The sequence below is a fragment of the Chrysoperla carnea genome, chromosome 2 (assembly GCF_905475395.1).
Source record: "Chrysoperla carnea chromosome 2, inChrCarn1.1, whole genome shotgun sequence".
In the NCBI taxonomy this organism is placed as follows: domain Eukaryota; kingdom Metazoa; phylum Arthropoda; class Insecta; order Neuroptera; family Chrysopidae; genus Chrysoperla; species Chrysoperla carnea.
The window spans coordinates 92,063,547-92,132,065 of record NC_058338.1 but is presented as its reverse complement, the minus strand read 5'-3'; the positions used below and the strand labels follow the sequence as shown (position 1 = coordinate 92,132,065).

Below are 68,519 nucleotides of genomic sequence, written 5' to 3'. Positions count from 1 at the left end.
TTTGAAACTAATATTTTTCGTTTGAAGAATTTTCCTCGATTAAATTTAGCTATCTAGCTTAAGCGTATATCCAAGACACTGGGAATGCAAGATTTCAGCTCAATCGGAAACCGGAAATTTCTACGGTGTAAAAATTGAACAGTAATTATGGAATATAAGATCATATTTCTGTCACTGAAAAGAAAATCTCATCTATACCTACTGTCGTTTAGCAAAATAACCGCTAGTGCAAAATATTTAACACCCTAGTGGTACAGTAAATCTGGCATTTTGACTGGAAAAAATTACAATAGTGGATCTGAGGTTATAGATCGTTAGGGGGGCATGTAAATAACTTTAAAAAAATTAAGAGAATTTTTCGTTCCGCTGTTTTTGAGAAAATCCAAAAAAATGGGAAAAAAAATTTGGAAAATTTGGTTTGACTCAAAAATAGCTTCAACTTTTAATTAAACAATTTTTTTGTAAAACTTACCGTTTTTGAAATACAGCTTGCTAAAAATTCTGAAAGTTAAGTTTTTTAAAATTTTGAAAAGGAGTACTTGATTTCCTTTTTATTTTCTTGGTTTATTTTAAACATACATTGTTTTACTATAGCTCGGAAACGGTAAGTTTTTCATAAAAATTGTTTGAATAAAAGTTGAAGCTAATTTTGAGTCAAACAACTTTCTCATTTACACTTATACAAAAACATCATTTTTTCTTAATGAAAATCGTGAAAAACCCTTTTTTTGATACTTTAACGCCACCTACTTTTTGTAATTTAACTCGTATGACGTTGCTCCAATGACATAAAATGTAGCTGACAATGTCTTCTACATTTTTTATTTGAAAACTTTTCCCTTAAACCAATAGATTCCGAGAAAACCGCATTCCAAATTTTTTTTCCCCATTTTTTTGGATTTTCTCAAAAACAGCGGAACGAAAAATTCTCTTAATTTTTTTTAAAGTTATTTACATGCCCCCCTAACGATCTATAACCTCAGAGTCACTATTGTAATTTTTTCCAGGTTCGGCCTTTTTTTCGTCTATATTGACTGAATCATAGATAAAAATGGCATAATAGAGAATTGTAATTTTCTATAGTTTGGTTTATGAAAAAAAATTTTTTTTGAATAGCAAGAACTACAATTTTATAACTGTAAAAATTCCAACAGAATCTTCTATTGAAGCTATACGTTTTGAATATTAAAATAAAATGGTATGGAAGACGTGTACTCATTGTAATTGAACAATAAAATCAATACTTTTACTTGCAAAGTATATAGGGTGTCTACTTAAGTTGGCAACATATTAAAAAATTTTTTAAGGTTTACGAATAAAGTTTGGCAGGAATGATAATGGTCGTTTAGAAATGCAGACCATTTTGAACAGATAATACGGGAAAGGGTTCAAGAAATCACTACCGAGATATGTAGGAGTATATTTAAACAATTTTTATACCATGTATATATGAAATATACATAGTATATTAAGTTTAGTCCCAAGTTTGTAACGCTTAAAAATAAAGATGCTAGGAAAAAAATTTTGTCGTAGGTGTTCACTAAATCACCTAATTAGTCCATTTCCGGTTGTCCGTCCGTCCGTCTGTGGACACGATAACTCAAAAACGAAAAAAGATATCGAGCTGAAATTTTTACAGCGTACTCAGGACGTAAAAAGTGAGGCCAAGTTCGTTAATGAGCATCATAGGTCAATTGGGTCTTGGGTCCGTAGGACCCATCTTGTAAACCGTTAGAGAAAGAACAAAAGTTTAAATGTAAAAAATGTTTCTTATCAAAAATTAAACAACTTTTGTTTGAAACATTTTTTCGTAAACATCATTGTTTACCCGTGAGGCCGCCAATTAGGCGGAAATTTTATAATATTATGTACTATACTTGATTATCAGTTATGTATGTGTCACATGTTTGTATGTGTAATGTGATAAAGAAATCAACACTGACTATGCATAGTATTTCAACAATTAACTCAGTCAATTGTTTGTTTTCACTTGTTTAAAATAACAATTACATGTATGCAACGCGAAGGTGGATACGCTGAGGCAAAAACAAGCTGAAAAATAATTGTAACGTAATGTATGAAAAATAACTGTATTAATTATTTTGTTATAAATGTTACAAATTAGCAAATAAACATTTTAATTTTGATGATCGACTTTTAAGTAGGATTTGCAAAATTTAATTTAAAATTGAAGGCGTCAAAACATTCCCCTTCGTTAAAAATGCATTCCTAAACAGTTATCTTCAGTTCGTTTTTGCTTCAACGTATCCACCTTCGTGTTCCATACATGTAATTGTTCTTTTACAAAGTGTTTAAATACACTTCTATATCTCTCGGGAGTGATTTCTTGAATCGTTGCTTTATTACCTATCAGTTCAAAATGATTTACATTTCTAAACAATCATTCGCATTTCTATCGATTTTTCTCAATTTGTGTAGACCCTGTACATTCGATGTCAAAAATGAGTAGTTGAATGTTAATATTTTCAAAACAGAGATTTTTATAAAGAATAACTTTTTTCGTAAACCTCATAATAAACAAGTGAAAATAAACAATGGATTGAATTAATAGTTGAAATACCATGTAAAGACAGTGTTGATTACGCAATCGTTTGTTTTTTTATGTCATATAAGTAAAGAAAGATAGCCAAACATGCATATATACATGTCACACACACTTAACTGATATTCCCATATAATACATACTATATGATTTGCGTCTAATTTGCGCTCTCACGGGTAAACAGTGATGTTTAAGAAAAAAATGTTTTAAACAAAAGTTGTTAAGTTATTTGTAAGAAATATTTTTTACATTTAAACATTTGTTGTATCTTGAACAGTTTACAAGACCTAATTGACCTATGTGACTCATTTACGAACTCGACTCACTTTTTATGTCCTGAGCACGCTATAAAAATTTCAGCTTGGTATCTCTTTTCGTTTTTGAGCTCTCGTGTTGACAGACAGACGGACAGATAACCGAAAAGAGACTAATTAGGAGATTTTATGAACACGTACTGTGCCCAAAAAATAAGGTGACATTGTATTTATTTTGAAAATTCTTAATTTATTCTTCCAAATCAATTTCGTCCCCTTCAAAGCAATCCCCTCTCGATGCAATGCACTTATGCCAACGAATTTTCCAATCTTCGAAACACTGGTTGTAGTCACTTTCCGGGATTGCCTTCAGTTCCGTCTTCGCTGCGGCTTGAATCTCCTCTATCGTATCAAAACGGTGTCCCCGGAGCGGTCTTGAGCTTACTGAACAGACAGAAGCCGCACGGCGCCAGAGCAGGTGAATACGGTAGTTGCGGAACGATATGGGTTGAGTTTTGACGAAATGATCACGAAATATGAGTGCAGTATGGGATGGTGTATTATTTGTCGTGGTGTAAAAACCATGAATTGCCTTTTCACAATTCCGGCCTTTTTAGGCGGATAACGTTACGCAAATGACGCATAACGTTCAAATATTCCTTTTTGACTGTTTGGCCGGGCGGAAGGAATTCATAATGCACAAAAAACGCGCGCAGTTTTTAATTCAAATGTCACCTTATTTTTTGACACAGTATGTATACCAAAGTTTTGTTCGTAGCGTCAACATTTTTAAGCGTTACAAACTTGGTACTTATCTTAGTATACCTTGATATATTTCATATACATGGTATAAAAAGTTTTTCATATGTAAGCAACTTAATTAGTACCTACCCTGTATACATAGAAGGTATCTCAGAGTCATAATAGTTAAACTAGATAGCTTCTCCCAAATGATTAGTTATTTATTATTGATTTGTCACACCTGTTTATTTTATAATAACAATACGAGTATGAATCTATAATCGTGTTGTTCTAACTTGTCTGTCGTGCCGTGTTTAATATTTATTTTTGATCTTTGACACTTAAGATATGTGATTGATAAATATATAGAAGATTTATATTTATTTACCAACCAACCATTTTTATATTTATTCAATCAATATTTAATAATCAATTTTATTTTTACTATTTGTTTTCGAAATTTAATTAGAATTTATAATTAACACTCTATGGAGTCTAAAGGACACGGCCATGGTTTAAGAGCCTGATCAAAACTCTTCCTGATAACAGAAAAGGTCTGAATTCAAATTAATGGATAAAGTCAATTTTTGAATTTTTCGAGAAAGCTATTTATTGCGAATTATTGCGAATATTACCTATCATGTTTAAAGAGGCATAAGTTAATCTGGAAATGGGTATAAATTTAGAAATGAGAAAATTAAAAAAAAAAAAAACATAATAAAAGAAATGAGGAAATTAAATTTGGAAACCATTTCAGTCGAAAACGATTTCCTCTGCTGTATCTATATAAAACCAAAAAAAATTTATTTTAATGTTTTAAGGACATTTTTTTCAGAGATAAAAAGTTTTTATTATAAAAAAAAAGATCGAGAGGTGTCATGGGACACCTGGTAGAAACTATATTCCTTTCGTGACTTTGTTCATTATTAATGTAGCGCTTACTTTTTTTATTTACAAGATATTTTTCTGAAAGTTTAAGGTATTAATTTTAGAAGTCAAATACTTGTTTGATTAGTAAAATAATTTAATTGTATAGCTTCTTTTAGTTTTTACTGTATGAAATAATTGTAGTATTAGTTTAAAAAAGACATACTTCTGATTTAGTAGTCAACCCAATATGTGAGTACATTATGTTTGGTTTGATAAGAATATTTATTATGACATAACATATAAATTTCCTCGTACTTACTTTAAATTATCTCTGTTTTCTTTAACTTCTGATAATTTTCACAACTCAATTTTTTTAAATGATAAAACATAATTTTGACAAAAAATACAAACTGACAGTTATAAAAAGATTTTCAATTTTCTCAAAAGTCATGACAACTGATCGATTGAAAAATTTTAGAAAATTCGATTTAAAAAAATTTACTCAAAAGTATCGTATGGACGAAAATTGGAAAATGATTTTGTAGAAACGAAATTTAAAATGATTCATAAGTTTTGAATCTCCTCTATCGTATCAAAACGGTGTCCCCGGAGCGGTCTTGAGCTTGCTGAACAGCCAGAAGTCTCACGGCGCCAGAGCGGGGGAATACGGTATTTGCGGAACAATATGGATTGAGTTTTGACGAAATGATCACGAAATATGAGTGCAGTATGGGATGGTGTATTGTTGTGGTGTAAAAACCATGAATTGTCTTTCCACAATTCCGGCCTTTTTAGGCAGATAGCGTTACGCAAATGACGCATAACGTTCAAATAATATTCCTTGTTGACTGTTTGGCCGGGTGGAAGGAATTCATAATGCACAAAAAACGCGCGCAGTTTTTATTTCAAATGTCATCTTATTTTTTGGACACAGTATTTATACCAAAATTTTGTTAGTAGCGTCAAGATTGAGAGGTGTCTTGGGAGACCTGGTAGAAACTATATTTCTTTCGTGACTTTGTTCATTATTAATGTAGCGCTTACTTTTTTTATTTACAATATTTTTTTTGAAAATTTAAGACATAAATTTTAGAAGTCAAATACTTGTTTGATTCTTTAAAGAATTTAATTATTTAGCTACTTTTAGTTTTTACTGTATGAAATAATTGTAGTATTAGTTTAAAAAAGACATACTTCTAATTTAGTAGTCAACCCAATATGTGAGTACATTACGTTTGGTTTGATTAGAATATTTATTATGACATAACATAAAAATTCCTCGCACTTACTTTAAATTATCTCTGTTTTCTTTAACTTCTGATAACTTTCACAACTCAATTTTTTTAAATGATAAAACATAATTTTGACAAAAAATACTAACTGACAGTTATAAAAAGATTTTCAATTTTCTCAAAAGTCATGACAACTGATCGATTGAAAAATTTTAGCTTCCTAGGTAATCTAGACGTCGTTTTTTGGTGTCCGTTGCAGTTTTTTTTTCAGTTTTAACTCTCCATCAGCCAGCAAATATCGTGCGATAAGGAACATAGTTCCAAAAAATTGACTGTGTGTGAGGATAAAATTAATTTTTAGTTTTATTTTGATGAAATCAAATATTTGTAAAATTGATTTTTTGTGTAATTCTTAAAATTTACAAAAGATATCTTAAATTTAATACAAAAATTGATAAATGTGGCTCATTTTATAGAATAGCATATATTTTTGATTATTGCAATCAGAAAAATCAATATTTGTAATTTACATGACGTCACGAAGTACAAAACATTAATTTTTTTATTTGTATATAATTTTCAAAAATATTCAAAATTTAAATTAAAAATTGATAAATATCTCATATTTAAGCGATTTTTAATCTTTTTTCCCGAAAATCAGGTAAACTTTGGCTTTAAACTAAAAAATCGATTTTTTAGAATTTTAAAAAAGTAAATCGTATAAAAAAATTTACTCAAAAGTATCGTATGGACGAAAATTGGAAAATGATTTTGTAGAAACGAAATTTAAAATGATTCATAAGTTTTACGATTCATGCAAGTTTTTTTCTACCTCATATTTTTCTAACATTCACAATATGCTGTATACATATTTTTATATACAGGGTATAACTGGCTGAATCAAAATAAAAAATTAATATTAACTTTTGTTTTACCCTTGTAAATCGAGGGTAAAATTATTTCTATAATATATATAATACTTATAGCTTTAAATGATTAATTTGAGGTCGAGGAGACATTTTGTGTTGTTTCATAACCACAGGATATTAGATAAAAGTGACTATATAAAGTAACACAATACATTCGTATTTTTTTTGAAAATTTAAAAAGTAGGTCTTTCATTAATCACTGTTGATAATAATGCATTTTACTTTCAAAAGTGAACCACCCCAGAGAATTATCCATATCACTAATTCTTTTTAACACTATATCTTTATAAAAATAAAAACAATAAATTTTTATAAATTTTTCATAAATATAATTTCAAGTATTAAAAATATCTACAGAGTGGGCCATTTTAATCTCTTCACCTAAATATCTTTTTTTGTAGCTAACTAATCAAAAAATTACTTTAAAACAAGTGAAAACAAACAATTGAATGAGTTAATTGTTGAAATACCATGCATAGTCAGTACAATGCATAGTACATATTATAAAATTTCCGCCTAATTGGCGCCCTCACGGGTAAACAGTGATGTTTACGAAAAAATGTTTTAAACAAAAGTTGTTTAATTTTTGATAAGGAACATTTTTTACATTTAAACTTTTGTTCTATCTCTAACGGTTTACAAGATGGGTCCTACGGATCCAAGACCCAATTGAGTTATGATGCTCATTTACGAACTTGACCTCACTTTTTACGTCCTGAGTACGCTGTAAAAATTTCAACTCGATATCTTTTTTTCGTTTTTGAGTTATCGTGTATACAGACGGACGGACGGACAACCGGAAATGGACTAATTAGGTGATTTTATGAAAACCTATTACAAAATTTTTTTCGTAGCATCATTATTTTTAAGCTTTACAAACTTGGGACTAACCTTAATATACTATGTATATTTTATATATACATGGTATAAAAATTCTGACATCAGAATGGACCAAGTTCTTTGGATTTCTTTAATAGTCAATTTAGATCCTAAACGGTAAGAAATAGAATAACAGTAAGAAATAGCAATTTATATAAGAAAGTTCTCTCTTCATAAAACATTAATAATTTTTGTTTAAAATATTTTTTCGAAAAACGTTAGCTTTCGGGGGAAATGCGACTTAAAAATGTATCATTATTGCATTCTATACATGGTATTTCACCAATTAACTCAGTTAATTGTTTGTTTTTACTTGTTTCAAACCAATTTGCTATAATTTCACTAATTTCAAAACATTCAAAAATTAGTTTCTCTCGATTTTTACTCCTTCAAAAGACGAACCAATTCTATCGATTAAATTTCGAAATTGTGGCTGTCAAAGGTCATTTTTAGCACAAGTAGGTTTGGAATGTAAATACACTAAAATTTGTGTCAAATGATTTTCTTTTCAATGAAAAAGGCCTTTTAGGTTTAACGCTGTGGCCAGATACGAAAGCGAACACCTGTACCAAAATTTTGTTCATATCATCAACATTTCTAAGCTTTCAAATTTGGCACTAAAATTAATATACCTTGATAAATATTTCATATATAACAGGGTATGAAATATATGTATGTATATTAAATATGGTGGAAGCGATGATAAAATCAGGTCATACTTACCATAAAAATGCATTGCATCTGATTTACTTATTATGCATGCAACATTTCAGCTTAATCGGAAACTGTGGTTGAAATATTGATTGCAAAATTCGAGGATATACATGCAAGTGAAGTTAAAAGAAGGATCCAACCAAGACAAAAGGCCGCCATTTTGGCTTGCGAAAACTTATTCGGAAATATTCGAAGGAATTTTTTATTTTTTTCGTTTTTTCGAGAATCTTTTACTAGTTATTATTAGGTATTAAACCAACTCAATTATGGCAGCCTTTCGTTTATCATTTGTTTAATTTTCAAAAGTTTTCGAAAGTATATTTTAGAATGTTGCTTTTGTTTTTCGAAAATCTTTTACAAGGCTACTAGTTGAAGTTACCTGCGAATTTGCAACTCCCTATCTTTTATAGTTGGGCAACAAAGTTTTGTTCTAATTTGCGCCGTCACGCTTAAACAATGATGTTTACGTAAAAGTGTTTCAAACAAAAGATGTTCAGTTTTTTATGAGGAACATTTTTTGCATTTAATTTTTTGTTCTATCTATAATTGTTTACAAGATACACACCAAAAAACAACGAAAATAGGTTTTTCGAAAGCAAAAAGAATTAAAAAAAACAAGTGAAAACAAACAATTGATTGAGTTAATTGTTCAAATACTATGCATAGACAGTGTTGATTACTCTGTCACATTACACATACATACATGTCACACATATATAGCTGATATTCCCATATAATACATACTATACAATTTTCGCCTAATTTGCGCTCTCATGGGTAAACAGTGATGTTTACGAAAAAATGTTTCAAACAAAAGTTGTTTATTTTTTTATAAGGAATATTTTTTAACTCATGTTCTATCTCTAACGGTTTTCAAGATGAGTCCTACGGACCCAAGAACCAAATTGACCTATGTTGCTCATTTACGAACTCGGTCTCACTTTTTACGCCCTAAGCACGCTATAAAAATTTCAGTTTGATATATCTTTTTGTTTTTGAGTAATCGTGATGACAAACGGGCAGACGACAGACAGACAGACAGACAGGCAACCGGAAATGGACTTATTAGGTGATTTTATGAACACCTATACCAAAATTTTGTTGATAGTATCAATATTTTTAAGCGGTACAAACTTCTAAACTTAGTATACCTTCGTATATTTCATATACATGGTATAAAGATTACTTCCAGCGCATTTTAAAATCATTTGAGCCAGTTTTTTCCCCTATTTTTGAACTATTCTCATAAGTTAAGGAAAGGCTAACGATTTATAGAGGCATGTTCGATTTTTCGAATAGATTTTTTTTATTTCTCACTTAAACAGATTTCTAAAATGACTTAAAATACTTATCCATTAGTTATTTAAGTGACTCATAGATGTAAGTAATAAAATAACGAATGGTTTTTTTTTCGAAAATTTTAAAAGTAGGTTTTCCAATTAATCAGTGTCGACAACATATTACTTTCAAAACGGAACCACCCTACAATTATCCGTGAACCATATTTTTTTTACAACTATTTAACACTATTTTTTTTTTAAATAAAATAAATCAATAAATAATTCCAAGTATTAAAAATATATATTATAATTCCATACGCGATTTGTCATTTAATTAACTAATTCTCTTCTCAATATATTTAATAATTATTTATATGTACATATTAATTTATAAAATTAATGATTAATGTATAAATTAATTAATTTATTTCTAATTAATTAATAAATATGATATTTTTTGTATGTGCGTGAATTGTTTATAATTGATACCATTCTTTTATGATGAATTTACTAGGCATATCAGTTTGATCTAAGTAGAGCATTTTTTTTTTTCAGATCAAGAATGACATTTTTCAAGGTTTAAACACCGCTATTGTGAACAAAGCAATTATAGATTTATATAATTAGTTTGAGATTTTTTGTGAAAGAACATTGAGAATATTTTTGGAAATTGACCTCGCTATTATTCGATAGTTCCTCTTTTTTGATTTGCAGATGTATTATTTTCGACAAAACATTTGATTAGTACATGAAATAGATAAAACGTACCTACCCGTATTAAAAGGTTTTTCTGCTTAGAAAATGTAAATGAAATTTTTTCATCGGGATTATCTTTATTCAGATGCAAGGTACTTGTCAAATATCTCGTAAACTATAAGTTTTTGGCAGTTTTAGTTATATTATAAAATAAAAAGAGAGAAAGGAAGAAATTTCGGAAGTTCGTTTACTCTACCATACGAGAAATATCAAAAAGATAATCTCTATATATTATAAAATGCGAAAGTAAGCATGTTTGTTTGTTTGTTTGTTACGCTTTCACGCTAAAACTAGCGAAGAGTTCTTAACGGAATTGTACAACAATATAGTTGATATATCAGAATAACACATGAGACATAATTTATAAAGATATATTAATAAAAAAAAAAAAAATTTGAAAATTATTTTAATTTGACATTACCATAAATTACAGATTTCTATAAAAATAGTCATTATAAAATATTTCACGGCCATCTTTTCTGATATACTCAATGAATAATTATGACTATTATACATTTTAGTCAATCTTTACTTTTAAACCCAGCGAAGCGGGTGGGTATCACTCTAGTAATAATATAAATATTTTCTTTATTTTTTTAAATATATTTTTTCAACCAAATATCTTGAGAAATATTGCTTCTAGGGATATTTTGTACAGTACCTTTTTTATGTAAAATTAACTCACGAATCACTGTTATAATAATATTTTTTTTTTGCGCAAATAAGATAATCCCGGTGAAAAAACTTTACTTGGATTTTTAAAGCAGAACGATTTCTTTTTGTTTTATTTTTCTAGAATTTTTAATTGTTTTGTAAAATAGAATTTGCTATTTTGATTTAATTTCACTTCTACTAATTTAAAGATTCCTAAATTAATTAAGAGTTAAGTAAATAATATTTAATCCTATGTAGCCATATTTAGTATATGTATTTCACTCCTGTGTATTTTAACTTAGAAATTCGGTAAATAGAAGTTTCAAGTAAAAATCCTGTGAAGATTTACAGGGATTATAGAGAAATTAATGATTTTTTTTGAGTTTTGCTTAAAGTTTACTAGTGGCTCTATTATATTTAAAATTAAATTAAAGTCATTCTAAAAATTTCTTCTTTTAAAAAAGGGATTTAAATTTGCTTGAAATTTAAAAAGGTAAAACATTTTTTTGAGTTTTTTCAAATTGAATTTTGAAATTGAAAGTGGTTAAGTTCAATTCTACTTACTGAAATTAGGCCATAATTTAATTCAAAGGATATCAATTTGAACCAAACGGCTTACCAGATTTTCAACAAACTTTAAAATAGAGAAGTAGCATTGAAATGAATCAACTCATTGATTGGAAATTAAGGTAGTACGGCTTTTTGAATGATTTCATTTTAAAATTTTGATTTTTAACATAGTACCTTATGGAAGAACTCACAATAATTGTACAAAAATTAATCGGTGATTAAGGTTCAAAAAAGTTTTCATCATCTTTAAATTTATCACAGTTGCAAAAAAACATTATCTTACGGCGCTTTTCAAAAAGAAAACGTAAATAAAACTTTGGTTTTTGACGATTTAACGATATTTTTAGAGCATTTTATTACATTTAAGTAATACAAATTGCCTAGTTTACGATATTTTTAGAGCATTTTATTACATTTAAGTCATAAAAATTGCCTAGCTTACTAGTTGTCTAAACATTTAACGGCCGAACCACTTTAAAATTAATTAAAAATTTTTCTATTTTGTAGAATTTTTTGACAAGTGTAGTTTATTTACAACAAGGAGTGTACTTTATATTTATTATGCAAATCTAATACGGATATATAAAGAAATTGTTAAAGACCCAAAAGTCCTTGGTTGATTTTGGTTACGTAGACGGTAAAGCTGCCACCACCGAAGTCTAATTTTTAAGGCAGTTATGGATATCCATGAATAATATAGTTGTTGAAATAAAACACAAATTTGCACTTAAAGAAATATTTTTTGACAACCAGATAAGAACTAATTGTTATTCTCACTTGTTATAATAATTAATTATAGTCAAATTATTTATAACCTGTAATGTTTTCAAAAACCCACAAATAAAAAATATAGTCATTTTACACACCTATAAAAAATAATAAATTGACAAAACATAAATAGATTGGCGATGAAGAAAACTGAGATAACATTGGAAATGAAAAATTAAGTTTTATTTTAGACTATTTTATGCCTGTTTTATTTTTATCTGTAATACAAACAATCATTGACTAAGAAGAAAGGATTATATCGAATGTTATTAATTTTTATTTTAACCACCGCTTCCACTAAAGTTTCATGTAGTTATCTATCTGTTAAAAATTTATTGTAAATTTTAGTTAAATTAAATTTAGGTTCAAACACAAAATTGAAGTTTTTGGAAAATAATTTTATCGAAGGAGGGTAGCTTACAATAGAATTACGAAAACGGGCTTAAACTAGGTCTCAGCAGGCATTGAATAATTAAATAGAAAGAAGGATATTAAGAAACAATGATAATTTACAGTAATACTTTTCCAATTAGTACAGTAAAAAATGTTACAAAAATCGACTAATGGAGGAAAATGAAAGAAACTGCGCGCATTTTGCTAAACCCTCATGGACTGTGTTTCTTAGGTGTCAAATTTTATTGGTATGACATGAGTTAGTGGTGCAAATGTTTCTATTTGTTATTAAACAAAAAAAATTTTAATTCAATGAAACGATCAATGTTCACTTAATAAATAAGTAAATAGACAACTTGTAAGACGTAAATGTTAAGTGTTTGTCAAATAATCGAAAACTATTATACATGTATAACGTATACGTAATTCAAGTTGCCTATTTATTAATTTTGTAAGTCAACTTTAACATAAACCGTTTCATTGAATTAACAATTTATTGTTTATTAACAAATAGAAACATTTGCGCCACTAACTCATACGTTACTAATGATATTTGACACCTAAGAAACACATTCCATGAGGTTTTAGCAAAATGCAAGCGGTTTTATTCATTTGTTTCTTTGTTGTCACTAAATATATATGTCCACTCTTTTATTGGTATAGCTATTTCATAGGCCTTCTCTTTTTTATATAAGTTTTAAGCCTGCTTACGACTGCTATATTGATTACTTGTCGTCAATAGTGATTTTCCCAATAGAATTGGATAGAAATGATATATCGTAAACTGGGTTATATAATAATTAAAATCGAGAAAAGTACTTTGTAACCAAACTCTATGAAAAACTATTTCTTAGGATAATTAAGACTCATGGATAACGAAAATTCTGTCGAAATGAATACCAAATTTGTAGTTTTCAAGATAGAGCTTTTAAAAAACCTTTCGAATCCACAATATTACCTACATATTTAAAAAAATATTGCTCCACTACGGATAAAAATCACCTAAAACATAATTATCAATATTATATTGGCGATAATTTTATTTTTTCGTTTTTTTATATTTTGTTATTATACTCGCAGGATTTTTCCAACTGACTTTTACAATTGCATCAAAATGATTTTAAGAATAATAGGGAATATTCATGAAATTTAAAGGTTCAAATATTTTTTTTCTGTAACTTTATTGGGTGGACAATTCAAATAAACCATTATTTTAGTAATTAATAGCTTTTTAATTACTTAGTATTACTTAATAAAAGTACAAATTCAGTGAGATAAATTCAAATTTATAAAGCGGAAATTCAAATTTTAAAATGGACGTGACGTCATAGTATGTGGCTTGTCAAATTTGTTGACAAACTGTATGGTATTAATTACTTATATTTTGTATGGTATTACATTGAGTTACTTATATTATTCTACGGCTTTTTATTAGAAAACTTAATAATAACGTGTGTGAATTCATTTTTTAAAGTGTAAACTATACATTGAACTGTCAGCAATTGACAGCTCACATATTAATACGTCATCAACAGAGAGCGCCAAAAGGACTGCGTTTAAACATCTCAAAATTATTCTCTATTTTAAATATTTTTTACTTTTAACTAAAGTATTTTTGAACAGTATTTATATTTTTTACTATGTTATAACGGTATAAACAATGAATTAAAAAAAAAAAAAACACGAACCTTCTCTACTACTGTAAAAATAATTTGTTTATAAGGGTTGATTTTTGTTTCATTTTAAATACCATCCAGTGTACTTAATCAGTGATATACATAAACAAAAATCATATAAATAATGAATTTTGATTAGATAAAATATATGAAATTAATGTTATTAATACGTAATATAAATGTTTATTCGTACCTTTAATAAAATATATGAATTTTTAATGAAATTTAAAATAAACCGGCCTATTAATACACGTATATATAAAATCTTGTCATATACATAACAATTTTTTATTTATTTAGTATTTAATATTAAAAGTTATTTAGTTCAATAACAAATATAATAATTATTTCAAATATATTTATTAATATAAATAAATAAATAAATAAGCAACAAGCACACTAATTATTAATTACAAAAGTAGAATATATTAAATTGATAAATATCAAAATTCATTCTTAAACGTATCTTCATTGTAAATATAATATATTGTGCAACTGGTTAAATAAGGTATCAATTTGGAGAAGTAAGAACTATTTGAATAGGGAATAGACAAAAGATATAAAGATGTTTCGATACCAAAACGAACTAAAAACGTGTGTCAATTTATGAGTATTTAATAAGCTTTCTTTATAAATTTTAAGTTTATTCTCTGCACGGTTTACGATAAATTAATTATTAAAAACAGCCTTTTTTACATGATAGTATATATGTTGGATTTTTAGTCAATAAATGCTTTAAAAAAAGTTTTACCATTTACATAAAAAACTAAATCAATATTCCTCAAATTTAAGCTTAAAAATCAACCAAAATTAATGTAAGAACTGTGCATAAAAAAGAAAAACTTTTTTTTGATAAAAACATCGACTTTGATAACTAATTTCTTTTACAGTCCTAAACCGTACAGAAAATCGATATGAATTTTTCACAAAAGACGTATAAAAGAATGCTTAAGGATGTATGAGCATGGTAGTGGGGGCACAAATTTAAAAATAGATATTTTCAATTTTGATGATAAATTTATATTATTACTTGACGATATAAGACGAAAAGTAAGAATAAAATTTTTCGATATCTGGCTTAATTTTCAAAATATCGAAAATTGAAAATTTTGTTTAATTATTTAGCTTTCGATATTTCGAAAACCAAGACACATATCGAGAAATTGTATTCTTATTTTTTGTCTACATTCATGAAGTTATAACAAAATTCATCATCAAAGTTGAAAATAAGATAAAAATAATTTCAACCCTTAATCTACCCTGCTCTTACATCCCTTATATGGACGGTGACACTTAGTTTTTTTTTCTTTTCTAATTCATTGCTAATATGTTTACTTTCTATTAAAAAGTTTTTTTTAAAATTTGTTTTCATTCATTCCAAATGAAAATTATCAAAAACTTCCAAAATATGTCGTTTTTTGAGATTCTTCCATAAGAGCCAATGTATTTTATATCGATTTTTAATGACTTTTTTCTTAAAAATTTGCACGGATACCTAAGCTGAAATTTTAACCACATATTCTTTGAGTAAAAGACTACCTACAAACAAATTTTGAGCCTTTAAATCAAACATTCTTGTCATGCTCATACATCCTTAATTGATAAATAAAATTTTAAATCTTTGGTATCATTTTAAACTGAAAATGATAATAAAAATTTTATTTATCAATTAAAGACCCTTGTATAGATCTTTTGTGAAAAATTCAAAACGATTCTCTGTACGGTTTATGAGAAATGTGCCCTTTTTTTGGTAAAAAAACTGACTTTGATAGTTAATTTCTCCTCAACTGTTCAGAGAATCGATATGAATTATACAAAAGACGTATAAAAGGATGATTAATTGATAAATAAAATTTTAAATCTTTGGAACAGTTTCATTTTTTCGGTATCGAAATACAGTAAAACACCGATTATCTGAACGCCAAGTGTGGGCTTAGAATTCTGTACTCGAAAAAACTAAAAATTTGGCGATGATCTTCAAAATCGATTCAGTTTTGAAAATGCATGACATATGATTTTAACATATAAATAATTACTATGGAAATGAATGGTCAAATAAACTTGGCTCAATTCATTTTGAAAAGTGAAATGGTAAAATAATTAGGTAATTTAAACCAATAAAAATTCAAAAGAACAAAGTCAACTCAAATATTTCAATTTTAATTAAAATATTTTCAAAAATTTGTCCCAAAAATGATAGCTCTCTAAGTATCCTTTTCATCTCATCTGATGTCCTTAACCATCACTTTCATGTTGATTAAAGAAGTAGTATTATAAGTTTAAAGTATTTATCTGTGCGTCCGTGTGTTTCTCAGTGGCATCGTAGCCCCTAAACAAGGAATAAATCGCATTTGTCGGGGGTTTTTAAAATTTTGTAAATTTCACTTGTTGTAATGACAAATAGCTGGTTGCTAATTGAGTGCGACAAATATACTTGTAGCAATAGGATATTATTTGTCGCACGAAAAACAGTGCAGAAGAAGAGTATTTATTCTGCATGAGTGAAGAAATAAATATTTATACTGTAGAAGAGAAAACAATGACTTGCTTTGCTTTAAATCAAATCAAACATCTGTTGTTTGTTTTATTAAAATTATTTGCTATGAATTTAATCTCTGCACATACTAAACTTCGTACAAAATGCAATGCATGTACCTACAACGACGCAAAACTTTAATTTTTTATTGAACAATGATGGAAATTTTCCTGCGAAATGTGTGAAAATTGGGCAACCAGATTGATGATTGATAATGAAATAAAATTATCTTTTTTATATTTTATTTAAATTATCTTTCTTTGTTTTATTTTAATAACTAGCTGTGAACTACCCGCTTTGCTGGGCAACATCCCCACTTGCACCCCTCCCTCCACATTTCCTTTCGTGGGATAAAAGTTTTGTAATGTACACGTCATGCTCTTTTATTTGATACCCCACTTAGGTATATTTGTAAATATTCGATAATTCCTTCCCACTTTCTCGCTACACCTTTCTACCCTCCGAAGGTTAAAAGTAGATAAAAACAATAGATCTTTGAAGCTGGTTGTATATCGTGTCAATATTTGAGCTTAATCTATGCACAACTTTTTTATTTTTTAAAACATATCCCTTTCAACCCCTATTTCAACCCCTTACTCTACTATAATATGGATGTATTATACATAAAAACCTTCCTCTTGAATCACTCTATCTATTAAAAAAAACCGCATAAAAATCCGTTGCGTAGTTTCAAAGATTTAAGCGTACATAGGGACATAGGGACAGAAAAAGCGACTTTGTTTTATAATATGTAGTGATAAGTATTCCTCTAAGAATCAAACTTAAAGTGGATTTGTAAAATTATATATTTGTTTAGTATACAGGGTGAGCCAGTTTAATCTATACATCTTAATATTGCGCCAGAGGTGCCACTTATTAAAAAAGTGATCTCAACAAAAGACCTGGATTTGACCTAGTTCTTCGGGTAAATTTTTAGGCACCAGTATTTCAAAAACAATGGTATATATCGAAAAATTTTACTCTTATAATTTTCGTCAAATTTTCCCAAGTTCTAACATAATCCACGCTCAAAATTTGAAGCCTAAATCTCAAATATTTTCATACACTCATTTTTTTTGGGAACGTTAAGGGAATTTTGAAATAACAAAAGTTTGAAAATTTATTAATTTTTGCTGAAAATTGTATTAATCAGTTTTGAATTAAATCTATTTTGAAATTGACTTACAATTTTTTATTATTTAATTTTATAAAATTGTTATTTTTTAAATAATTTGAATTTAAAAACGATTTATCTTAATTTATGTCATGGCATCAGTTCCGCCTTAGCCAAGAATTTATTTTAATATATTTGTTTAATTGATTTTAAAATTATTTTAAATCTGACAAATATGGGTTAAAAACGTTCATTTTTTCCTTATCAATGGGGTATCATTGATTAGGTCTTGGAAATTCTAACTAAAGAGTATAAAATAAAAAAGTGAATTTAACAAATCAAAAAACCCGACTGGGTTAAAAACTGAAAAGACAAACTTTTTTTTCTTTTCAGTTTTAATTTAACGCGGTCGGATTTTTTAAATTTTATATTTATTATGTAAGTGCATAGAAATAAAATTAGGTGTTAAATAACATATCTTATATATTACTGATACCAGCCCGCTTCACTAGGCTGAAAAGTAAAAAACCACAGCTTTATAGCCTCCACCTCTTTCGATCTCACTTACCAACGTTCCATAACACTTGAAGCGATTGTTTTACGCAGCTAAAACATATGCACAGTTTTAATTTTTTTAAATTGTAAAATAGTCATAATTCATTGAGTATATCAGAAAAGGTAGCCATGAATTGTGACATTTATTATTTTAAATTTTTACAGAAATCTTTAATTTATGGTTGAAAATGATTATCATAACTCTGCTCCATCTATGATCATCTACTTTTGAACCATAAATTATAGATTTTTGTAAAAATTTAAAATTGTAAATGTCAGCTTAAATTAATTTTAAAAAAATCTATATCTTTTTAATTTATAGCTCATGTGTTATTATGATGTATGACAAACAAACAAACAAACATCCTTACTTTCACATTTATAATATATAGGGATAGGGATTATTTGCTCTTCCACCATCAAAGCCTTTAAACTAGAAGCAGACCTGGCTCTTTTAATAATCTTCAAAAGACTGACCAAATTTTCAATAAATACAGCAAACAATCGTATCGTTTGAACTTACTAAAAAAAACCGAATCAAAATCGTTCAATCCCTTAGAAAATTTCCATGTTTAAAAAAAAGCCATGACAAACAATTTATTTTATATTAAAATAAATTATATGACAATCATATGCATTCACCAAGAGCGGAATCACGGACATTTAGCTATCCAGGTGAATGTTTTCTTTTATAATAACAAAATATTTTTCGTGAAAATTTTGTATTAATTTTTAATACACAAGGCTGAAAGTATCGCTTACATTTAATTCAATAAATGTCAGTACCAGCTACCTAAATTTAATGAAGGTTTTAATTTCATTCTGAAACAGACATGTCCGACGTCTGACATTTGATTAATTTAAAATAAATACAATATGTTAAGATAATATATTTATTGTTAACAAAAATAAAAAATCAACAGGTAGGTATGAAATTATTTTTAAAACAGACTTTTTTGTAGAAACCACCTTCAAAAAAAAAAAAACAAAAAAAAATAGATTAACTGAAAAGTAAAAAATAATCTTAAATAAATAAATAGTTATAGCGTAGTTTCGTGCAAAAAAAGATATTTAAAAAAAATCTTGATCACGAAAAAGTTTAAAACATAATTTTTTTTATTGAAAATTCAGAACCAACTTCAAAAATACATTAAACAGTAAAACAAATTGTAAGTGTATTAAAAACTTACATACTCAACCAAACTATTAAAGGATCAAAATTTTAACACAAAATTTTAGATAAATTTCAAACAGTTCTATCTGTACGAAAAATGATCGAGTTTTGGAACCATTAGCTTGTACTTTCTAGTTTTGGAATCTATTACTCAAAAATTGTAATCCTCCTTTCCCGCTTTGCATGGAGGGTTGAATGTGTGAGAGAAATCTTATCCATAAATTTCATATAAAGTTTAGAATTGGTAGGTTAGGTTAGGGTTTATTGGCTATCCACGAAGGACACACTTAGGCTATAGAGCCCATTGTGATACCATATATGTGTTTTACCACCTTTTCCGCTGATAATTTCATTTATCAACTCCTCAATTTCAGAGGTTGGGTGTGCCTCCTTCACGCATGTACTATGCACTACACCAGTCCATCACAACTATAGTCCATCATAACAGTCATCACACCAGTCCATCATAACTAAGAAATAAGCTAGCCGCTACCCTAAGCATACCGCGGACGAAATTGGTTACGCCTTAACCAACTGAACTAATAGGGCTACCCTAGAATTATTAACAATTAGAATTGATAACAAAATTATAAAAATTATTTTAAAACAAAGTTAAAACCACTCAAAAGCTTGTTTATTTTCTTGAAAATGAGGTTTAAAAAGTTCCATTACGAGTTTTTTTGGATCAAGATATTGGCTTTCCAAGTAAAATTGACACTTTTGAATTTAAAATTCTGTATCTTTTGAAATAAACATCGCACTGAAAATTTTACCTTTTAAGCTTTGGTATGTTGTTTTGTAAAAACTTTTACATTTCTTACCTTTCCAAGCCTTAGAACAAAGCGACAAGGGATAAAATTTTTGAGCAATTGATTTCAAAACTAGAAAGTACACTTTTTCAAATGATCTACTGCAGTTCCAAATTCATGTTTTTTCGTAGAGATAACGCTATTTGAAATTTAGGTAAAATTTTGTGTTAAAATTTTATTTCTTTAATACTTTGGATGAGTATATTATAAAACATCCGTTCCAACATAACACAGTGTTAAGATTCGCTTGTTACCATACTCACCTATGGTTCAATAAAGAATCTAATTCTATAAAACTTTATTAAAAAATTTCTTTAAATAGTTTTACTTTTTTGCTTCAAATTTCAATGCAATTTTTTGATGATTAAAAAATCTGTACGGTCACAATGTCCTAAGAACACAGAATTTCTTGATGTAGGTACAAAATTTAAACACTTTTATTCATAAGAATATTTGAATGAAATTTTCATTTTGATTTACCCCCTTTTTTATGGGAGCTTGCACTACCTTGTTGAACATTGAACCCTGTCCAAAATTTCAAAATCCTATGTTCTTAAAACTTTTTGATGACGATTTATATTACAAAAATCTTAAGTAAAACTAAATTTAAAAAACTGTAAAGTTCAGGACGATCGTAAGACAATTTAACTCCTTGGAATCCTGAAATTAAATTTTTAATTCTACTCCTCTTTTTTGAAGTCAGTTGAAAAATAATTGGTAGCATATTCGTTTAAAAAAAAAAAAGATTAGATTATAATTATTTGTTTAACCATTAGCTTAGTAGTGCATTTGCGAGTTTAACAAAAATGTATAGCTCAAAGGCATTTGACACGCCTAATCTACACACAAATTTATAATTCTTTAAAAATATGATTATAGTTATATTATTGCCGAAAATTACGTGTCAAGGATTTATGTATACACAAAAAAAAACATATAATCTACCGAACATAATAATTAAATTATTAAACAATTCCAATCAAATGAGTCAAAGGACGTTAATTAATCAAAATATTTTATTTAGTTTTATATAATTTGATTTATATATAATAATTAATCATGTATACCTAATATTTAAGAGCAATAATATATTTGGTTAAATTGTTTGAAGGCAAGGGGGCAATTTATTTCTTCCGTTATTATCACTAACTTTAATAAGTCAAAAGATCTTAACCCGCCAACACTCGCGTTATGAGCATATATTTTATTTTTAAAATTTTACATCACGAGAGTGCCATCACGAAAGTTAAGGTCGAAACAAGAAAATATTAATTTCCGAATTTTGCGGGCTTGTTCGTATAACGAAAGTATAGTTTATATAAGTCGTACTCAGTAAATTAAATAAAGTTGTGATAAAAATGTAGTGAAATTAGTTAAAATGAATTTAACTATTTAGATTTCTCAGCTCTAATATTTTCATTCTCAAATATCATTCAATAATCATGTAAACAAGCTATTTTAACACGCTTTTAGTAGCTTCATACGGATGTTAGTATGTTAGTATGTAACAGAAACTTTGATCATGATTTTGACCCCCTTCAAAACGTTGGATAAAATTTGGCACACTTATCAAGGACCGATGATAATAAAATAATTTAATAAGTTTATTTGATTATCTTGATCAGGATTTTCAGGAATAACGATTTCCATATCTGAAAATATATACATTTACTCGCGCTCTCACCATATTTATACTGAATTTTAGATATATAAATAGTCTAAAAAAACTAAAAAACACAAAATAAATAACAGTTTAAAAAAACAAAAAAACACGCTTTTGTAACTAGCTGAACTAAAAGGTAGAAAATAATTTCTTTAAATTCAAAAAAATCATTTTATCGTAAAAAAGCGTGAGTTGCTGTTTTAGATATTTTATAATCACTTTACTTTTACCAATATCTGTCAATAAAATATTTACAGTAATGGAAATTTAGCACCCCACGCTTTTGTGCGATAAAATGATTTTTTTGAATTTAAAGAACTTATTTTCTATCTTTTAATTCAACTAGTTACAAAAGCGTGTTTTTTAGCTATGATAGTTTTGACAGGCTAATAGGTTTTGATGATATTTTGGTGTTTTCAAAATCCTTTAATGACCATAAGCAACATTTAGAGAAATTGTTTAATGCAATTAAAATAGAAGGGTTTAGACTAAAATTCGTAAAATGCCATTTTGCAGCAAGCTGGGCAAAATATCTTGGTCACATAATAGAAAATAATACAGTAAGACCATTAAAAGATAACCTAATAGCGATAAAGAATTTTCCAATACCAAAAACGCAAAAAAATGTAAGACAATTTTTGGGGAAAATAAATTTCTACAACAAATACATACCGAAGAGCGCAATTCTTCTGGATCCATTGCATAATTTATTAAGGAAAAACATAAAATTTATCTGGTCAGATAAATGTCAAGAAACATTTGATAAGGTAAAGGAAATGTTATGCTCGCAACCAATTGTGGAAATCTTTGATAATGAACTGCCAATAAAAATCTACACAGATGCAAGTCTACTTGGTGTTGGAGCAACACTTAAACAGATACAACAGAATGGTGAAGAAAAGCCTGTAGCCTACTTCTCAAAGAAATTAAATGAAGCTCAAAAGAAAAAAAAAGCTATCTATTTGGAATGTTTAGCCATAAAAGAAGCTTTGCGTTACTGGCAATACTGGTTGATCGGAAAACAGTTTTTGGTAATCACAGACCATAAACCTCTAGAGGATCTAAACATAAGATCAAGACCAGACGAAGAACTGGGAGATATGACGTACTATTTATCACAGTATGATTTCAAAATAAAATATGCACCTGGAAAAAGTAACGTAGAAGCTGATTGCCTTAGCAGAAACCCAGTATTAGAAGCTAATACGAATGAAGATGAACAACTTAAAGTTGTAAATTTAATAACATTAAATGAAATAATAATAGATCAAGAACGAAATGGCGATCTACAACAAAAAAAAGAAAAATTAATATTAAGAAATAATGTATATTACAAGATAAATAGCAAATCAGAAAAAATAATAATATCGGAAGACTTTAGTAAGAAATTAATAAAACAGATCCATGAAGAGATGTGTCACATAGGCATTAAACAAACCCAAAGAAAAATTGGTACAACATATACAGCAAGGAATTTGACAACAAATATTAAAAAAATAATAAACAACTGCGAGATCTGTATAAAAAATAAGTCAAGAGGCGCAAAAAAGTATGGTTTAATGTCACATCTGGGACCGGCAACCAGACCTTTTGAAATAGTATCAATTGATACAATAGGGGGTTTTGGTGGATCTAGATCAACAAAGAAATACTTGCATCTTTTAGTGGATCACTTTACAAGGTATGCATTTATAGTGACATCAAAAACCCAAATGTCAAATGACTTTATAAAACTAATTAAAAATACTAATGAAACCGAAAAAATAGAAACACTCCTTACGGATCAATATCCAGGAATAAATTCAAAAGAATTTAAGAAATTCTTAAAAGAAAACAATACAACTATAATATTTACGGCAGTAAACTCACCATTTTCAAACGGATTAAACGAAAGATTAAATCAAACATTAGTAAACAAAATAAGATGTAAAATAAATGAGAAAGGAAAAAAATTAGCATGGACATCAATCGCACATGAATGCGTAAAAAGGTACAATGAAACAGAGCATACAGTTACAGGATTTGCCCCCAAATACCTGTTGAATGGCACAGATGTATCGATATTACCAGATGAACTTAAACATAATAAATCAAAACAAGAGTGGATATCAGATAGATTGATAGCATTAAAAAATACAATTCGGTCACATAAATATAACAAACAACAATTTGATAAACATAGAAAGCAACATGTATTTGAAAAAGGAGATTTGGTCTACATAGAAAATGGAAACAAACTAAACAGAAAAAAATTAGATGAACTGAAAATAGGACCATTCCAAATACTGGAAAAAATATCTGATTCTATTTACAAAATAAACACAGGGCGTGGAAAATTAGAATCTAATTTTTTTCACATAACTAAACTAATACCAAAAGATGTAGAATCTGGAGAAGATGAAAAGAAAAATTAAGAATCAATAGAAGATAGTATTACATATGGAAATATCTTAAAATTTTACTAAATACATAAAATTTTACCCAAAGGGGGGAGATGTAAAGAAATGCATTTCTTTAATTAATTACCCCAGCGCTCACTTGACCGCGGGTTGGTATGTTCGTATGTTAATTGTTGTTACTATAGATTTTGTATAAATAGCTTTTGTATAAATCATAATAAAAACTAGATATAGTTTGATAACTCGAGAGGGAATAAATGTCATTGTGAGAATTGACATTATTGTCGTTTCTCTATTTTCAGGTAATTAAATAATTAATTCCTTTATGTAATTAGTATTAAGATCATTCATGTAATTGATTTATAAAAATAAACTCTATTTTCAGAGCAACACAAGTGTTTATTCAAAAACTGTCATTTATTTCCAAGATTCACATTATATGGAGTTGGGCTTTGTCTAATTAAATTCTGAAAATTTTAAGGAGAGTTGCCCAATTATTTAAATTTATAAATGACTTCAAAAGTAGACATATTAAACATTGTTCTTATGGGAAAACGGTAAATGGATGATATGTTTGCATAGATTTATCCAAAACTAGTCGGTGGAAATTAATCAATTTTTGAAAATATAAAAACCAGTTGTGCCCGACTAATTAAGCATGTATGAGTACGGTAGTGGGGATACAAATTAAAAAAAATATTTTTTCAATTTTAATGTAGGATTATGTTATAACATTAGAGCATAAGACGAAAAGTAAGAATACAATTTTTCGATATCTGGAGTAATTTTCAAAATATCGAAAATTGAAAAATTTGTTTAATTATTTAGCCTTCGATATTTTGAAAATCATGGTAGATATCGAAAAATTTTATTGTAATTTTTCGTCTACATTCCTGAAGTTATAACAAAATTCATCATCAAAGTTGAAAATAAGGTACAAATAATTTGAAACACAATGTCTATAGTTGCTTTGGCGCTTGTACTACTTTAGAAATTTATTAAAATTACAAATTTATTATATCCATTCAATAAGTTGTTAACTGGAGTAAAAATTATGTTAATAGAATTTTAAAATTTTTCAGGAGAATGAATTAGCAAAAAATTAAAATTTTATTTCCATGATTTTAAAATAGGTTAAAGATCAAAATTTTACTAATTTTAAAAAATATACCAATTTTTTACTCCAAAAAACTTTATGTAATATAATTAATTTTATTATTGTTTTTGTATGTTTCAGACGGATTACAAAGTTATACCGAAAAACAGCGTTACGATGGATGGTTCAATAACTTAAATCATCATGATTGGGGTTCTACGAGTAAGTAATCCTAAATTTAGATATAGAGTAGAGGCGATATTTTGAGCTCTTACTTAAAAATTCTGTATCTTATAAAGGATACATTAAATCAAATTTTTCCCATTTTTTCTATAAAAATTAGATATCACTTAATTTTAATTAAATCACTTATTACATATATAAAAATTTGTATCCTAAAGACATTTATCATCTTATATCTGAATATTTCAATAGTTATTCTAAGAATTCCCATAATAATTAGGTTTTCACGATTAAGTGACATGTAATACAAGTCATCCAACGCAATGCCCTAAGTCTTTTTTCCTTTAAAGCACATTTATGCAAATAATACAACTATAAATAAATAATTATAAAACAATTCTTATGTAATAATTCTAGTTTTCACATAAAAAAAAACTGATTATATAAGCCATGACTCAAGTTTTTGTATTAAGAAAAAAATAAATGGAAAAATCGATTTGCAAAAATCATTGAATTGTTTCCGACATAATAATATCAATAATTAAAATCTAAATCATAAATTATTGAAGTTAAATGTAGCAATATTTTTAATATGTATGCACATATCCACACGATTTGTTTAGGGGATCCGTACCTGGAAAGGTGCTTTAAACAAAATTTAATTAATAGCCTATTGGATGAGAGGTAGGGCAAAAAATATTCGTTGAATTTACTAAAGCTGATAATTTGAGGATTGATTATAGTAGTTGTGTATACATACTGAGCTGCGGTCAGACAAGCGAACGATAGAACAGGGATCAGATATATGATAAGTTTTACGTGGTACTAAAATGAATTTACTAAAGCTGCAATTTGTTATACAGATTGTATATTTAATATAAATAACAGTTATGATTGTCAGTCAGTTAGGTGTTAGGGCTGGTCAGTTAGCCCTTATGTATGAACAATAAATACATCAGATTCATATATATATATATATATATATATATATATATATATATATATATATTTATATCCCGTCACGGCTTTGCACGGGTTCAATGCTGATACTAAATATACTACAGAATGTGTTTATTTACGACATTACAATCATGGTTCGAAAATATCCGATATTTATTATAAATATCAAAATTGGATATTATTGGATATTTTTGATATATATCCGATATATATCAAAATTTTGATATTTAAAAAAAAAAAACTAAAATGTTTTAAAGGTTTTATTTACTTATGCACTTCAAATCAGACAAATGAAACCAAAACAAAAAATATTATTCTAGATCAGGCAAAATCAATTAAAAATAATAAAATTTTTATAAATAAAAATCAACTTTAAAACAAAAAACAATTTTATAAATTGTTATCAGTCAATGGTCATACCTGCACTAGGCTTAGGCAACAAAACAATAAACATTACAAATAATAACTCTAAGAGTATAATCAATCTTTTAATTATAAAATCAGTCATCAATCATTCGTAATAAACTTTTAATTATCCCATAAAAAATTAAAAAAGTGTCGTTTCATAATTGCGCTTGGTTTGACTGCAAGGAAGATAAAGCTAGATCATCTTCCGATTCTGAATCTTACTTAAACTTACTCTTTAGTAACGAACTTTTTCTGACACGACACGATTTGAACTTAGTATTAGTAGGTTTTAACTCTACTTCAATGCCATCAAAATTTGGGAAGTAGAAATACGGTAACAAACGCCAAAAATTACTAAATAATATTAAATTTTTTAAAATCATTTTTGTATTGATATATATCATAAAAATTCACGTGATATATATCGGATATATATCGGATATATATCGGATATATATCGGATATATATCATGATATATATCCATTGATATATATCCTCGAACCCTGATTACAATATCTCGATTCCATTATCTTCATAACTAGAAGTTTGCACGAACAAGAGGCAACAATGTAAAATAAGCTAATTTTTGAAGCAATTTTAGATTGACTTTATGAGTTGAAGCCTTAGAAAGTTGATTAATTAAGACTCCGATATATTTCGGCCTACGATAATCGTCTAACTCGATAACTTGAATTTAAGCAAAGGATCCCCTTTTTGCTCTGTTATCTGAACATGAATTAACAAAAGGGCAAAAAGGCTATTCATTTCATGCAGTTGACATGTGTCTGTTTTTTGAATTGTATCATTTTTAGTTAAAGGCTCCAGAAGTTTCTACAATCATCAATTTTACTGATTTAAAACAATTACTCTAAGTTTAACATTTAACAATTACTCTATTATAGTAAGATGAGATAATACCATATTTGGGGATAGATAAACCTCAATATATTTGATCACCTACAATGAAAAAAATTAGAATATTGACAAGCTGATCCTAAAGTTGGCCGTTTCATATTGAAATAAAGTAAAAATACTTACAATTTAATAATGATTGGAATAAGTAGAGCTAAATATTTGTATTAACAATAGAATAGGATTGAATTTAAAATATGAATTGATACAAAATCACTGAAGTTAAACAAAAAAAATCATTTCTTCTATAAAAGAGATTGATTTTAGTTTAAAGTCATGCATTTTATTGATGGAAAATAAAATTGTACTTAGTTGGAATTTATAATCGTGTAAATTAAGCGAATAGACTAATTGAAAGAAAAATCTTTCCGTATTCTTTAATTATAGGATTGGGTTACTACGAACACATACCTCTCATGTCTAGCCACTGTGTGGTTGTGTCAACTACATGAAGATAATTGATACTAATTTACAGAGAGTTTGAAATAAACTTATTGATCATTTTTATAATATATAACATAATTTCATTAATAACAATCATTGGTAGCCCAGTTAGTACAGCGGTGGACTTAAGATACATTATCAATAGTAATCAATAAGTCGCTGGTTCAAGTCCGACTCGGAGAAAGCTACTTTTATTTAAAAAATAAACCTGATAAACCTGTTCATGTGGTTGTGCCAATCACATCACTATTTTGTATCATCAATATTTATAAGTGGTAGAACCAATCAAATAAAAGTTGTTTAAAACTATGTTGCATTTCAAAACAACAATATTTGAAATTTGTTTAGACAGTATATAACTTTTATACAAACAACTCTTGCGTTTGGGTCAACTTCACCACTCAACCCCGTACGGTAGTTGTATCACATTTCTGGCCCCATTCTTCATATTTTATCTTACGATGAGGTTGAGACAACCTCATATCGGTTGATATTAAGAATTTTTTTCCAGTGTAGTAAATGATATATAGAATCCTTGATGCAAGAATCAAACTCATACTTGATTAATAAATATCTATATTTTTTTATGAAATAATTATTATAAATATGTTTACATCATCTGCACATTAAAACGCGTGATATATTACACATTGATGTTTTAATAACATTAAAATGAAATAATTATAATCAATTATTATATATTTTTATATAAATTAAAACAGGTGTACTTATTATATACCTACTTTTAAAACTATTATCAACATTACAGGTAAATTATATTAAAAATCATTATATGAAGGTACTTAAATTATATATAAATTTGTACTAGTTTTTTAAGTAAGTTATCGTAACATAAGTAATAACTATCGGGAATTTTGATTAATAAATTTTATACAATAATATATGACAACATATATTAAAAGTCATATTAAATCATCTGAAAAAACTATTAAAACATATGATGAATTATTTTCTTGTATAATTTTATATAAATTATTACATATTTAATAAAATAATATCGGTATTCGCACCGTGCATAAGTATTATTGGAGGCTTTTCCATGGTAATGATACACTACTTTATTAATATATTGTATGGATGCATATATAATTGTGTGGATTGCATTTATGGCTAACATTGAAAATTTAATATTATTGTCTCACAAATTTAAGTAAATAATTATGATAATTTACATTTGAAAAATAATATTTATGCAATTTGGTCTCTTATTTTCACAATTTTAAATGCAACAAGGATAATTAATTGTTATTTTTCAATAATTTTAATTTGACATTTTCTATAACATTTACATGTAAAGAATGGCAAATTAGTCATAACAGCCTGCTTTTGTGCCAAAATATTACACTGGTAGCGCTGGTGTCGATTTTATTGTCCCTACCATGACTACGTACACAACGAATAATATGAAATCTTTAAATAACTGTGTCTAAGATATATCTGGGCTATTTGGGATAAAAACTTAGATAAAATTTGATTAAGTCTAAATCAATTCTGAAAATTTGAGGGAGGGTTGCCCGATTATTTAAATAACTAAATAACTTCAAAAGTAGTATTTAACATTGCTTTTATGGGAAAACGGTAGATGAATGATATGTTTTCATACATTTTTCAAAAACTAGTCGATAGAAATTTAAAAAAAATAACTATTTAAATCAAATTTAAAACCTTAATAAAGTGGAAAAAAATGCCGTTGTGCCCGACTAATTTAGGATGTATAAGCACGGTAATGGCGACAATTTTCAATTGAAGTTCGACACAGTTTAAGGTGTCGAAATGCCTTAAATAGTTGAAATCAAAATGATAAAAAACAGAAACTAAGAATTGAAATTCTTCATTATGTATTACTAGTAATAAGTAGTATTACTTCCAATTATTGCAGCAATGTTTTTTCGACATAGTGACGAGTTTATAATAATTTTTTCATCTATTTTATTTTATTTAAAAATCGTTGCAACCATTCCGCTACACTTATTTAAAAATAATAACAATAATAAAACCTTTAAACCTTTGAAACAATAATTCTTGACACTACAAGGGCAAATTTTTATTTGAAAATTAATAAAAATAATATTTAACAAGCCCTTATTAAAATTACAAAAGACTGACTATCTGGCATAGACAAAAATATATATCTATTTACAAATCAATATAAAATAACAGATACTATTGTAAATGAAATTGAGTAATTAAACCATTGGGTACTAATGATAAATTAACACATGTTATATTTTATGTGTGTACAGAATGATTTAAAAGTCCCTAACATTTAAATAAAACATTTATAAAATTGCTAGTACTGTTGGTATGGCAAAAAAGCTAATAGAGCAAGTGAATCATCAGTGGGAGCTCAATATATTCTGCGTTGTGACAACCACACAAGAAGTGATTCAGTATCTCTGAAAGAGTTTGGTGTTTATCATAACTATTATAAAGATGGAATATTATCAGCAGAATTTGGAGAATATTAATGTATTTTGATATCAAAAAAAGAAAATAATACAAAAAATTTGAAATTTTACTTACCAATTAATCACCCTTTTATACGTCTTTTATCAAAGTAAGTTTTTTTTACCAAAAATAATTTTTAATTGTTTTAACACGATTTTTTTAGCTTCATACGTATGTTAATATGTTGGTATGTTAGTATGTTAGTATGTAACGGAAACTTTGAACATGATTTTGACCCCTTTCAATGCGTCGGATTAACTCGAAATTTGGCAAATATGGAAATTTTGGTCAGAATCACTTGATCAGAATTTTCAGGAATAACGATTTCCTTATCTGAAAATATATACATTTAAAGTAATAAAAAATAATTTTATTATTAGTTTATGACTACAACTTTTTTTATTTGATCTCAAAATTTTTCGAACTTGCGTTCATTCTCAAGAGATTAAATCTCTTGAGAATAGTCATACACTAATAATAAAATTATTTTCTATTACTTTAATTATTTATTAAAATATAGTATGTACTACCAAAAAACCTAATATAAATTCAATTAATATACATTTACTTGCGCTCCCACCATATTTTTACTGAATATTTGATAAATAAATAATAGTCCAAAAAAATAACTAATACATAATAAATAATAGTTTAAAAGGTACAAAATAATTTCTTTAATATCAAAAAAATCATTTTATCGTAAAAATGCGTGGGGTGCTTCTTATGATATTTTATAACGACTTTACTTTTACCAATATTTGTCTATAAATATTTACAATAATTTAAATTTAGCACCCCACGCTTTTTTTACGATAAAATGATTTTTTTGAATTTAAAGAAATTATTTTCTAGTTTTTAGGTCAGCTGGTTACAAAAACGTGTTTTTTAGTTTTTTTAAACTATAATTTTTTTTGCACAGTTCTTAATTTTGGTATGATTTTAAAGATTAAAATTTGAAGAATATTGCAAAAATTTTTTAATGTAAATGGTAAAACATTTTTAAAAAGCACTCTTTGACTAAAACACCAACATTTATTACAACTTCTTTATATACCACCAAGTAAAAATAGCTAATTAATTTATCGTAAACCGTACAGAGAATCGACTTGAAATTTATACAGAAGGTGTATTAAATACTCATTAACTGACATACTAACGCCTTAAATAAAAGCTTGTATAAAGAATGTCAATATAATTTTGACTCACCTTTTATCTGATAGATACAATACAATACAGTATAATACTCTAATACAGTGCATTGGTAAGACCTCGCGTATTTATAAGTGAAAGGTGGTAATAGAACAAATACTACATATTATAATCTATATAAGTAAATCTTTAATATACTTAATTTACTTAATACAAACAATACCTTAACTTACCATAAAGTCAATTAAAAAAATCTATCTATCTATTTAGTTACCTATTGTATTATTGTATCTTTTTATTGGGATTAGAAGTTCTATTTTATTCTTTTATGTATCATATTAAAGCCAGGGACGACGAAATTGATCAACATTATCAAAGATATCTATCGTTTTTTTAAAGGGGACTTACTATCTTAAGATATTTCAATACCAAAAAAAAAAAATGAAACGATTCGAAAAATTTTATTTATCTATTAAAAATCCTTTTTAATGGAAGAGCCAGGCCAAAAAAAATCGTTGAATTTACTAAAGCTAATCATTTGAGGATTGGTTATAGTAGTTGTGTACACACACATACTGTTGTCAGTCAAGCGAACGGTAGAACAGGGGTCAAATATAAGCTATCAAAACGATGCAGTTATACGTGGTACTAAAATAAATTTACTAAAGCTGAAAATTGTTATACATATTGTATATTGCATATAAATAACAGTTATGATAGTCAGTCAGTTCAACGTTAGAACAGGGCTGGTCAGTCAGCCCTTATTTATGAACAATAAATAAATGAGATTCATTTATGATTTCCGTGGTATTTAAATGAATTTATTAAAGCTGAAAATTGTTGTTCAGCTTGTGTGTGCATTGCAGCTTGTATAATTTTCATTTGTATGCACAGTTCTTAATTTTGGTATGATTTTAAAACTTAAAACTTGACAAATATTGATACAAGTTTTTTTTATTTAATGGTAACATTTTTAAAAGCTTTTATTGGCTGAAAAACCAAAATTTATTACCACGACGCAAAAATGGCTGTTTTTTAAAAACCAAGAGTCGGACTAGCATACAAAGGGTTCCCTATAATCGTACTAGATGTTACAATACAAGACTGAACCCGTTTGCTCGTAATTTTTTTTTGATTTTTCAACACTTAAAATTGGATTCAATATAGTTGTTAAAAATAGAAGTATAATTTTTGAGATATGGTCCCGTATCCATATGAATAAATTTTGCAGATCGATTTCAAGAGTTATCTTCGAAACGATTCATCCAACCGTCAAGTGAACCCAATTTTTTTACTTTTTTGAAAAAAAATCATTTCTCTGGTAGATTTTACGTAATATCTTTGAAAATGTTTATATTATAATCAAATTAAGTTGATTTTTATTATTTTTAAATTTTGATTAGTTTACAAAATCTTAAAAATTAATTTGGAATTTTTACAGTCGAGACTTCAAAAATGTTTTGCCATGGCCAATTGTGCGGTCCTCGATGATAAATATAATCATATTTTTACTCACATAAATTAAAAACCTTAAGATTTCTTTTATTTATTCTATTCAAATTTTTATCAAAGCATGTAAAATGTTGATAAAAGAAAAGATGAACACAAAACGTGAGAATTAATTTTTTTACCGAAATTCAAAATGTAATTAACAATATCAAACCTTGAGATGAATATATGCAATTATTATTATAATTTATCACCAAATATAACAGGATTACAACACACTTCTTTATATAAGGCTCAAACTATAACATTTTTATGGCTCTTTTACATAAGCCATTTTAGTCTAGTCGACAAGTTCAAATTGATGAAATATAGAAATACTGTTAGAAAAAAAAGCGTTTGATAACTCATTAGATTCGGAATGATGTCTGGAAAAATGTGCCAGAAGCGTTTTTCTGCAAATAAAAAAATTGCAAAAGTTATAAACAATTAAAGATGAAAAAAAAGTTATTTCGTTTTTCGCTTATATTTCATAAAATATTAATATTTAAGAAATTATAAAAAAAAGATTCTCAAAAAGGAGTAAATTTTGAAAATATTGGTGTTTTTGACGACATTTATAGATTGTTGAAATATCGTCAAAAACGAGTATATTACGCTAAATAATTTTTATAAGGTATTAAATGTCAATTTAACAAGTGAAAACAAACAATTGACTGTGTTAATTGTTGAAATACCCTGTATAGAAAGTGTGGATGACGTAATCGTTTGTTTTTTGACCTCACGTAAATAAAAAAAGATATCCATTTTTAAATAGCCACACACACATTACTGATATTCCCAAATTAATACATACTATGAAATTTGCAACTAATTAGCGCCCTCGTGGGTAAACAATGATGTTTACAAAAAAATGTTTAAAACAAAAGTTGTTTATTTTTTTATAAGGAACATTTTGTATATTTAAACTTTTGTTCTATCTCTAACGGTTTACAAGATGGGTCCTACGGATCCAAGACCCAATTGACCTATGTTGGTCATTTACGAACTCGACCTCACTTTTTACGACTTGAGTACGCCATAAAAATTTCATCTGGATATTTCTTGACAGACAGACGGACAGACGATCAGACAACCGGAAATGGACAAATTAGGTGATTCTATGAACTCCTATACCGAATTAAACAAGGTATCACACGTATTTTTACGACCATTATTTCTATATTTCACCAATTTAAACTTGTTGGCAAGACTTTTTCCAAAGTTGTAACATTAAATAATTAATTATAATAGTACGTAATTTATTTAGCCTCAAACCTACCGTCACGTGAGTAGTCAACTAGTCAACTAGGAAATTTTTATGACGTAAATGTAATAAAATGCTCTAAAATATCGTAAACTCGGCAATTTTTATGACGTAAATGTAATAAAATGTTCTAATAATATCGTAAAAGCGTCAAAAACCAAAGTTTTTTAATGTTTTCTTTTTGGAAAGCTCCGTAAAGCAATTTCCTTTTGCATACACAGAATCTGTGATAAATTAAAAAATGATGTAAACTTTTTTGAAGCTCAATCACCGAATAATTGTTGTACAATTATTGTGAGTTTTTCCATAAGGTACAGTAAAAATCACAATTTTAAAATGAAATAATTCAAAATATTGCCCCGCAAAAGGCCCCAAATCTGTGTTTATTGTGATCAAGGGACTTTGAACTTTCATTTACCGAAAAAATGAACATTTATCGTACATGCTCAAACAGTCGGACTATTTTAAAAATTCAAGCTGCAATGCCATCTTCGAACATTTTTAACAAAATTGGGTACTTTAAAATAAATTTTTGTTATTTAAATTAAGTCATTATTTTCGGATTATTTATAAATTGAACTATATTTTTTGTATTCTAAGCCATAGCTCAATAATATCTACTTAATTGCAATCGGAATTGCAGTATAGATACACCCACAAAATCTTTGATTAAAATCAATCAAGGACTAAAAAAAGAGACTCATACCATGTAAAATAATTAATAATTTATGGATATTAATAATATATGAAAGTTGTTGTAATTAATTAAGCATTATTATAAAATAATAATTTATAATTACAATAATTAGTAATTGTTATGAGATGTGAAATTAATGTCATAATTAACTTTTATAAAATGAACAATAAAACAATTTTTTTTAATAAACTTTAACAAAAAATAGTGTAAGTATATATAAACTTAACGGTATACATAAATCTTATAGTTAGTGTTGCCAGCATAGTCCGTTCAAAAGTTACGTTGAGATGTCTTAAAAGTTATATTTTAAACTAAAAATTACATTGAGATAATTTTGTGATTGATCTACTGTAAATTATTATTTTTTCATAATTATGATTGTTATACTCTGTATATATTCCAAATACAACGTATTCTGTTATTGGCTGCAGAAACCTAGCTTCCGAAAATAAGCTCATCAAGAGCAACAAAAAAACTTTGGATCTGAGGCCTAATTTAGGAGATACGGGTAACGAAAAATTGACAAATTTGATCACTCACTGACCATCATTCGATAATCAGTAGCCAATAATAATCATTAGATATTAGTAAATTTCACTTAATAATGGTAGGGATTTTAAAAAAAGTATAAAATTATTTTATTGGTTTTGGTCAAATCCCACGTTGTATACGTCACAATGGGCGTGATTTGTTTGTTTACGTCCATTGATATAATTTTAATTCAGAGTTGTTATTGTTTTCTCACAAAAATATAATAAAAATATAAAAAGTGGGATATTTATACCAGGCCCAATTAAATAATTTTGTACTTTTTTAAAAATCCCTTTCATTATTAAGTGAAATTTACTAATATCTACTGATTATCATTGGCTACTGGTTATCGAATGTGAGTCAGTGAATGAACAAATTTATCAATTTTTTCCATACCTGTATCTCCCAAATTAGGACTCTTAGGATCCAAATTTGGAAAAACGTTTTTTTGTTGCTCTTGATGAGCTTATTTTGGTAAGCCGGGTTTCTGCAGTCATTAACAGAACACGGAGTATACAGGGTATAACAATCATAGGAACTGGTATATCAAGGTAAACAAAGTTTATTCCCAAGTTTGTGACACTTAAAAATGTTGATGCTACCGATTATCTGTCTGTCTGTCTGTAACTCAAAAAAACACAAAAACGAAAAGAGATATGAAGCTGAAACTTATAGCGTGCTCATGACTTAAAAAGTGAGTTTTAGTTCGTAAATGAGCAACATAGGTTAAGTGGGTCTAAGGACCCACTTTGTAATCAGTTAGAGATAGAGCAAAAGTTTAAATATAAAAAATTTTTCTTATAATAAGTAAACAACTTTTGTTTGAAACATTTTTTCGTAAACATCCCTCTTTACAGCTAGAAATTTTATGAAAGATTCTCGAAATTGGAAAAAATTAAAAATCTAAACGCCTTATTTAATACTCATACAAGTAAATTTTTAATTTCCGGCCATAACTATTTCTAGTCTCTATCTATTTCTATTCTGTCTATTTCTAAGACTCATCTGATTGAATTGGTTAAAAATTAGATTTGAAAACTATATGACATTTTATTTTGAAGTATTCTAAACAATTTGACTCATGACATTTTTTTCCTAGACTCACTAAAGTCTTCGAAAAAAAAAAACGCAAATTTTGGCCTCAATTTCATCTATACATAAAAAATATATTTTTTAAGCTTATTTATTGACATTAATTATAGAATTTTAATAATTACATTATGAAATGTTTCTATTTTAGGCTTTTCTAAAAGTTTTTTTGATTATTTTCATTTTTTACCTGACCTTAATTTGAAAAATTAAAAAAAGTAATATTTTCCAGTGATTTAGGCGTTCTCATTATTTTAACTCAACTATGCTCAAAAGAAAATTTAATTTATTTTTATAAGCCAATGCAAAGCAAGGAAGATCTGCACTGTAGCAACGTACAGTAATAAAAGTCTCTCAAAAAATTATCTAAATGTAGCTTAATTTATATGTTTTCTTGATTCTTTTACCGGCTGTCAAACATTTTCCACCGGCTCCCATAAAAATTTACTGTTGAGCAGACAATTCCTGTGTCAAATGCTTCATTTCCTAATATATATAGGTACTTTTGTAGAATAGCTGAGAGCTAAATTTTAAAAAATGGAATAAACTGTTTAATTTTAGATTGTAATCGTAATTAATGATAAAAATTCATATTTAAGTAGAACTCTCCCGAACACGACGATTTAAATATTCACCAACTGATAAATATTTAAAAAAATGTATCACAATTAAAAATCGATATGTTTTGAGGGCTAATGTGAATAAATTAAAAAAATAATAATAAAAATAATAAAAAACAAATATTTAGTTTAATGTTAAAAATATTAATATTATTTTAAAAATAAAATGTATACCATGGACGACAGACAATTATATTAAAAAGAATTATTATAATAAATTATTAAATAATAAAAAAATGATTTTTATTACAATTTTACTTTCAAAATCGACACTATTCTTTTAACACACAGATTTTGTTATTATTTATTACATTTTTATATTTTATTAAAACAAATAAAAAATAAAAATTACATGAAATAAAACACCACTTTTAACATGTTTGTTACTAAATAATGTAAATAAATTATTTTTTATTTTTACTCCCAATAATTATTTATTTTATTTACGTGATAAGCATTTTTAAATGTTTATTTGAGTTATTTCATCAATATTAATAAAACTGTTTGAGATTTGTAAATTTTTGTTTTTCGTCTTTCAAATTGGTATTGTTGTAACATGAAGTTAGTTTACTAAAATTATCAATTATATTTTGAATTTAATTTTGAAAAATTCGTAGCTTTTGAAATTTATCAAAAACGTTATCTTCTTTTGAAATTTTTTCGAAAATATAACACCTTTTCTGGTTTCAGAATTCGATTAGAACTTTTACAAACCTATTTTATATGAATTGGTTCTTTGGACCACATGTTTACAATTTCGCAGAAGTGGAAAAAAATTTAAAAATTATTAATTATAAAAATTTGTAGGATCGTTTTCTTCTAAGAATTTAACTTTTAATGTGTATTACTCTAAGTATTATTTCCAAAAATCACTCTAAGTATTATTTCCAAAAATATATAATAATTTTTTTCAAAATTATGAATCCTTTGTCATAATAAATTGTTTGATGAAATTAAATTATTGCGTTTAACTACAGGGGCAATAATTTGATTATAGTTCCGAAGCACATCTTTTGGGCAGAAAATTTTTAATGGTTATCTTTTGAAATTAAATTGATATTTTTTTTTTTTTATTTAAAAGCAAAGTACACATGGAAAATTATGAAAACGGGCGTAATTTTGTTAGTAGTTGAGCATTTTAAAATAATACAGATGAGCATTTTAAAATAGCCCTGATACTGAAGCACCTATGTATTATAAAAATAATTTTAGGTATAAGCTCTTATTCTACTAACAAGTAGAAATTAATTTTTCTTATGAGTGACTCATAAACGACTATTTGTAAAAGATGTACTGGCTCAATTTAAAATATTAAGGGTGGTTCTAAGCGTCTCAGGCTTTTAAAAATAGTCTAGTGTGAGGAACTCATAAGAAATATTATTTTCTACTTTTTATTATAATAAAAGCTTGTCTCGAAGTTGGACTAAGTCTAAATCAATTCTGAAAATTTTAGGGTAGTGACGATGCTCGATTAATTAAATAAATAAATGACTTCAAAAGTAGGCATATTTAACATTGGTTTTTTTAGTAAGAACGTATGAACACAGTAGTGGGGACACAAATTAAAAATTATGTATTTTCAATTTTGATGGTGATTTATGTTGAACTTGACAATATAAAATGAAAAGTATGAATATTTCAATATCTAGAGTAATTTTCAAAATATCGAAAATTGAAAATTTTGTTTAATGATATATCTTTCGATATTTCGAAAACCAAGGAAGATATCGAAAAATTTTATTCTTATTTTTCGTCTACATTTATGAAGTTATAACAAAATTCATCATCAAAGTTGAAAATAAGGTACAAAAATTTTCAACCCTAAATCAAAAATTGTCTTGGTGCTCGTACTACCTTAAAACTAAAAAGCGTAAGTATATCAAATATGGTGGAAGCGACAGGAAAATCAGGTTTAATTACAAATAACGGGCAGGTGAAACTAAATAAAAGCTTGCAAAAACATGAAATGAAAGTATATTTTATTGGAAGTAACTACCGATTTATATTATTTATAATCTAAAATGCATCTCAATTGTGTTTATATTTAAAGTAGGTTATTAAAACAATTATTTTAACATTTGTTATAATTAATTGATTGATCCATAATCTAATTTTATTGAAAGTATTTTGATCTATCAATCTCAGCTGTTATCTGCCCTTGTAGAAAAATACAATTAATTTTTTATTAGATACGATTCTAATAGATTTATAATTAAGAGTATGATTTCATTCACCGTTTGAATCATTCATTCATTGCTTGACTTGTCTGCGTGAGTTAAACGATTAGGTAGATATACTTAAACTGTTTAAAAACTTATGGAGACTTCAATGCGTTTAATAGTATTTCATAAACAATACTTAATTCATATTTAAAAAACCTTGACCTTATCTGGTATATTTGATATTATTTAGCACTAGCCATCCGCCCCGGCTTTGCAAAGGTGCAATGCTGGTACTACATATACTACAGAATGTTTATTAACGACATCACATTAGAAACCTTTAAAATTATCAGTGTTTTTCTTTATATTATGAATGTATTACGATAATATGATGTTTTAAGCAATCAAAGGCTTTACTAAGGTCTATAAAAGCTATATAAGTGGTTGGGTTGTATTTCCAACTTCTTTCTATCACTTGGTTTATGGTAAAGATATGATCAACACTCAGCAGTTAAAAATTAAAAATTATCACCAACGGTCCAATGATACCAATATCTATAGAAAACAATTGTATCGCTTATGCAGAAGACTACGTGTACTTGGGTCAAATTGTATCCTTTAAAGATCAGTATAACAAAGAAATACAACGCCACTGCGCCAAAGTCTGGCAGAAATTCTGGTCTTTGAAAGAAGTTCTGAGAGGAGACTACTCTTTAAGGGTGAAAGCTCAGGTAATTGATACATGCATTACACCAGTTTTAACGTATGGATGTCAATCATGGGCACTAACACACATGATTAGCAATAAACTGGATATCTGCCAGAAAAGAATGGAACGCTGTATACTCAATATTACCCGTAGAGATAAAATTAGAAATAAGGTGATACGTTCAAAAAGACATATTCGCTCAGCAAAGTTTATTGCTAAAATGCTAAAGTGGACCTGGACAGGACACATTCTACGGTCAAAAACCGATCGATGGGCAGACCGAATTATATTCTGGACACCAAGAATGGATAGTAGAAATTGTGGGAGACAACATAGGAGATGGTCGGATCAGTTCAGAAAATACGGTGTAAATACATGGTCGAGAATTACTACTGACAGGCAAGCGTGGAGAAACGCATTAGACATTCTACCCTTATTGTGATTACATTCACATTTGAGAAAGGAGAGGCCGTTGTCCATTTACTGGGATCAAGGCTTGTTATTATGCGCCTTACTATACAACGCCTAGCACGAGGCTATATTGTTTAATTTTTAGTAACGATTAAGGTAGTCAATAAATTTTAGATTTAGGGATGAATTAAACAAAATTTTCAATTTTCGATATTTTGAAAATTACTCCAGATATCGAAAAATTATATTCTTACTTTTCGTCTTATATTGTCAAGTTAAAACATAATTCATCATCAAAATTGAAAAAAAAAAAAAATTGAAAAATTCATCATCAAAATTGAAATATATATATTTTTTTAATTTGTGTCCCCACTACCGTGCTCATACATCCTTAATTGATCGGGCATAACGGGTTTTTTTGTTTTCAATAATTTATTAAGGTTTTAACCTTAATTTAAAATTTTTTTTATTTCCACCGACTAGTTTTGGAGAAATTAATGAAAACATATCATCCATCTACCGTTTTCCCATAAAACCATTGTTAAATATGCCTACTTTTGAAGTCTTTATTTATTTAAATAATCGGGTAACCGCTCCCTAAAATTTCCATTTTTGAAATTGACTAAGACTTAGTACAACTTCATATAAAAAAATCAAGCTTTTTATTTAAATTTGCATTGGTGGTCGTCGTTTTTACTAGGCATGTTTACCCTCGACGTCTGCTGCAGTGAGTAAGCAAAGAATTAGGTTTTGGTTCCAAACAAAAGCTCCATCTTCATTAACAGAAAATAAAATATAAACTATAATTATATAGATATAGAAGTTTGTTTTGAAAAACTTTTAAAGATATAAGTCAAATATTTGTTGTATATAATGTTCAATATTTATATTTAATTAGACAGGTAATACCCACTAGTGTCAGAACCGGATATTGAAACGGATTTTTAATAATAATCATCTCACAAAACTATATATAATAAAATGATTTTATAGTTGATTTGTTTAATGAAATATACCAGCAATTTGTTGTTGTAATTTTATTATAGGTTTTATTACTGGTCAATAATATTTTATGGGGTGGTCAAAAAAATGTCCAGTATTATTAAAAAATCATCATGAAAATTAAAACCGAAAAGACAAAATATATTTCTCAAAAATCATTTCCAGTAAATAAATGTTTGCGTATTTATAAAGAACAACTTTCTAATTTAAAGGGTTCATTTAATGTTTGTCAGTTATGAATGAGAGTGAGCTTTTAATTGAACCTGAAAAACTTGAATTCTATACCGGTATAAGATGTGTGCCTTTGAAACAGTTTTCATTTGAAACATTTTCCCCAATTAAATTTATTTATCGAATTTCAAGCATTTGTTGTGTTGAAATGTGTAGATTTAGGACCTCGAAACCAGGCAATTTGCCTGTATAGTAAATTTATAAATTGTAAGACAATTAATTCTATAATGGAGAAAGATAGATCGACTTTTATAACTGCAGTGAAAAAGTAATTATTGACTATTTGTCTGTATTCTCTAGAGTCTAGACGAAGTGTTGCTATGAGCCTTAGACGAGATTTTGTTTTTGTTTTTTTATTTGTTAGCTATTGATACAAACACTTTGTTATTAGGTGACTTACAAATTGTTTTGAAAATTGTATTACGGATAGATTTATTTATTTATAAGTACATATTTTATTATAAGGCTTTATATTCCTTGAATATTTGACTTCTCAGTTGAATTGATAATAATGAGAACATTGAAATTTAAATTATACTGGTTTCATTTTAAAAGAAATGAATTTTTGATTTTTTTTTTTATTATTATTTATATTTATATTATAACAGATCTATTCAACTGAGAAAATATTTTAGTTTGACTTACAGTTTAATTTTTTTATGTACGTCATCTAAGTACCATTTTTATTCCAAATCCTTAACCGAATCACACTATTAGTGATACTCAGGAGGCATTTGATCTTTTAGTATCAAATAGGCTCTGCTACCTATGGTTTTCTATGGTTTTCCATCAGGTTTGCACGAGGTTAATGTCGGGATAGTTCCTAACAAAGTCAGCCATAGCTGCATATGTTCCCCTTCCTTTCTTTTTCCCTAACCCTTTTATTGACATGTTCTGTACAATATTGTATTGTTTAAAAAAAGAATTAATAAATTGAATTTGAATTTGTCAATTTAAAAAAGCATCCTGTATATGTGTAGCTATGATCGCCCGTAGCTCGAAAACTACTCGTTGAAAAGCTTTGTGGTCTTGAGAGTTTTTGATCAGAACGATCTGAAGAACACTTTGGGGACGGTTTGAAAAAGTTTCACAGAAAGTCATTTTCCAATCTAATCCTGCGAGGTTCATTACCTTAAAATTTATATACCAGCAATTTGTTGCTGGAATTTTATTATAGGTTTTATTACTGTGCCATAATATTATATGGGGTGGTCAAAAAACCCAGCATTGTTAAAAATAATGCTCATGCAAGTTAATACAAAGAAGACAAAATATATTACTGAAAAATCATTTTCAGAAAATAAAAGTCATAGTTTTTGTAAATGTTTAAAATCCTTGCAGACAGGGTGGTAAAAATATTAACAGGCTCTAAATATAGGATTCAAATGTTCAAAATATTTTATATAATCATCTCAAAAACAAATTTTTGTAAAAATTAAAAATCTTTACAGATAGGGAGATTAAAATATTCAAGAAGCTAAATAAAAGATTTAAATTTTTAAAAATATCATCTCAAAAACAAGATTTACACAAATTTTGTCAAAGTAGAATGAATTTAAAAGAAAAATGTTTTTGTTTCTTTTGTTTTGTTAAGGACGTTTACAAAAAATCACGTTTTTTTTTAGGATAGTCTTTAATACTCCTTAATAAATACAAAAATTTTCAGCTATTGCCAATTACGGTCAATTTCATGAATAATTATATTTCTATACCACTCAATATAATTCTTCAGCATATTTACAATATTACTCCATTCATTATTCGCTTAAAAAATATCGATGTTTTGATATTTTAATATTCGTTAAAAAAAAACGAGGTCACTTTATTCTTTTAAATTGAAATATTTTTCAGACTAATTATAGCTAAGGATGGTAGTTCTTGTGTGGCCTAGAGTTTAAAATTTTTTTATGAAGGATATTTTTATTATAATCATCATGAGTATGTTCCGATGGCGATATGTATTGCGAACACTGCCCAGTACTCTTACTGTTGAGAAATATGGACAGCCATTAATACTGCCACAATAATCTAGGAGAATTCACGAAGTCATAAATCACAGCCATTTTAATACTGCGATTACTGACGTTTTAGAGGTAAGGTTCTCTCAGTGTTTTAATCACGTGAACAACAAATCGAAAGCGTCAGCAACTTATGTCTTATGACAGCAACTAACTATTAAAAAATTTGCTGGCCATGAGAGTTTTTGATCAGAACGATCCGAAGAACATTTTGAGAGCGCTTTGCTTCACAGAAGTCCATTTTCCTAGTCATATAGGTACTATAAATATAATACACAGTGCTTTTTTTAAGTTGACATATGCTTGAAACTCGAAAAATAACTTTTATCGACAAAAATGCTTGAAGGGGAAAATAAAGGGAAAATGTTCGGTGTGTTTACGCACATCTTACGCAGGCATTAAACTTGATCTAGGTTTTAAGCTCAACGAAAAGCTCATTCTACTCCATAACTGGTAATTCAAAGATGAACACGATTAATCGATAGATGAACACTTTAAATTAGAAAGTTGTTATTGTTTAAAAAGAGTATCTAACATTTTTTGCTCAAAAAATTTTTCAAAATTGTTATTTTGTATCATTGTTTTTGCGAAATCTAGGCACTTTTATAAAGACCATTTTGTATAAATTGAATTGAACAAACGCAAAAAAACTAGATTTTTGCTATCAATTACTGTCTAAAATGTTTCAACCAAAAAATGTTTGACTATTTATAAAAAACAACTCTCTAATTTAAAGCGTTCATCTTATGTTTGTCAGTTATGAATTAAGGTAGTTCCAGCATGAAATCACTTTTCGACAGATTTGGCCGAATTTTTTTTCTCGGGTTTATAATAGCTTTATTTATGAATTCCTAAAATTTCATAATTTTTGGCCGTTTAGATCGCGAGATATTTAAAGACAAAGTTCGCGATTTTGAGGGTCATGTCCCATTTAAAGCATGTAAAATGTCCGGTCTCTCCAACTATTTTTTATGATATTATTATATATTGAAGAAAAAGTAGAAAAAAATGTTTATACAATAAAATTCTAAAAAAAAAATTTAGAAATTAATTTTCACTTTCGAGATATTAATTTTGACGTAAATTGATCGAAATTGGGACGTTGGCATAATTATTTCCCATTTTAAACGGTCAAAATTTCTGAAACTTTGGGAATTAATAGTAAGCATTATTAAATTCTTAAATTTAATTTTTCGTTAAATTATGTCGAAAAAAATTTTAACCATAGCTTTAGCATAGGAACTGCAGATACCATGCTGGAAATACCTTAAAGTGAGGTTTTAATTGAAGCTGAAAACTAAGATCGAATTCGTTGCCGGCTTAATATGTGTGGCTTTGAAACTAACATTTTTCGTTTGAAGCATTTCCCTCGATTTATTTATCGAATCTCAAGCATGTGCCTTAAAAAAACACTCTTTGTGTTCGTGAGAGTTTTTTATTAGAACGATCTGAAGAACAAAGTTTCACAGAAAATCATTTTCCAATCTAATTCTGCGGGGTCCTTTACATTAAAATTTTAAATAAACATTCTTGTTTCTATTAAACTGGTTTTAATTTTTTCATTTTCTTTTGTTGTTATGTCTGTCAGTCGTCAGACATATGGTACGATCAAAAGTCAATTATCTTTGTAGACAAAACGTCTCTTTTATTAAATTAATAGTCTTAATTAGTGTTTTATTTTTATATCTTTTTTAAATTTTACATGTTTTCATAATTAAGTAAATTTTTTACGTAATATGAGTAATATACATTTTTTTGAATTTCTATATAGATAATTTAATTTGTATTTTTATTGAAATTGATGGGGGCTTTTCTTTTGCAATTATCCGGCTCATTAATTATTCAACCTCTATATAAGTTCTGTAAAAACAAGTTTATCTGTATCGGAAAAACAATGAAATAATGTTTTTTTTTTTTCAATTCTCTAAAAAATATAGTTTGATGCGATTGTCCTTTTGGGAATTAAACACAAATAGACTTATTTTAATGCAGTTTTTTTATATTTCAAAGCTCAAGTGTTATTTGACCGGAAATTTGTAAACTTAAAAAATCTTTTGCAAATCAGTGCATTCAATAAAATTGGAACAAAAATAAACTTTCCTTGTACTTTCAGAATTATATTTTATAGCAATTTACTTCAGGTAATTAATTAAAGTTTGGGATTTTTTAAGTTAGAACGAGCACCAAGCAATTTTAGACTTAGGGTTAAAACTATTTGTACCTTATTTTCAACTTTGATGGTGAATTTTGTTATAACTTCATGAATATAGAAAAATAATAATGAAATGTTTCGAATTTTCAATTTTCGATATTTTGAAAATTACTTCAGATATCGAAAAATTTTATTCTTACTTTTCGTTTTATACATATTATCAAGCTATAACATAATTCACCATCAAAATTTTAATTCTATATATTTTTTTCAATTCGTGTAACCACTGCCGTGCTCATACATCCTTTATTAGTCGGGCACAACGGTTTTTATACCATGCATATATGTAATATATCAAGGTATACTAAGTTTAGTCCCATGTTTGTAACGCTTAAAAATTGCTAGCAACAAAATTTTGGTATAGGTGTTCATAAAATCACCTAGTTAGTCGATTTGCGGTTGTCTATCCGTCCGTCCGCCTGTCAACTCTATAACTCAAAAACGAAAAATAATATCTAGCTGAAATTTTTACAGTGTACAGTGTACTCGACCTCACTTTTTACACTGAAGTGTAAAAACTGAGGTCGAGTTCGTAAATGAGCAACATAGGTCAATTGGGTCTTGGGTCCGTAGGACCCATCTTGTAAACCGTTAGAGATAGAACAAAAGTTTAAATATTAAAAATATTTCTAATAAAAAAATAACCAACTTTTATTTGAAACATTTTTTCGTAAACATCACTGTTTACCCGTGAGAGCGCAAATTATGCGAAAATTGTCTATGCATGGTATTTCAACAATTAACTCAGTCAATTGTTTGTTTACACTTGTTTTTTATTTTTATTTTCAATGATTTATTAAGGTTTTAACTTTAACTTTAATTTTAATAGTTTTTTTTTTTTAATTTCTACCGACTAGCTTCGGAGAATTGAAACATATCATCGATCTACCATTTTTCCATAAAACCAATGTTAAATATGCTTACTTTTGAAGTTATTTACTTATTTAAATAATTGGGGAACCTCCCCTAAAATTTTCTAAGTGATTTAGACTTAGTCAAACTTCATATAAAAAATCAAGCTTTTAATTTAAAATTGCCTTTTTGCTCGTACATCCTTAAGAAATATTATAAAAATTTAACTGATCAAATAACGAAGAATGTTTTTGATGTTAAAAACGAAATGGTCGTTTTTAATATGAATAAAGTTTAAATATATTTCATATAAGTATTTAGACCTTGATTTGAGTTGAAAAGAGCAGTTAAAAGCAAAGAAAAAGATTGTTATCGGTTTATACAAATGAAAAATATCTGTCATACATGTCTTATCTGTTATTTGTTAAAGGTTAAGTTAATTTTTCATCGACACCTAAGCGTACCATGAACTTTTACAACAGTGGTATTATAATAGAGGTATAAGAGTTTACTCGCATCAATAAAGGTTTTTTATTCGGAAGTCTATGGCACGCCATTTTACTATTTAATGTCCGAAAAAAAATGATCGTAATAATAATACATTATTATTATGTTATCATCATAATAATAATCATTTTCATTACGTACATAATTTTAATTCAATCATTTTTATTATGTACATAATTTTAATTCAATCATTTTTATTATGTACATAATTTTAATTCAATCATTTTTATTATGTACATAATTTTAATTCAATCATTTTTATTATGTACATAATTTTAATTCTCTATTTCCATTATGTGCATAATTTTAATTCAATCATTTTTATTATGTACATAATTTTAATTCTCTATTTCCATTATGTACATAATTTTAATTCAATCATTTTTATTATGTACATAATTTTAATTCTCTATTTCCATTATGTACATAATTTTAATTCAATCATTTTTATTATGTATATAATTTTGATTCTCAATTTTCATTATGTCAACTTATATAATAAATATATATATATATATATATATATATAATAAAGGACGTTTCTGAAAAATCACATTTTCTTAGGATCTTTAAATCGTGTATATCCATTCTCATTAATTTCTTTTATAAACAAGTAAATTTTGTAATATCCCCTACGGTATTTTATAAATTTGAGCTGTTTAAGTTTGCGTTTTTAACATATACTTAAACTCTATATTGAAGATGGTTTTTAAAAGTATGTTTTATTATGTAACAAGGTTGATTTTCTTAAGATTAATTTGAAAAACTAATATACATTAGTTAAAAGCATGACAAATATTTTCCTACAATGAAAATTATAACAAGCGGCACTCGTTTTTCCATAAAATTCATTTAAAGTGATGAAATGAATGGAATTTGTGTGTTATTTCTTCTATATGTGATTTTCTCTAAATCTTTAGGCATCAATATTTCAAAAACTATCGTATATATCGAAAAATTTTACTCTTAACTTTACCAAGTTCTAATTTTCCCAAGTTCTAACATAATCCACCCTCAAAATTTGAAACGCAAGTATCAAATATTTTCATACACTCCTTTTTTTGGGAATGTCCTTAAAATAAACTTTCGAAAACGTTGCCAACTGGACCGCTTAGAAATAAACCTTTAGTATACAAAATACAGTGAAACTTGGTTAAGTGGGACCTGGATAAGTGATAAACCTCCATAACTGTAACTCATGCTAAAATCCCAACATTTTGGCACTGAATTACTTCTGTTAGTGGGACGAAGCAAACGTCTATATCTGGGATTCCTTCTTTCGATTTTATCGTCATAGTTACCTCTATAACTGAGACAGCGAGTGAATTTTATATGCGTTAACCTCTGTAACTGAGAACTGAGATAACATCATTGTTACCCACTTATTCTTATAATATCCGCAAATTCCGCACTATATACTAATTTTAAGCGCACTATATACTATATACTAATTTTTTTTTGGTTTACTATCATACGGATGTTTATTTGAAAAATACCGAAACGATAGCTCAAATCGTTATCAGGACGTGAAAAACTGAAGATATCCGTTTATGAAAGTGGGAAGATACGCGAAGAAGTCTATGTCGAATTTAATCAGCCAAAATCTACTTTTTGTAGAATAATTCAGAATAAAGATAAAATTTTATCACAATGTTCTGAAGGACAAGGAAAACTAAAACGTGTACGTCTATCAGAATATCCTGAACTTGAACAGTGTTTGCTAAGATGGGTCAAGCAACTTTGTAACATAAACGTTTCGGTAAGTGGATCGATGATTAAAGATTTCGCGCGAAGGCTCGGTATTCATAATTTTTGTAGCAGGTAAGACACTGCGTAAGTGGACTACCTCTATAAGTGAGACAAATTTGCAGGTACCTTGATGTCCCACTTAACCAGGTTTCACTGTACTATCGGCTGTGTTTCTTCTTTTCCTTTTTTTTTTTTTTTTGCTTAGCCAACAAACAGACAAATCATGACCTTCTACTAAACACTAGGTATACCTAATTAATATCATGTTTTTCTGAAGATGTACAGTTTAGGGAAAACTAACTCTAAATAATATCAAGTATCCATCTATCAAATCAATTGGATGTTATTGAAAAATGGTTGACCTCCACACATCGATATTTTTTATATCAATGAGATAATTTATAATATCACAAACACAATCAATAAAATAATACATCACGTTTTTTTGATTTAATAAGCTGATTTTTTTATTTTTATAAAATTTATTTTATTTATGTTTCAAAAATTCCATTTAGTTACAAGATATGTTAATTTACAATTTACAATTTATGGGATCATATGATTTATTTCAATGATTTAGATCCTGGTTTGTCTAGTCAGACTTTATTTATACGGCTACATCCAAATACGAAGGCGAACACTAAACAACAACGAAAATTGGGAAGTGTCAAATGGTAGGGGAGACCGGATACAAAAGTAACGGCGGGTCGAATGTAACAAAAGCTTTGTAGATTTTTCAAACAGTTGAAAAACCGCTTCACTGCCATCAAATGCCGCCTTCTTTAATTAAAATCCGTCGCCGCGTGATTTTACAAGTCAAAATACGTGATTTTACAAATCAAAAGTAGGATTTTTAAAGTTTACTTATTTGATATTTACGTCGTATTAACCGCCTAATATTAATCTGAGTGTTTGCATATTATTTCTTGATTACATTAATTGTACAGTATTTTAATTCGTTTTTGCACGCACCACCATCTGTTTTAAGGTTATCTTTATTGTTTTCCATAAATTTGGTAGGGTGCAAAAGTAACATAGCTCTGTGGATACACAAGTAACATGTTACTTACACAAGTGGGTACACAAATACGCAAGTAAAATGTTACTTAAGACTGATATAGAATAATCTGCTTAAAATATATGATTATCATTACTTAAACTAAGAAAATTACTTTCGAGGAGTTAATAATGTTGATTTGTTTTCATAAAATATATAATTTTTGAATGCAAATGTTTCTTTTTCTTGTTCAAATAAACTTTTCTAATAAGTCACTTGTGGATTTATTATATCATAGCATATTTATTTCCAACCCCTCTGTCCCTTAACTTTCGTGTTACTTTCGATCCGCTAACGTGGTCGAAAGTAACAATTTACGAATTTTTTTTAAGTCTATGTGATTCATCAATATACATAGTATAAAACAAAGTCGCTTTCTCTGTCCCTATGTCCCTATGTCCCTATGTCCCCTTGTATGCTTAAATCTTTGAAACTACGCAACGGATTTTGATGCTATAGAGTGATTCAAGATTAAGGTTTTTATATATAATACATCCATATTATAGTAGAGTAAGGGGTTGAAATAGGGGTTGGAAGGGATATGCTTCAAAAACTAAAAAAGTTGTGCATCGATTAAGATCAAATATTGACACGATATACAACCAGCTTCAAAGATCTATTGTTTTTATCTACTTTTAACCTTCGGAGGGTAGAAAGGTGTAGCGAGAAAGTGGGAAGGAATTATCGAATATTTACAAATATACCTAAGTGGGGTATCAAATAAAAGAGCATGACGTGTACATTACAAAAATGTTATCCCACGCAAGGAAATGTGGAGGGAGGGGTGCAAGTGGGGATGTTGCCCAGCAAAGCGGGTAATTCACAGCTAGTACCAAAATATACAATTATAAGGAAAATGAAGATACTAATGTAAAGAGCATGCATGGAATTTATATATGGATATAATAATTTCATTAAAATACTAACCAGGGTTCGAGGATATATATCAGTGGATATATATCATGATATATATCCGATATATATCCGATATGTATCAAATGATTATTTATGATATATATCAATACAAAAAAGATTTAAAAATTGTATATTAGAATGAAGTAATTTTTGGCGTTTTTTACTGTATTTCTACTCCCCAAATGTAAATGGCGTTCGAGTAGAATTAAAACATATTCCCTAATATGTTCTAATCCATAAATCGCAACACTTCTGCCTTCATTAATGGCGTCAGTCGTGTCAGAAAAATTTCGTTACGAAAGAGTAAATTTTTTTTATGTTTATTCTATTATTTTTTACAAAGAAAGTAATTGACAAAGTGCAGAAACGATTTTACTTCATTATTGAGTATTTAATAAGAAATATTAAATAACTTTTGTAATTATAGAATATAACTGTTTATTCTATAAATGTAAATATCAAACTTTTGATATATATCGGATATATATCATAAATATTCGATATTTTGATATTTATAATAAATATCGGATATTTTCGAACCCTGATACTAACACCTAACCAGCAACCAAGGTGACAGTACAAAATGTTACTTCTATACCCGGTCTCCCCTATATAACATTGCAAAGTTATAATCCAAATAAATTAAAAAATTAGAAAAAGATAATTTGAGTCCGGAAGATATTTTGATATATGGTGGGGAGTCCTTTGATGATATTAACTTCAAAAATTCAGGATGCTATCTTTGGGAAAACGTACCACCATCTTCAAATGAAATTTAGGGAAACGTTCCTTACCTCGTTCCCTAGCAGTTTTAACAAAAATAGCAAAGAGATAAAAGTTATTGTAAATTCAATTTTCTGTAAAAAAGGTCCCAAAATATCACGTTTTCTTAGGATCATCTTTAAATCGAGTATATGTATTCTTATTAATGCCCTTTATAAGTAGGTAAATTTGTTAATACCTCTTAAGGTGTTAAATTATTAGATTTGAGCTGTTTAAGTTTGCGTTTTAACATATAAATTCTATATTGAAGTGTTTTTAAAAAGGGATGCTTTTTTATGTAATAAGGCTAATTTTTTTAAGATTATTTTGGAAAATTAATATTTATTAGTTAAAAGCATGAAAAATATTTTACTATAAAGAAAACTATAATAAGCGGCACTCGTTTTTCCATAAAATACATTTTAAGTGATGAAATGAATGGTATTCGTGCCTTATTTCTTTTATAATTGTGATTTTTTCTAAATCTTTAGGCATCAATATTTCAAAAAATATTGAAAAATTGTACTCTTAATTTTCATCCAATAACATAACCCACCCTCAAAATTTGAAACGTAAGTCTCAATTATTTTCATACACTCAATTTTTGGGAACGTCTTTAAGTAAGAAAATACACTAAGACTAAATAACAGTTGCATGAATGAAGAATTTTTAAATTTAAGAGATATATTTAAACATTTCAATTTCGTAGCCTTACCAAGACTACGCACACAACGAATAACTTCCTACCTTAAGTTATTCGTTACACCCATAACCCAATGTGTGACATGCTTTTTTAGTGTGGGGAAATTTTTATGTCACATAAAAGTTGAAAAAGACCCAGAAGCCTCAATTTTTTTTTAAAATTATTAATATTTAATTAATTAATCAAAAAGGAACTAATTGTTATTCTTATTATCTTCTTTTTTTTTATAGATACACGTGTGTAGTTGTAAATTATTGAATATTTTATTTATAAAAACTGAATCATTCAATAATTAGAAGTCATTTTGAAGCATAATTGTCATAAATTATCTTCATTAATAAGCAAAATTCTCATGAGACTTATTATAAATTTTAATGTCTTACTTGCATTTGCATACAGGATATTATATGTTCTAATAATAGTTTATACAATTTTAAGCATTTGGAAAATCCATTTTAGTACCTGTTTCATGAAAATTAGAGCATTTTTAATAAAATTTCTCAATTAAGGATATAGGAGCAGCATAGCAATTTAAAGATTAAAGCTTGTTTTTTTTTATATGTGGTTAAAATAAATATAAATCAATTACCAAGTTTCCGGGGGAGGACACCGGGGTCTTTAAATAAAATTATTCAATTTAAAAGTTCGAGTTTTAATGCACTGCTCATAGAAGAAATCTCACAAAATGGTATATTTTAAAGTTGTTCGTAATTTTCACTTGGAATAATAAAAGAAGAATACAGTCAAACCTGGGTAAGTGAGAACTGGATAAGTGAGAAAACTCTATAAGAGAGAGTAATAGCCAGGACCCGTCATTTTAAGCTCCCAAAACCTCTATTAGCGAGAAACAGAAACCTCTCCGTAAGTGAGACTGCTACTTATCTATACCTCTATAAGACAGTCGAGCTTTATTTATTTATATTATTTAGGAGGAACTATAGCTACAATAAAAATACATTCGTACTTGCTGTGACTTGTTATTGCTGCGTACCTCTATAAGAGAGAAACGCTACCCATGTACCTGCATTAGCGAGAAACTCGGATTAGTGAGAAACCTCTATAAGCGAGAATGAGATTGTGCTCCCTTGAACTCTCGTTTATCCCGGTTTGACTGTGTAAAAAAAAACTTTTTAAAAGAAAGTAAACATATTAGCAAAAACATAGAAAAGAAAAAAAACCAAGTATCATTGTCCAGGAATGTAATAGAACCAGGGTAAATTTAGAGTTGAAATTATTTTTAACTTGTATGATCAATTATAACTTCATGATCTTAGACGAAAAATATAACAATAAAATTTTTGATTTATGCCTCGCTTTCGAAATATTGAAATCTGAAAATTTAAACAAAACACTTATCGAATAATTTTTTTATTACTTTTTGTCTTATACCGTCATTGTAAAACATAATTCACCATCAAAATTAAAAATTTTTTTTTTTTTAAATTTATAGCTTTTACTAAAAGTTGCTACTCTGCTCTTATCTCCTTAATTTAATTTAAATCTTCTTCTACACTTTTATTAGAAAAGAATTTCACGCAGCCAGGCGCGAGTCTTTTGAGGGGAAATAGCGTAAAATAAGAAATAGGTCTGATTTAAAGAATACCTAGCAAAAATACAAATAGACGCTTAGAGGAGGAATGTAATAGATTTTAGAAAACATACTCAAATCAATAAATCAACTTTTTAAGCGACAAATCACGTTTAAGATTTTGAAAATATGTTTGTAATATTCAGTTTAAGAAAACTTAGTGTCTTCAAAAATGCGACAGTTGCTTGACTAAGTTGTACTAAAAGTTGCTAGATTACCTAAGCTAATTTAAATGTTCTAGATTATTCAAAATAACGTAAAAACGAGTGCTGAAAAATAGTTCTCAAAATTGATTAAAAAAACTTTTTGAGATATAACTATGGCTCAGGATATTTCGTCTACTACTAATTTCGACACCGTCATCAAATCCGTCATCGACACATTTGCGAAACAAAAAGCTCTCAAGGTTAACTTTCAGGTCTAAAGTAGATATTTATTATGAGCATTTACTTTTAGAGAAAAGAATCAATTCTCAAGATGAAATTAATCAAAAATGTTTTTTTTTCCAGATACCCATCTTAGTCGAAAAACACCACCATCATATTCAGATGGCGTTTACATGATGGCTGGACAAAATCGTCCAAGTCCTCGAAAATTATCACAACTATTCATGAAAGGTGAAGATGGTTTAGCATCCGGAGGAAATAAAACAGCAATGCTAGCATTCTTTGGGCAAGTTGTCACTTCGGAAGTAGTGATGGCAAGCGAAAGTGGTTGTCCAATTGAAATGCACCATATCGAAATTGATAAATGTGATGAAATGTATGATAAAGAGTGCCGAGGGGATCGTTCAATACCGTTTCATCGTGCTGGTTACGATAGATCAACGGGACAAAGTCCAAATAGTCCTAGAGAACAAGTAAGTGATTTTTTAAAAAGTTAGACTTTTGCTATCAATTACTGTCTAACCTATTCGGTTTACAAAATAATGTTTGCGTGCAACTTTCTAATTTAAAGGGTTCATTTAATGTTTGTCAGTTATGAATCAGAATGAGGTTTTAATTGAACCTGAAAACTTAGATCGAATTCGATGCCGGTATAAGATGTGTACCTTTGAAACTAAAATTTTTCTCTATTAATTTATTTATTGAGTTTCAAGCATATATCAGCTTAAAAAACACTCTTTTCAAAACATTTTTTCAATATTGTACAGAGACAACACTCTTAAGAAAATTTCGGCTTTTAAATGGTAAGCTTTTAAAGTTTGTTGCCCCTTTCGGACAGAAAGAACTATGGGCTTTCCCGGAACTATGGGACCTAAAGTTTCTAACGAGCTTCAGATCCAAGAAGAACTAGGCCGATCCAAAAGATATTTATTAACCGGATTCATATCCATCGAATATCTGTAACACAACTAAAGATTCTTTTATAATTTTATATGTGAGGAATTTTGTCATTCATTAATTAAATACTTCACCTTTCAATTTATCTTTTGTGATCTATTGCATTATGGGTATATAATTGATGCGGTCTAGTCAACTTTTTTTGTACAATTATTTAAGGTATAATTAAATGATTTGCAAATATTTAGCTATAAAAAAAATGCGCATGAGTTCAATAATCTATAATTGATGGCTTTGTGGTTTTCAATCAAACCATGAATAAAGTATGCATTTCAAGAGCAAAACAGATTTAAACGATTTTTAGATAAAAAAATAACAAATTTCTAAAATAACTTCTGTAATTATGGTATGTCTAAGGACATGAGATGAGTTTAGCGTGAAAAATTCTAAAGGGAAAGTTTCAAGCACATAAAGTTGTAAAATTAACTGTAGAAGCATTAACCGCTTCTGATTAGTTGCTATAATTTTTCAAAGTTATCGATATATAACACGTAAAAAATAGGAATCGATACTTACCGTTACGAACACGTTATGCCTGAGTTGACTCTTCCCAGGCAAAGTAAACTCTTTCTTAAAACATCAATATTAGTTTATTGAAAATAAGTAAACACACTTTTTCTAGGAAGAGTTTAACTAAGCCTGCTGTGCTTTAGTAAAAGTTGATTCACTGGGAAGTTCGACTGAGACATATTAGTCTAGTTAACAAGTTCAAATTGGTAAAATAGTGAAATTTGGTCAATATGTACTAGCTAGTACATATTGACCAAATTTCAATACTTTTGGGTTTCAATAAACTTTTACTGAAAATAACAGTCGAATTTACCTAGGGAGAGTCAACTCTTACTGGAGGATTAACTTTTCCTGTAATATATACAGGGTGTCTTTTTTAAATTGACTTATGCTTGAAACTCGATAAATAAATTTAATCAAGGAAAATGCTTCAAATGAAAATGATGGTTTCAAAGGCACACAACTTATACCGGCATCGAATTTAATTTAGGTTTTCAGATTCAATTAAAACCTCACTCTGATTCATAACTGACACACATTAGATGAATACTTTAAATTAGAAAGTTGTTCTTTATAAATACGCAAACTTTTTTTGTAAACCGAGTAGTTTAGACTGTACTTGATAGCAAAAATCCAGCTTGTTGTACGTTTGTTCTTCAATTTGAAGAAAAATGGTCTTTATAGAAAAGCAACCCACTTTTATTGGATTTATTAGAACAAAATTTTCGACCAGTGCCTAGATTTCGTAGAAACAATTAAACGAAATAACAAATTTGATACAAAAAAACCATTTTGGGTAAAACTTTTCACTCGGCCTTTGCCTAAACTGTACGGTTTGCGAAAAAATGTTTCGAATAAAAAATATTACTTTTTTAATCAATAACAACTTTCTAATTTAAAGTGTTCACCCATCGATTACCAATTATGGAGTAGAGTGACCTTTTCAGTGAGTTTGAAAACCTTGGTCAAGTTTAATGTCTGCGAAATATGTGCGCCAACATATCCAACATTTTTCGCTTGAAGCATTTTTATCGATAAAACTTATGTTTCGAGTTTCAAACATATCTCAACTTAAAAAAGACACCTTGTATATACTTGTTAAACCTATAATTTTATTGTTTTCTAAAAATTCCAGATAAATCAAATAACAAGTTGGATCGATGGTAGTTTTATTTATTCAACAAGCGAAGTATGGGTGAATACAATGCGAGCAGCTGTAAATGGTTCCTTCCTTACAGACGCAACAGGACGTATGCCTGTATTAAATACCATGCGTGTTCCTTTATTCAATAATCCCGTACCAAATGTAATGCAAACATATAGTCCAGAACGATTATTTTGTAAGTTTTTTACTCAGTAATTTTTCCCCATTTTCTTCCAAAATATTTTTGACTTTAAAGTTCTAATTTGTGGCAGTGTTGGGTGATCCAAGAACAAATCAAAATCCAGCATTATTAGCTTTTGGTATATTATTTTTTCGATGGCATAATGTTGTTGCCCAGCGTGTTCAACGTCAACATCACGACTGGTCCGATGAAGAAATTTTCCAAAGGGCGAGACGGATTGTTATCGCATCTTTACAGGTAAATGCGAAAAAGAAAATGTTAAATTAAAAATAAATTAATGGTTTTCATTTTTCTTAGAATATTATTGCCTATGAATATTTGCCAGCGTTTTTAAATGAAGAGTTACCACCGTATGAGGGCTATAAACAAGATGTTCATCCTGGTATAAGTCATGTATTTCAAAGTGCAGCGTTCCGATTTGGACATACCATGATTCCACCAGGAATATATCGTCGTGATAGCGAATGTAATTTTACGAAATATAAACCGTTACGATTATGTTCAACTTGGTGGGATTCAAATGTAAGTATTTTGTTCCAAATATTAAAAAAAAAGAGGTGTGTGTACTTATGTACTCGCATGAAAGGTTATACTTCTTCGCTAATAATAAATACTAGCTTGGCCCGTGAGGAATTCCGCTCCCGTAGTTACCGTAACCCGTGGCTACCCTGTACCCGTGGCTAAAAACAACAAACAACAAATTTCGTAGAAAAGTGGTGAAAAAAGTCAAAAGTCCTTAAATTAATATTAGGAGAACATGTACCAACAAGTGAAATTTACAAAATTTAAAACAGAACCCTAAACTCGCACTTGAAACATATGTAAGAACACTCTCCATTAAATTGACTTTTTCCTTAGAGCCTTCTCCAAACTTATTCGGTTTTGAGGATCATCGCCTATTTTTAAGTTGTTTCGGGTACGGAATCCTAAGCTCGCACTTGAAGCATAGTTAAGAACACTCTCCATAATATTACCTTTCAAACGAAACAAAAAAATTCAAATCGGTTCTTCCATTGGGGCGCTACGATGCCACAGACAGACACACAGACACACGGACAGACACACACATAGCGGTCAAACTTACAACACCCATTTTTGTTGGTTCGGAGATTAAAAATTTTAATTATATGTCTAGAGTATTAGTAGAGCATCTGTAAAAAAAGAAAAAGTATAATTTCAAATAACTTCAAAAAGTTCTCCGATCACGTTCTATAAATTATTATGTTATTTTCAGGATGTATTAAACGATAACACATTAGAACTACTATTAATGGGTATGGCTTCCCAAATAGCTGAACGAGAAGATAATATTTTGTGCTCAGATGTACGCGATAAGTTATTTGGTCCAATGGAATTTACCAGACGTGATTTAGGCGCATTAAATATAATGCGTGGTCGTGATAATGGTATCCCAGATTATAATACAGTTCGTACACACTTTAAATTATCCTCGCATAAAGAATGGCAGGATATTAATCCGAAATTATTTAAAGATAAGCCAGATATGTTACGAACATTAGTATCAGCGTATAATAATAAATTGGATAATGTTGATTTATATATTGGGGGAATGTTGGAATCGAATAATGGTCCTGGTGAGTTATTTACAGCGATTATTAAAGAACAGTTTATACGATTACGTGATGCTGATCGATTCTGGTTCGAAAATGTTGATAATGGGTAAGATTTTGTTTAGGCTCTACTATGCCACAAACAGAGACACGGACACACACTTTTTTTGGTTCGGGGTTAAAAATATAATTGCCTTTTTATTTCCAGAATATTTACCGAAGAAGAAATTGAAGAAATTCGGCAAATCACATTATGGGATATAATTGTGAATAGCACCGATATTGGTCCTGATGATATTCAACGAAACGTATTTATTTGGAGTGAAGACGACCCATGTCCTCAACCAGAACAGTTAAATGCATCTAATTTGGAACCTTGTAAATATTTAAAAGGATTCGATTATTTTTCGGTAAAAATTCTTTGAAGGAGACTTCATACATGACATCCAATTAAAACTCATTTAATTTGCAGGGTAACGAATTCATCTACATTTATGTCTGCATATTTTTATGTTTCATCCCCATAATATGTGCAGCTGCTGGCTACAGTGTCGTTAAACTACAAAATCGACGAAGACGACGCTTAAAAATTAAACAAGAAGAATTAAAAAAAGGAAGTGATGCAAAAGGTCCAGTAGATAAAATGTTTGTTCGAGAATGGCTCCATGCAAATCATAAACGTAATGTTAAAGTAAAATTTGGTCCAGAAATTGCATTGTACACAATTAATCGAAAAGGTGAAAAAATGCGAACGATTAACTTTAAAAACGTTGACACTGTACATGTAGAAGAATCGGATGAAACTCGCCATAAAAAGAAACCTTTAATTTTATTACAAGCGCCGCAAGATTACGATTTAGTTTTGGAGTACGATACGATTGCATCACGTCGTAAATTTTTAGCGAAATTAGAAACATTTTTACATTCACACAAAAAACATTTGAAAATTACACGAGTAAGTATATTTTAAGCTCGAAAAATATTTAAGTCCGGTAACTTTGCAACTCTTTTTCTAGCAATTACGTGATGTAATTTTGGCAAAAGCTGAAACTAGAGAACGACGTCAAAAACGGTTAGAGCACTTTTTCCGTGAAGCGTATGCAATTACATTTGGTTTACGGCCTGGAGAAAGACGTCGTCGATCTGACTCTAGTATGGATGGTGAAGTAGTCACCGTAATGCGAACAGCTTTATCTCAGAGTGAATTTGCCAATGCACTTGGAATGAAAGCAGATGCTGTATTTGTTAAGAAAATGTTTAACATTGTGGATAAAGACAAGGACAATAAAATTTCCTTCCAAGTAAATATTTATTATAGCCGTAATTTTTATTGTACTTTAACGGGCGTAATTTTCTAGGAATTTTTGGATACTGTGGTATTATTCTCACGAGGTAAAACTGAAGATAAATTACGAATTATATTCGATATGTGCGATAATGATCGAAATGGTGTCATTGATAAAGTTGAATTAGCGGAAATGTTGAGATCATTGGTGGAAATTGCGAAAACTACTAGTTTATCGGATGATCATGTTACGGAACTTATTGATGGAATGTTCCAGGTAAATTTAGGAAATTTAAGATATTCTTGTACTTTTGAAGAAAGCAGTAATTAAAAATTATTCTTGATAAAATTTCTTCTCTTTTTCATGTTTAATTTGATTGAATTAAAAGCTTAAAGTCTCCCCACATCAAAATCTTCGAGAAATCTTCTTCTGATCTCTCTATATCTTTCTTTGTGGCTTACACTCTTTGTTTTAGACATTACCTCCAAGTTCATAGAAACTTATTCGGCTATCCGTTCGCATTTTTTCTAAAAATTTCTATCATTTTTTTAAGGATGCTGGCTTACAACACAAAAATTATTTGACCTACGATGATTTCAAATTAATGATGAAAGAATACAAAGGTGAATTTATTGCAATCGGGTTAGATTGCAAAGGTGCTAAACAAAACTTTTTGGATACATCAACAAACGTTGCAAGGTATATCAAAATTTAAAAATTGAGACTTATATAGAAAAAGAACACTATTTTCAAACATTTTTACTTTTAGAATGACAAGTTTCCATATTGAACCAGCCTATGATTCGGAAGATAGCTGGTTTACCGAACGTTGGAATTGTGTTACAACATTTTTGGAAGAAAATCGTCAAAATATATTTTATTTATTTATTTTCTATGTGATTACAATCGCATTATTTGTTGAACGATTTATTCGTAAGTACTTTACTTTTCTTTAACAGTCCCTCTTGTACCCCACATCCTTTTGTAGATTTCTGGATAAGAAAAATCTCGGGAAAATCGAATTATTCTTTTATTTTCAACTTTCTCTGATAATCTTTTCGAAAAATGAAGGGATTGAGTTCAAATTCTGAAAAAAGATGTTGGTAACTCATGATCATAAGTAAGTGTGGTAATTTTTTACCTGATACAAAACCCCAATTTTGAGAAAAACAAAACTTTTGAAATTTCTGAAAAATTTCAACAGTTCGCACAGTTTAGGCCAAAGGTTTCTTTTCAAAATCTGATTATGAGCAGAAACATTACAAAAACAAAAATGCAAAAACCTCGAAAAAATCCAGATTTGCATCATTAAATTGTACAAGAATCGGAAATTTACAATTGTTTACCTTTTTCGAGTTTTTCGCATTTTTGCTTTGCAATGTTTCCTCTCATAATTCGGGTCAGTCGATGCTGAAATTCATAACAAACAAATCTTTTTTTATTTTCCTCAATCCGATCAATCTGATCAACTCCACCAATGAAAACAATGTAGAAATTAAAAACCGCGTGCAGAAAGTCTTACGGATCGTTCCGGAACCGGAAAACTTCTTTTTTCTGTTTTTTACAACGAAATCTATTTAAAAAAGAATTTCCCAAAATTTTACGAATTATAGTATCAAAATCCGGTAGATTTACCCCACTAAATTATCAAGATTCATTTTATTCTTCCATTTCTCAAAAAATATTGCCTTCAAACTCCTACTGGAATAAAACCTTAAATATCTACCTCGTTTCAATATTATAACGAGATATTGAATTAGATTTTTTATATTTCAGATTATTCATTTATGGCCGAACACACGGACTTACGTCATATTATGGGTGTTGGTATTGCCATTACTCGTGGTTCAGCAGCTTCATTATCATTCTGCTACAGTTTATTATTGCTGACAATGTCCAGGAATTTATTAACAAAATTAAAAGAATTCTCAATACAACAATATATACCGTTGGATGCACATATACAATTTCATAAGATTGTTGCTTGCACAGCGTTATTCTTTTCAATTTTACATTCTGTTGGGCATATTGTGAATTTTTATCATGTTTCCACGCAACCGTTAGAACATTTACGATGTTTAACAAGTGAAGTGAGTTTCCCGTCCGATTATAAGCCTGGTATTGCTTATTGGCTGTTCCAAACTATTACAGGTAAGTGATCCAAATATTTTAGTATTTTGTGAAAAAACTTTCACCTTTATTTCGCCTCTTTATCACTTGCTGTTTGTGCAAACCTTAAATGAAACATAAACATCAGAGTATTTAACCATTCAAACTGGTCGTCTTTCGTACCACAATCATTACTCTTGTGATAATGTGGCATGCGCCAAGACCGAAATTCCAAGCCTTGTTTACAATATGCTGTACTGTAAGGTTAAATATGTTTACATATGAAAATACATTGATTCTTATCAAAGGGGGTGAAAGTGGGGATGAACGGTAGAATAATTATAAGTATACCCAAGTCTGATATCAAATAAAAGGGCGTGTACATTAAAAAACTGGAAGTTGCATGAAAATTAGTTCAGCCTTTTAAAATTTATTAACTCTTTTAATAAAATTTACTAGGTACTTCTAATTTCTATGCAACCATAATGTCCTACAGAAAGTGTGGCAGGGTACAGCAAGGGCTTATGCCCTAAAATTAAGGATCCGTACCAAAATAATAATGAGGATTAGTGACGACATATTAAGTGAAGGTTATAACACAATAATCTTTGTATTTAAAATTGAAGTCGCCCAGCGAAGCGGTTAGTTCACATCTAGTTTCTAATATGGCGGTTGAAAACTACGGAGATAGTAAAGCCATTCGAAATTTGGTTTTCTTACCAATTTACTGAGGGGATGAGAAAAACTGTCACAGCTGTTAATATACTTTTTTTGTTTGTTTTACATTTTGAGTTTATTTTTTATTTTTATTTTTTTTAAATTTTTATTCACTGTCCTGTACCTAAAGCATAAAATTTAATGAACGTAAAAATTTTTTTTAAATGTGGGTGGGGAAATCTTTCACGAAACGCTTCTGAAGGATTAAACATAAATTCAAAAAAATTGTAAGAAAAATTCGAATTTCGAAACATTGAAACTAATGGAAAAACTTTTCAAATTTTTTTCTAGGAATTACCGGAGTTCTCCTGTTTATAGTAATGTGCATTATTTTCGTATTCGCACATCCAACGATTCGAAAAAAAGCATACAATTTCTTCTGGACAACTCACAGTTTATACGTAGTTTTGTACATTTTATGCTTAATACACGGATTAGCTCGATTAACTGGTGCTCCACGATTCTGGATGTTTTTCATAATTCCAGGAATGATATATGTTCTAGATAAAGTAAGTTTTTCTAGAATTAAAATAAGTCTTCTGAATTTTTAGAAAATTGATTTGAAAAATAAAAATATGTTTTTGTTCTAGGTTGTAAGTTTACGAACCAAATATATTGCATTAGATGTAATCGAAACCGAATTATTACCATCGGATGTAATCAAAATCAAATTCTACCGACCACCAAATCTAAAATATTTATCTGGGCAATGGGTGCGTTTAACTTGTACCACCTTCAAATCAAATGAATATCATTCATTTACGTTAACGTCAGCACCGCACGAAAACTTTTTATCATGCCATATAAAGGCACAAGGTCCATGGACTTGGAAACTACGTAATTATTTTGATCCATGTAATTATAATCCAGAGGATCAACCGAAAATACGTATTGAAGGACCATTTGGTGGTGGTAATCAAGATTGGTATAAATTTGAAGTTGCTGTTATGGTCGGAGGTGGTATTGGTGTAACACCATATGCATCAATTTTAAATGATTTGGTTTTTGGAACGTCTACGAATCGATATTCTGGTGTTGCGTGTAAAAAGGTCAGATTTTTTTTCCAAGGAAAAACTATCATAATTATATTACTTTTCTTATTTCTTGGGAGAATTCTTCTATGTATTTGATGTATACAGGGTGTCCTTTTTTTAAGTTGACTTATGCTTGAAAATCGAAAAATAAGTTTTATCGATAAAAATGCTTCAAACGAAAAATTTTGGGTGTGTAGGCACACATCTTACTCTACTCCATAACTGGTAATCGATAGATGAACACTTTAAATTAGTAAGTTGTTATTGATTAAAAAGGTAACATTTTTTGTTCGAAACATTTGTTCGCAAACCGTACAGTTTAGGCAAAAACGGACTGAAAAGTTTTACACAAAATTGGTTTGTCTTCTGCGGATGTTAAGCACTCCAATTTTCCAATAAAAGTGGTTTATTTTTCCATAACGACAATTTGCGTTCAAATTGAATGAAGAAACCGCAATGCTATGATATGTAGGTTCTTATACGGCTTTATAGCGTATTTTTACTATCATTTACTGTCTAAACTATTCGGCTTACAAAAAAATGTATCACCAAATGTTTACCTTTATATACAGAAAAATTTTCTTATTTAAAGTGTTCGTCTATTACATGCCTAATATGAAGTAGAGGGAGGTTTTAATTGAACCGGAAAAGTTCAAAAGTTTTTCGTTTGAACTATTTTCTTCGATTAAACATATTTTTCGAGTTTCACGCATATGTCAACTTAAAAAAGTCACCCTGTATTTCTCAACCAACTACGTTAATTAATAGCCCAGCCTTTTTACTAAACGGCGCCGTTTAAATCGAACAGCTAGGCAAATGGCCTGGAATGATAACGTTTACCTGCTTTCCTAACCTAGTCATTTAGATCTAGTTCTTTTTTCTGTCACATGGCGCTGAACCCCACACACTGCCAATATGGCGTCGGCGAGCAATAATATATTTGGTGTTTCTCACAGACGTAATATTTCTTCTGATTAAAAACATGACCCATTTTTGTATAATCTAATGAATTCATAACAATATTTTTTCATTCTTAGGTATATTTCTTATGGATTTGTCCATCCCATAAACACTTCGAATGGTTTATTGATGTTCTAAGAGATGTGGAGAAAAAAGATGTAACAAATGTTCTAGAAATACATATTTTTATTACACAATTCTTCCATAAATTTGATCTTCGAACCACAATGTTGGTAAGTAAAACAAATTTTATAATGATCGAAGGTTTTGCCAAGAAAAAATTCTTTTCGAATTCGAATTATTATTAATTATTTTGGTAAATTTTTACTTTAACAATAGTTTTACGTATAAATATTATCAAAGATAATAAATGAGAACTCTAGGATATTTCGAAATAAATTTCGATTACAATTTTTGAATTTTATAAATACGTATTTCGACTACCAAGTAGTCTTCATCAGTGTGAATTAGCTAATCGTAATGACTTATATAGTGTATATTACTTGTTGCTAATTTGGTGACGGTTTGTACATTGAAAGTTGCACAAAGAAAATTATGCCAAAAATCGGGAATTTAATAGTTTTATGGACCGATAGCTTATATTCAAAATTTATTGTATTTCTATCCAAATTTTTACATGAATACATTTTATTACAGTATATATGTGAAAATCATTTCCAAAGATTATCACGAATGTCAATGTTTACCGGTTTAAAAGCGGTCAATCATTTTGGAAGACCTGATATGTCATCATTCTTAAAATTTGTACAAAAGAAGCATAGTTATGTAAGTATTCCCATTAGTTGACTAAATCTACCGGATTTTGGTAATCAATTCGGGACATTTTATAAAAAAGTGAATTTTTTTAAATGTTTCTTTCGTTGTAAGAAAATACAGAAAGGCAGTTTTCTTGTTTCGCATGACCTTCTGCACGCAATTTTGGGACAATTTATCTCTACATTGTTTTCTTTGGAAATAAGTTTGGATTTTTACGAATTTTTTGCATTTTTGTTTTGTAATTTTCGGCTCATAATCAGGTTTTGATAAAAAAAAATCCTCCGCACATAAAAAACCTGCAATTTTTTATGATCATAAGTTGCATCTTTTTCCAGAATTGCAACTCAATTCCTTTGGAAAAGTTACCATAGAAAATTGAAAATATGAGGTTACTGCTTTTCTTGAGATTTTAAGGTTATTTCGATTTGTTAAAGGTTCGATAGCAAACAAGGTCGATGCAGAAATTCATAAAAAACAATTATTTTTTTATTCGTCTTAATCTGATTAATAGAAGCAGAGATATTCAAGAAAACGTCACCAAAGAAAACATTGTAGAGATAAATTGTCCCAAAACCGCGTGTAGAAGGTCGTGCGGATCGTTGCGGAACCGGAAATTCCTTATCTGTAATTTTTACATAAAAAGAAACGTATTTAAAAAAATTAGCTTTCTTCACAAATTTTCCGAATTGATTAGCAAAATAAATTTACCCAACTACGTATAAAGTAAATTTTCCTTTTCGGACCAAGTTTAATTATGATTATTTTCTAGGTAAGCAAAATTGGAGTATTTAGTTGTGGTCCACGTCCACTTACCAAAAGTGTTATGTCAGCATGTGATGAAGTGAATAAAGGCAGAAAATTACCATACTTTATACATCACTTTGAAAACTTTGGTTAATAAAATTAGTTAGCAAAAAATTGAAGATGGTGATCTTTTAAAAAAAATTTTAAATGAAAATTTTTAATTTATATGATTTTTGAGTCATTTTAAAATGTGATTTTTTTCGTTTTTCTTTTTAGAAAAAAAACTTGTAAATGATTAACCTCCTTTTTTGTACTCTTCAATTGATTTTAATATTCTAAAATAAAAAAAGTATCTTCTTTTTAAAAATCATTGAAATAAACTTCTGGAACACGTGAAACTATGGCAGACATGATCGCAAATTATCGATTTCTTGAATGATCTTCGTTTACGTGTAAAAATTTGCTCAATCAAGATTTTTTATAATATTTTTACATTCAAAATAATGCGGTTGACCATATTTTCACGCGATTGTAAAATATATAATTTTGTAAAGTTTCGAACAAAAAAAAAATATTTTCATAAATTATATACCTTGTGCAATGAATTTTTTATTAATTAATATTAAAAAAAAAAAACTTATTTATTTTTGTTTCTAGTATTATTTTATTGATATTTTAATTTTAATTAATATTTTTAAGGATTTTTTTGATTTAATTTATTTATGTAGCAAATTTAGGTATATAAATAAATTATTTTTAAATAAATTTTGAGTTGTAATTTTTTTTTTTTTAGTAATTTTAATTTTTTTAATTTTAATTCTCCAAGATAATTTTCCAGTTTCTACGAACCTCCAAAGCAAGAGAAGGTTATTTATTCAGGATGAAATGCTTTTCGGGATTAAGAAATTAGTTTAACAAGTGAAATTTACTAAAAATTGAAAAAACCCCCGACAAATTTTTAGGGTTTTATGTTCTAAACTCGCATTTGAAACATATTTAAAAAAACTCTCCATTAAATTACCTTTTCCATTAGAGCCTTTTCCAAACTAAACCGATTTTCAAGATCATCGTCTATTTTTTAGTTGTTCTGGGTAGGAAACCCTAAATTCGCACTTGAAACATAGTTAAGAACACTCTCAATTAAATTACCTTTCAAGAAAAAACACAATAGATTCATCCGCTTAGCCATTACGGTGCCACAGACAGGCAGGCATACACACGTATAGCTATGAAACTTATATCACCTCTTTTTTGGTTCGGGGGTTAAAAATGACAATTTCAAAACTTCTACACCGATTTTAATAACAATTTTTTGTTACTTTTTGTTTTTGTTTACTTTTAATCATGCATACGATATTTATTTACATCATTGTCTCTCGATTATAATTGATGTTTTTGATATGA

General features: G+C 28.2%; 1 protein-coding gene across 1 annotated transcript; it reads left to right on the top strand.

The window, feature by feature from the left end:
- The first annotated feature begins 25,722 nt into the window (after nt 1–25,722).
- Nucleotides 25,723–67,321, top strand: LOC123291727 (dual oxidase). The gene is made up of 18 exons (XM_044872119.1): nt 25,723–25,847; nt 55,228–55,577; nt 57,707–57,911; nt 57,988–58,154; nt 58,215–58,439; nt 59,152–59,597; nt 59,697–59,898; nt 59,961–60,443; nt 60,505–60,789; nt 60,847–61,050; nt 61,328–61,473; nt 61,544–61,707; nt 62,551–62,925; nt 63,892–64,109; nt 64,191–64,649; nt 65,672–65,827; nt 66,252–66,380; nt 67,141–67,321. Exons 2-18 carry the CDS (start codon nt 55,278–55,280, stop codon nt 67,267–67,269), a joined length of 4,293 nt encoding a protein of 1,430 aa, XP_044728054.1. The 5' UTR covers nt 25,723–25,847; nt 55,228–55,277; the 3' UTR covers nt 67,270–67,321.
- Nucleotides 67,322–68,519: the final 1,198 nt, after the last annotated feature.

Excerpts from the sequence above, each read along its gene's own strand:
- LOC123291727 (XM_044872119.1), top strand. The coding sequence starts at position 55,278 with ATGATGGCTGGACAAAATCGTCCAAGTCCTCGAAAATTATCACAACTA. Across the intron at positions 57,912-57,987 it reads TAGTCCAGAACGATTATTTT|TGTTGGGTGATCCAAGAACA; the intron begins GTAAGTTTTTTA and ends AATTTGTGGCAG. Across the intron at positions 59,598-59,696 it reads TTCGAAAATGTTGATAATGG|AATATTTACCGAAGAAGAAA; the intron begins GTAAGATTTTGT and ends TTTTATTTCCAG.